Source organism: Scomber japonicus, chromosome 4 (assembly GCF_027409825.1).
Source record: "Scomber japonicus isolate fScoJap1 chromosome 4, fScoJap1.pri, whole genome shotgun sequence".
Taxonomy (NCBI): Eukaryota; Metazoa; Chordata; class Actinopteri; order Scombriformes; family Scombridae; genus Scomber; species Scomber japonicus.
The window spans coordinates 4,665,441-4,737,529 of NC_070581.1; the positions used below are offsets into that span (position 1 = coordinate 4,665,441).

The 72,089-nt window shown below is 38.1% G+C and overlaps 3 protein-coding genes across 4 annotated transcripts; 1 reads left to right on the forward strand and 2 right to left on the reverse strand.

Annotated features, from left to right (window-relative positions):
- The first annotated feature begins 1,792 nt into the window (after window positions 1-1,792).
- LOC128357038 (DENN domain-containing protein 2D-like) lies at window positions 1,793-24,473 on the forward strand. The gene is made up of 18 exons (XM_053317267.1): window positions 1,793-2,029; window positions 6,514-6,583; window positions 6,739-6,825; window positions 6,995-7,054; window positions 10,047-10,127; window positions 14,180-14,227; window positions 14,890-14,982; window positions 16,032-16,207; window positions 17,035-17,147; window positions 17,260-17,329; window positions 17,450-17,527; window positions 19,092-19,232; window positions 20,636-20,784; window positions 21,786-21,957; window positions 22,063-22,113; window positions 22,215-22,296; window positions 22,392-22,637; window positions 23,586-24,473. The coding sequence occupies exons 1-18, from the start codon at window positions 2,000-2,002 to the stop codon at window positions 23,651-23,653; spliced, it is 1,815 nt and encodes a 604-aa protein (XP_053173242.1). The 5' UTR covers window positions 1,793-1,999; the 3' UTR covers window positions 23,654-24,473.
- A 1,224-nt stretch (window positions 24,474-25,697) lies between these two features.
- Window positions 25,698-46,095, reverse strand: LOC128357918 (serine/threonine-protein kinase 38). Its single transcript, XM_053318340.1, has 14 exons — window positions 46,063-46,095; window positions 38,625-38,762; window positions 37,428-37,479; window positions 36,909-37,031; window positions 35,945-36,028; window positions 35,733-35,856; window positions 32,623-32,777; window positions 31,581-31,692; window positions 31,152-31,213; window positions 30,152-30,269; window positions 29,926-30,049; window positions 29,749-29,844; window positions 29,039-29,133; window positions 25,698-28,944 (listed from the first exon to the last, which is right to left on the reverse strand). Exons 2-14 carry the CDS (start codon window positions 38,753-38,755, stop codon window positions 28,808-28,810), a joined length of 1,413 nt encoding a protein of 470 aa, XP_053174315.1. The 5' UTR covers window positions 38,756-38,762; window positions 46,063-46,095; the 3' UTR covers window positions 25,698-28,807.
- A 4,417-nt stretch (window positions 46,096-50,512) lies between these two features.
- Window positions 50,513-66,105, reverse strand: LOC128357923 (mitochondrial carrier homolog 1-like). 2 transcript variants are annotated; one of them, XM_053318351.1, is made up of 12 exons: window positions 65,858-66,105; window positions 64,386-64,470; window positions 63,530-63,636; window positions 61,496-61,555; window positions 56,726-56,783; window positions 56,241-56,292; window positions 56,054-56,113; window positions 55,857-55,950; window positions 53,057-53,104; window positions 52,589-52,656; window positions 51,428-51,503; window positions 50,513-50,709 (listed from the first exon to the last, which is right to left on the reverse strand). In XM_053318351.1, exons 1-12 carry the CDS (start codon window positions 66,011-66,013, stop codon window positions 50,635-50,637), a joined length of 939 nt encoding a protein of 312 aa, XP_053174326.1. In that variant the 5' UTR covers window positions 66,014-66,105; the 3' UTR covers window positions 50,513-50,634. The 2 variants fall into 2 exon arrangements, with proteins under 2 accessions (XP_053174326.1, XP_053174325.1); XM_053318350.1 differs by having other exon boundaries at window positions 61,496-61,558.
- Window positions 66,106-72,089: the final 5,984 nt, after the last annotated feature.

Below are 72,089 nucleotides of genomic sequence, written 5' to 3' on the forward strand. Positions count from 1 at the left end.
ATTGTATCAAAATGAAAGATATGGGAAGGGGGGGGGGCTCTCGGTGTCGCACCATCCCCATCACTTTTACCACCAGGTGTCACTGTAGTGCAGCATCATGTGTGTTATGGTGGAGTGTTCATTAACCTACATAATTATTCTTAATTTTTAGAGGCCCCCCATGGTGGAGGCCCTGGGGCTGTAGCCCAGGTTAGCCTGTTCATTAATGCACCCCTGGGCACCACCCGGAAACCAGCACCAATAACCAAACAGCAAGTTTCATAAGATGATTTAGGAGTAATATCTAAGTAAATCAGAGCAGAATACACAGGTGAATGAAGAAGGTGAGAGTCCAACCTTTTCTCTCAAGAAGCCTCTTATCACAACAAGTAAACACAATAATCACAAGACTTCTCTTTAAACATACAACAGATTTTAGTAACTTCAGCGACAGTTAATACAATTAACAAATTCTTTAGTTATCAAATTCCTGTACTCTGTCTGACACACATGGAGGTGAATGCGTGTGTGTATGATTACTGGCTCATGGAGAAAACAGAGCTTCCTGCAGCACTGTTACAATGGAAAGGTAATGTATCTATTCAACCGGTACTTATAACTGAGGTGACAATGGAATAATGATGTGACATGTGGGTAGTGATTTTGGAGTCACATTTATCTGAAAAGCAAGCAAATTGCTTCCAGGAAATTCCCACATGAGTCTGACACTGACAAAAACTCTCACCTTATTATATCAGCCTTTTATGTTGGATTTATTACAACAATATTGAACTTATTTCAATATTTCACATTTAATTTCACCCTTACATACTGTTTGGGTCCAATTTGACCCGTTTTAAAATTTGACAGCTGTAAAACACGCCACATGTATTTTATCCTGAAATTTGATTATTTTGTTTTTATTTTTGTGGCCCAAAATGCATAATAATGAAAATATTTTAAAATGTTATACTTTTGTATAAATGTTACAAATTTTTGTCCATTGAGTCTGTTCTGGGTCAAATTATCTCTGTATCTATTGACATGTGTTTTAGTGAAATGAATAGTTCATAGTTTTAATAAGACTGATGGCTCTAATGGTTCTACAATAAACCCCACACTTCATTTTCACTTGACATAAAATACATTTCCATCATTATTGCTATGTTATATTTTCATGTCTTAGGTCAAATAGGACATGATATTGTGTGATAGTAGATGTTTAGTGGTGTAAAAGCTAAAAAATACACTCTCTCTGCTCTCTGAAACATGAATCAAGGTTTAATCATACATTTATTGATCAGTCAGATCGACTATAGTTGCTTTCTAAACAGAAACTTTTTATGAGGGGATAGACTGGGTCAAAATTTACCTGGAACATACTGCGAGGATGTAGAATATTAACAGTATGTAAGGGATAATCTCTGTAATTCACATTTTCTCATTTATATTCAGTATTGCACATCGAGCTGTTAATGGCTCAGGATCCTTTCCTGAGGATTGTTGCATTTTTCTTCTTTTTGGTGGAGTAAATATTACCTTGTCTGAAAGAACTTGAGTTGACTCTGGAACTGTTGCTGTAAAGCTCGCTGAGGCATCATGTGATATTTGCTTATGCAAATAAACTTGACTTGAGACATCTGCCTCAAAATGACGGACTCAAAAGGAAGTTAGCATCAGGCAGGGTTTCATGCATCAACCTCTATTTAGTTGAACTACCAATAAACACAGATCACACATGCACACACCCACATTGTGTCAACTGCGTCATTGTACTTTGGCTTTGCATTGAAAGAGGAAATCCCTGCCTCAGTCTGAAGTCCGTCAACCGCACATTTCAGCAAGTGCACTTCCTCATCCATGTGCACTTGCTGCCTTATTGTTACCAATAGTAATCAGACAAACCGCCTCGATACGAGAGAATATTTAAGCTGGTATTTATTGATTAAGAAAGCAATTCAGACTTATGCCAAAGTCATTGCATTAGTGCTGGATTCTTCTACCTGTTCAGCCAACAGAAATGGACAAGATGTCACAGCACACACAGGTGGTGAGTATGATTCTGCTTCAATACTATGCTACTGTATGCTCTTTATATTATGAGTTCAAGGCTGCACCACTTGTTTCAGTAGGGCAGTGTGATTAACCAGGCATTTTAATGCTCACTTTACATATGATTTGCTGATATTTGATATCTGAACTGCATAGATTTAAGTGTAGTATTGCAATAATGTAGATTGAGCAATCAGAACTAAACATTGCACTATGAAACTGAGAGACCTTACTGGGAAAATTTCTGAGGCACTGACATTTCCTGTGAGTGTCACATGACACGAGGAACAGAGAACTTTGATCTTGACAACTTCACTTTTACTTCCTGTAGTAAGAGTTACATCAGAAACGTAACACATTTGACTCTAAAGGGACCTAAAGCACCAAACGCATATTGGTACACTAACCTCAGCTATCAGCAATTGCAACTTTCTGCACACATGTTCCTGCCAGCATAGTCTTTCCATATTAGTTAGTTCAAAAGTACTGCTGCTGCCCAACATGAATGACACTTTATTGACCTCTTGTACAATGTAGGATGAATTATAAATGGCCTAGTAAATTTAAGTATTAAAAAAATCAAAAATCTTACTTAACTGTGATATACAGTTATATGAGACAACAGTTCTCTTATTTTCAATAGACCAGCACTGTATAAGTGAAACAAAAACACAATCTAACCCTGGATCCTTCCTGCATTAATGATTCCATACCAGTATCAAAGCAGGTGCATTCATTCAACAACTCTTATTTCTCCTCTTCAAGACAGCAACTCAAGATTGTCTAAAGTGTTTCCAAACCCTCAACGGTTGGCCAGACTAACCTTGAGGGGTTGAGAAATGATTAGCAGGGATGAATGCAGAAAAACACATTCTTGCAACACAAAATTGGGTTTGCTATTTCTTTTTCATCGACTGTGTGCTTACACTGCATAATTTTATATTAGATTTCAAAGTATTCAGACAAAATTAATTAAATTGTTGGTTGAAGTGGTCAGCACTCATAGACATTGAGTATGTAATCTGTGATGAGGGGGTCGCAAGTAGACAAAGATGAGTTTTAACGACTCACAAGCAATGGTGGAAGAAGTATTCAGATCCTACTGCAGTATTATGAGTGATGTATTATGCAGTATTACAGTAAAAGTACTGCAGTATTATGAGTGATGTAGTATGCAGTATTATAGTAAAAGTACTGCAGTATTATGAGTGATGTAGTATGCAGTATTACAGTAAAAGTACTGCAGTATTATGAGTGATGTAGTATGCAGTATTACAGTAAAAATACTGCAGTATTATGAGTGATGTAGTATGCAGTATTACAGTAAAAGTACTGCAGTATTATGAGTGATGTAGTATGCAGTATTACAGTAAAAATACTGCAGTATTATGAGTGATGTAGTATTCAGTATTACAGTAAAAGTACTGCAGTATTATGAGTGATGTAGTATGCAGTATTAGAGTAAAAGTACTGCAGTATTATGAGTGATGTAGTATGCAGTATTACAGTAAAAGTACTGCAGTATTATGAGTGATGTAGTATGCAGTATTACAGTAAAAGTAGTGATATATTATTATATATGACATCATTAGATTATTAATAGTGAAGCATCAGTGTTAGAGCAGCATGTTTCTGTTGTAGCTGCTGGGAATAACGGCGTTATAAATAAACGGCGTTACTTTTTTCAGTAACGAGTAATCAAATTAATTAGTTTCCCTTGTTACAACACCGTTACTGCCAAAAAAATGCGGCGTTACTTCTTCAGACCTCACTGAAGCGGTTTTCACCTGAACAGGCGCTTCTCTCTCTCTCTCTCTCTCTCTCTCTCTCTCTCTCTCTCTCTCTCTCTCTCTCTCTCTCTCTCTCTCTCTCTGTGTCAAAGAGTGGCTGCATTTAGGGGCATAACCAAAGACAGAGTAGGACGCAAATGAGACACAATCTCCCGTAACCTGGAGCGAGCGAGCAAGAGTGCGCTGTGTGAGTGACTGCGCGTGTCTGTGTGTGTGTGTATGTGACTATCAATGCAGCGCGTGCGAGAAAAAAGCGTCCTGATAGCATGTGAGAAGTAATACAATGATCTTGCTTTACTAAAGTTGAATAGATAAGCTATAGAATCACACCCAGTCTTCTCATAACTGTGTTTGTGATGGAGTGAGTACAAACTGATCATATGTGTTACAGGCGTGGTGCCTCTAGACGCTGGAGGCCATCTGTTCTTAGAAACGTGTGATACACAAGGGGAAGCACAAGTGTGTACATGTTTAAAAGCACCGCAACAGCCACACGCCAGAGGCTTCAAATAACATTTGCTTTTAGGTGGCCTTATATTCTTTTGTAGGGTTATTTGATCATTTAAAGCTACTATGTGACCATTTATGTGACTATAGCGTCTTTCAAATGACTCTGATTGCAGTCTGATTACTTTGGGTGTGGGACTGTTAACAGCTCTATGTCTGCTACAGTGTCATTTACCTGTGCGTCCAAAGTCTGGAACTTTCCAAATCTTCATATAATGGCTTCAAAGCAATAGTTTTATATTCTGTGAAATAGATGATAGTTAGATAGATATAGTGATGATAAAAATTAATAGAAATGTGTGTGGAACACAGAATTGGAATCAGAATGTGATTAGCCTAGCTTAGCATAAAGACTGGAAGTAGGTTTAAACTAGCAGCTCTTGAGTAAATGTACTTAATTATTTTCTACCACTATTGCTGTGTTTTAATCTGTCCTTATTAGCAATGACTGCAATACTGATTCGTCAGGTGGCATCTTGTCTCTTGGACTTTCTATAGGAAAGCATGACTTGGTGTAGGTGGTGCACTTTCCTTTGTTCACTAATTGTTTCCTTTGTTGCTCAGTTACAGTTAATTTACCCAAAACAAACAAGAAACATAAAACGCATCACTTCCTGTGCCGGAGGATTTTCCCAGGAGCTATCAATGAGTGACTACACTGTAAATGCTAAAGCTATCAAGAACACAAATAAGGAATTTCTAATCTTCTACATCAAACCAAGATTACAAGTATTCAACTTTTTTGTTTTCTGCATAAGTACACCATAAAGGCATATCACATACTTTCATTCACTTTCCACTACACAATGGGTTTATATTGCATGGGAGTTTTCCCATAGGGCATCCTCATGTCATTTTGGTCTTCTATAAATAGTATCTGTGTCTTCTCATGCAGAAGCTGTCATGCTCATATACAGTATATTCCTCCTGTTGAGTATTCAACCATGGGGTATTAGCAACAACAGGGGGTGAGTGCTAGAGAAGTAATCACAGCATTAAACTGGTATCAGATAGTGTATCAGAGTGGAGCAAACAAACTATTAAAGCTAGCTAAAGACTATACAGTATGAGTCTGTACACTAAGGTCAACATACTGTTAATCACACTCAGCAACAACTGTCTAAGTAAATACCATGAGAATACACACTGTTGCAGTGACAACAAAAGCATTTCTCCACTCCACATGTCCATGTGTCCTTAGGCAAGATACTGAACCCAAAATTGCTCCCATAAATGTGCTCAACGGTGTATGAATGCTTAGTTTCCTCCTGATGAGCAGGTTAACACCCTGTGTGGTCGCTTCTGTCATCAGTGTATGAACGTGTGTGAATGGGTGAATGTGATATGTAGTGTAAAAGAGCTTTGAGTGGTCAAAAAGACTAGAAAAGCACTAGGCTATATAAGTACAGTCCATGTATCATTCTATCAATCAAATAGATTGAATAGAACAGATAACACTGTTCAGGGTTGTATCTGAGGGCATATCAGAGTTACAGCTTATTTTAATGCTTATTTGGGTAAAACAAAAACAAAACAAAAAAAGACCCATACACAAATAATGTGTTCTGTGCTGCACTTTGAGATAAAATACCTACTTTACTGTTTATCCATTGTTATATCCTGCTCCTGCTGTATTAATGCTTGATTAAAAGTACTGTTGTTTTTACCTTAGGAAGAAAATGCCATCAAACCATTATTTCTGTTATACTGCTACCTATTTGTGTTTATGAAGAACACATATTTCATGGTTGAATAAGCTGAAGTTGTGGGTTTCAAACAGCATTTGAATTCTAAGTTTTAAATTTCTGGCAGGTTATTAAACTTAATTTCAGCCTCATGTACTGTTGAAACAGCATGGTGCTATTGGTATTAATGTCTATCATCATGTAGGCACAGTGTTACATTTAACAAGGTTTGTTTTACATACATACATAATACAACATAATGTACATACATACATACATACATACTTGATGTAAACTATGAAACAAAACTTCAGCTTTCATCAAGGGGCTAGATAGTGTTGCTGTAGGACTGGAGGGGTATGTGTCATCCCCTTCAGCATTTTCTGCATCTGCCTCAGGGTTTAGTTCCTGTTCCATGTGCCTAGAAAAATTCCACCATAAGGTGATGGTTTGATCATTTACATTTCATTTACTTGTATCTTTGTTCCCTTTCCTTTTAGAATGCTGAGCAGCAGCGATCTCAAAACCCTCAAAGAAGGAGTTTCAGCTTCTCATCTATGCGAATTAAAAGTAAGACTGAAGTGCTCCAGCTATGATCATACCCATCATACAATACTGTTCATATCACCTGAAATGTCTTCAATTAAAGATGACAATACTTGAATCTCAATTAGCCTGTTGCTTATTTTTAACACTTTTAAGATATCTATGTGACCTTTCCACAGAAAGGCACAACAGTAATGAAGAGGGTGGATTCACAGGGAGGAGAGGGCTCAGGTCTTTTTCATCAGTCCGGGAGTCATCGAGAAAAGGTAAACAATATATGTTAATATGCAGTCATTCCACCTATTTTACTATCTTAAATATACTAAGACCAACAGACATTCACATTCAATCAGTTGGTGCCCCAATGAAGAAGAATGCAAAATTTGTAGGCCTCAAATTTTTTACACCCTTTTCCATTTTGACTCCTGTTATCAGTCCCAGATGAAGATAGTGCCTCACTGCCACCGAGATCTCAAGACTGGATGAAAAAGACAGGTATGCTAGGATGTAATATGAGCATCACATAGCTTATATATTAGTGGAGGCAGAACATAGGTCCTGCTTACATCAGCTGCTTTGTTCATTCTCCATTATCACTGGCTCATTCATCCGCTGCTTTGCCATGAGCTGATAAGTAATGTTCAATCATATTTAGACAGGCAACATTACAACCTGGCACTTCTCACTTCTGCTCACCACTGCTGCTGCTGATTAGTTCACAAATCCAGCGACAGTGTAAGTCTGTAAGTCTAGCTTTGCAATTGTGAAAGTCATTTCACAGTTTAATGTGGTAAAAACTCAGTTCCCTAAAAATAACTGTATATACTTCTGATATGCTACTGTAAATACACTGCACAAATGACTACTACTACTACCGATACAGAAGGTAAAAGTAAAAAAGATATTCACTGTCAACATTTAGATGTGTTTTACCTGCAGTATACACCTGTGCTTAACAACACACAGTTACTGACTTGTTTAAGGTCAAGGAAAGGTACCATGTAGTTAAATATTGAAACAGTGTGTTTACTTTCTCAGTATTTGATCATAACTACAATCTTTCCCTGACCAAGTGTTTTAATCTACACATAATCCCTCACAGGACACACGACACAAACCCTGGTCGGCCCGCAGACAGGGTTTTAAAAGCAGTTGACTATGAATTATTGTCAAATCAATCAGAAAGGTATTTCTGTAGTTGATTACAGGTACAGACAGAGACTCCATGACACATTCTCAGCCTTTCTTCATTGGTGCTTACTCTGAAGGTACACTTCCTTTTAGTTTACTTCATAGACAAAGAGAATAAAAACAAAAAGACTCAACTGAACTGTCATATATAATAATATATAATAATATAATATCAGTCAGAGGGACCAAACCACTACTTTTACTGTAATACTGCATACTACATCACTCATTATACTGCAGTACTTTTACTGTAATACTGCATACTACATCACTCATTATACTGCAGTACTTTTACTGTAATACTGCATACTACATCACTCATTATACTGCAGTACTTTTACTGTAATACTGCATACTACATCACTCATTATACTGCAGTACTTTTACTGTAATACAGCATACTACATCACTCATTATATTGCAGTACTTTTACTGTAATACTGCATACTACATCACTCATAATACTGCAGACTTTTACTGTAATACTGCATACTACATCACTCATAATACTGCAGACTTTTACTGTAATACTGCATACTACATCACTCATAATACTGCAGTACTTTTACTGTAATACTGCATACTACATCACTCATAATACTGCAGACTTTTACTGTAATACTGCATACTACATCACTCATAATACTGCAGTACTTTTACTGTAATACTGCATACTACATCACTATAATACTGCAGTACTTTTACTGTAATACTGCATTCTACATTACTCATAATACTGCACTACTTTTATTTTTTCATGCAGGACATTTACTTGTAGTGAAGATATGTTTACATTATTGTGTTGGTACTTTTACTTACTAAGATTTTCTTTTTAGAACTGTGAGGAAGAAGGGGACATTACATTAACACGTTTGACATTTTTGGTTAAGTTAATGACAGAAATCACATTTATTTGGCCATTGTCATGATCTTTTTACCTTATTTTAAAGAGTGATAGCTATTACCTTATTTTAAAGAGTGATAGCTATTAGCATATCTAGCATAAGGCTCATAAGCAATGTAAATGTCCCCATGGTGGGACTAATAAAGGGATATCTTATCTTATCACCAACTGTTTCTTTGATGCACAAATGGCACATTTCACCTGTCAAAGTAGAATACTAAGGATAAACTATAGGGAAATATTCTTATTGCTAGCTATTAGCACCCTGGAAACTACATGATCTGGATTTTGAAGTGTATTTTACAGATGTGACCTTTATCTTGTAGTTGTGAGGCAATTAGCCATCTGAAAGTTCTGGCAAATGAACAGTATTTCAGTATTTATGAGCTGAATGAACTAATAAACAGCATTTTCCAAGAATCTCAACCTGTCTTAACATCCCTGTCACAGTGGAAGATAGGTCATTAAAGCATGCGGTTTGACTCAGCGCTGACATTTAACAGGTTCCTAGTAAGGTAAAGAGTATTTTGGCCTGCTTTCACTCAGGGAAATTGGGTCATTGCCTGCCAGTAATTTAAGGCGTTCAGCAGGAGAGACTCAAAGAAATGATATGTTGTTTCTGTTTATTGGTTTGACATCTGCAGACCTTGGTATTGGACAGAGTGGCATCCTTCATTTGAATATAATAGAATATAATTGAAGAGAAGAGAAGAGAAGAGAAGAGAACGATGGTGGAAAATTGTCTTTGGCTTGCCAATAATAGACATAGGCTACAGTATACAGAAATTACATCAATATCATAGAATCCATAAAATTGTTTCTATAATACATAAATTACATAAATACATGAAATATGTGAGGTATAGAAATACAAGTGCATAACAGTTCCTGTGTGCGTATGGATCATTTGGAGGTGTTTAAAATATGAATTGCATTTGGGATGAAAGACTTCTTCTAAATATTCCTGGTTGTTAAAGGAACTGTTAGGAGTTATTAGGCTGTGCGTGCTGACTTGGTGAATGCATGTTGAATGTGTTGAGGAAGGTGTTTAGGTTGCGGGGAACACCTACTCTACATAGCTTCCGGTTGCTTGTGTTGCTTGTGCCAGCATAAATTGCTATTAACTCGCTGTGTGGCTGACGTGCTTCAGTTTTATGGCTCAAAACCAGATTTTCTTTTACAGCCAATGAAGAGGCTGAATTAAACACTGTGGGAAACACATGACAGCCCGTCTTCACTTGAACGCAGCACATGACCGCTGGGGCGCGCACCCAGCAGAGCTGTGTGAGCAAGCCCGTCAGTATGCGATGTTACGCGCAGGAATGGAGACGATAAAGTACCGAAGTTGTGTTGTTGACTTGTTGGACATAAATAGCTGAGAGGAACAGATTTAAAGGAGTGAAGCAGCGATGAGTGAAGCAGTAACGAGAAGAAGAAAAGGACCTGGACTGACACTGTTCAAGAACAGATGGAGTGAGTATTGGAGCGCTGCCACTGACAGACTGAGCCTTCATGTGAGACCAATCTATCCACAACATGTGACTTTAATACAGACTAAACTGTTTCTAGACAAACTAAGTAGCTGCTGAAGCGCGTGCTTAGAGCAGGTATCAACTCTGTGTATCCGTATCAAGTGTTTTACCAAGAACCAGCCGTCTATCAGCGCGTGTGCGTCCACTGGGTTTGGTAGTTGGATTGATTACTGATACAACCGATGTTTACCGAATGGACCAGTCAGACCAATGCGATGTGTGTGACTGCAACAGTTGCACAATGTTTGCAGTTTGTTATTAAAGACAGAAGGTAACATGTTAGGGTTAGGCAGACATTGACTCTGAAAGCTTCTTTTCTGATAAATACTGTAGTCTACTAAGCATGTGAATAAATACATCTGTTGTTAGATCTTTATAGTTAGGGATTATTAAATGGAAGATTTGGATCACATTGAAGCATTAGGAAACACTATAGTGTTGTTATCAGTGACACCAGGCCTTCTTTCATTTTTGAAGTCAAACACCTTTTCTCTTGGCAGACCTAGGTGAGGTTCCTTCATGGCTGACTACACATTAAGCTGGAATGTGGTTGTTGACTCAGGAAGGATCAGTGGTGAAAGAGAAAGTTGAAACCTGCTATATTTTGGATATAACCGGACATATTGAGCAGCTATACATACACAGACATGAAAGTGAAAATATGAGCATGTTGTTGGGATTCAGACTGTTTTAGTTGGGAGAAGTTTTCACCGTACTGTCTCAATGTACCTCCATTCCTTTTCTTAGAGAATTGACAGCACAATGTTGTAACATGTTCAGACTCTAAGGCTGTTAAACAGGATTGTTGTGTACACCCACTTCATAACTCAACACCAGTAATACAACCAGGCAGTAGGCTTCAAAACTGCTTCCTGTATGTGAGCGTATACAACTAGAGCAAAACACAGTGTTATTTACTACAACATAAGATAGAATTACAGCTATAGTTCTAGTAGTTATCTAGTAGTTCTATGCTCGGTGGTTGGTGGCTTGTTATGTGCTAAGTGTTGGCTGGCATTGCTATTGACAGTGCAAACATCTTATCCTTTCAACAGAGGTGGACTTTAAGCTTTGGTACAGCTTGTAGTTGGTCCTGTTGGTTTAGTTGAATTCATTCTTAATGTGCTGCATGTGCTCACTCAGCTTTTTCACATATGATTAAGTGGGTGATAAATGGTAGATAATGTTTGACAGTAAATCAAACACTGTGAAAACAACCACAGACCAACAAGAATGCAGTTTGTGGTAAAGTGTTACCAGTTTTGTCTTAAAGTAATTCACTTGAGATTATAATTCTAGTTTTTGTTTAGCACTGTAGTAGACTGAAGCAGGATTCTACAATGTAAACATCTCACATTACTCAGCTGATCTGTGTAGAAGCTCTTTACTCAACTGGTTTTACAGCAGTATTATGTGTCAAGACAATAAATAGGCTTTTGTTGTCTTTTTGTTGTCTTTTGGACATGGTGTGTTAAAGGTTCAGTTCACCCAAAATACAAAACAAAAAACATATAATATTTTGGTTGTATCCACCTGTGAACGTTCTGCTTCCATCACAGTATAATAGAAGTGCTGGGACTTTGTTTGTGCGCCTCAGAGAATTGAAAAATTGTATTTGAAAAATAATTTTCTATTCTTTTCTCAAACATGTGGCCTAGTGCAAGAACCATTTGTACACATATTAGTTCTTAAATGGAATTTAATTGTAATTAATAGTAATTGCAGGAGAATTTATTGCATTCATCATTTTTTTTCTCATTTCTAAGTAGAGTAGAGGGAGCATATCTAGGTATTTGCGGCACTAAATAAAGTGAATGATCAAATATCTTGAAGGTTAATTTAGACAGATTCCCATCATGAAGTTAAAGCAAGTGATTTAACATGTACAGATATTACAGCATCAAGTTGTTGTTACTGAAACACTTGCAGTCTTAACCACATAGCATGCATGGCTTCCTCCTCTCTCACTGCTCATAGTTTCTCTCTGCTTCTTGACTCAATCACTAACTTTCACTTTTACTTGGACCAATACCCTTAGAGATCTTTCTTTATATCTATTCTTTTTTGTCAGGCTAATACATTTCAAGAGTTTTACAGTATTTCCTTATTGTTTGTAATTAACACATTCTATACATCTAACTCAGGATATTTCCCTGTTTTCAGAGATTTGGATAGTCAGAGAGCTAATTTTTCCCATATGACCTGAATGCAGCACTAGTATGAAAATTCTTTCCTCAGGGTCTGAAGTAAACAAATGATTCAGCAGACTGTTCTAACTGCAGCATACACTAAAGATTGATAGAAGAGCAGTGTTACAAAACCTTTGTTGTTAGGCAACAGGAAAACATTAATAGCGGTTGATTCCAGTAAATTGTCAATCCAACTTTACTTGAATGCAAGTATGATGAAGTCCAAACACCCAGCACAGTTCAAAACCTAATGGTCACCATCTCTGAGTAATATGAAGGACACTGCTGTCACTGTACTGCTGGCATCAGAACAGGTCAAGTACAGTAAAAGTACTGCAGTCAAGATCTGTTCCAGCTTTGAACTATGACCATGGTTGAGTCTGACTTTGTGCTGCTGAAACTCACCTTGATAGATGTTTGTTTCTGTGGGTGCTCATCTCCTGTCACTGTCCAGCTGTCCACCATACTTGTCTTACTGGCGTTTGTGGTCATGTGGTCTCGGTCCTTCAATTGAAGCGTGTCTGCATTAGACATTTCCATACCTGAGGAATGTTTCAGAAAGCATGATTATTGAAGTAACTTTGGCTTTAGTTAATTATGTCTGTATTCAAAATACTGTGATTCTTATTGTGTAAGTCAAACCAACAAGGAACAGGGGCCTGTTTCAGGAAGCAGGTTTAACTAACTCTGAGTTAAAACCTTAACTCTAGGTTGACCAACTCTGAGCTGTCAAACTCAGTTTTGGGTTTAAGAACAGCTGATAACAGTTAGTTCAATCAACTCTGAGTCATAGCTCTGAGTGAAGCTTGTGCATGAGAAGATACCAAGAAAATACCATTTTATGAAATCTTCTAAGAAGAATAAAGTAAAATTTTCAGCCATCCCAACACTGCCAGTATTTAATATTGTCTATTTGAAAGCAACACCTACATGCCTTTATACATACAACACTAAAAAAGTATAAATGTTTCTGTGCAAATTTAGTTTTATGTTTGGGCACTTTCACCTTAAATTAACAGTAGCTGGTACACAGAGAGAGAGAGAGAGAGTTCCTCACTGGTATCGAACCAGCAACACTGTCACTATGAAGCATGCGCAGTAACCACTTGCTTATCAATCACCTTCAAGTACTGCATTTGTGACAGCCCGACAGACGGTTGCCTTGGAAACATGAACTTGAACAGAGAACTTGTTCTGAACTGAGAGCATGTCCATGTGGTGTCGTACAGACGATACGAGGGCTGAGAATATTGTTCAGATAAATTATTGATTGTACATTAAAATGGAAACACTCAAACAGAACATCATCAGAGAATAATTAAACATCCCAGCAGGGTCTGATCACCCTCTGACGGAGATTTATGCTTCGTATTTGTGCTTCAATATTAACTTACTCTATAAGAAAAGGACACACCATGTCTGACACCTCCTTCAGTCTGCGGGCTTCAACTAAAAAGGAGGAGAAACTCAGGGTTAGTAGAAGAAAACCTGCCAGTGAGCGAGTTAAACTGAACTGGCTTTGTGAAACCCAAAAACCAGAGTTTCCTTGAACTCTGAGTCAACTTACTTACTGTGTGTGTATCTAAAGCCTGATCTTATTCTGTGCTGTATCTCTGTAACAGTGCACAGTGGAGTGTGCTTTACATAGAACTACTCTCTGGACACTGAAAACATGATGGCTGTTGTCACTGTAGTGTTTGGAGCTGTGTCTAAACAAACTAACATGATCATACTCTTCATGGTGTAAGAATGTGTTGATCAGTGCAGCAGTGTTACTCAGTGCATGTTTATCTGTGTTTTGTAGGTGAGCAGCCCAGAGGTAACCTCATCTCTGATGTTGCAGGGAAACACAGTAAGTATACACTTTGAAGTCAGTTTTGAGTCATGTCAGAAACAATCTTGAGTAGTCAAATAAAGTGCTGCTAAATGTGATTAGTCATGTTTATATTATCCAATCATTCTTTTGTGAGTATTACTACCAACTTGACCATGTGTAGGCTTGTAAGGTGTCTTATAATACATCTGAACGGCACACCTCAGTCACAGCATAACAACACCTCAAAGCATATGTACACACTTCTTTTGTTGATGACATCACTCTGAACATACTAGTGTCACTGACTTCAAACTGAGTCTAATCATATATATAAGTTGTCAGGCTCAGACAGACAAACTGTGACCCACAGAGACAGACAGGTGTGGTGGGTTTATTATCAAGGGGAAAAACACGAGGAAAAACATACACTAGAAAACTGCTACAAAGCTACTCACAAATGATGCAGACAATCTGACATAGACACACTGGAGGGAAACAGGCATTTATAGGGGAGGAGATAATGATATACAGGTGAAGACAATGGTAATCACACACAGGGACTCAAGACATCTAGAATGAACACAAACAGGAAGTGAGGGAATCCCAACAAAATAAAACTAGTAGGGAATGGTGAGGAAGCTAATGTAGTGGTGCTAATATTTGGTATGAAGTAGCTGCTGGTGCTGTTTCCTGAACAGGTACCCCACCTAGTGAAGATGAAGGTGGACGACAAGGAGCCTTCAAGAGGATCAATGCCATGTGGTCATCCTTCCGTAGAGGCAGAAGACATGGTGAGTAATACATTACATTTCTTTATATATTTGTAAAGTCATGTGCACCCTTGTGAAAAAGTTGGTGCTGGATGTTTGATGATGTTGTGTTTAGGGGTTACACAAATGCTCATTATGGACATTTTAGGGTTTTTGCTTTGTAAATGCATAGAATGCAATCGCAGCCTTACACATTTCACAAAGGCAGTGGTGTGAGGAGAGGATATTATACACACACATATTATATGCAGGTGCACATACACACATTTCACACAAACACTGAACATGAAAGTATACAGGGACAAAGGTTATACACTCTTAAAAATAATTTAAAAGAGAGCTTGAGTACATGACAGCTCTCTACTGTTTCATCAGACACTTTCCCTGAGAGTGTTATAGCACAATGGATTGCACAGCATTTTACTCACAATGTGCTCTGTTGTAACGTTCTATCCACAGAAACATGAGCTCTAATCATATGTCTGGTTTGTGTCTGGAAGCAGAGCAGTTTCCAGTGTTTCAGGTTTTTCTCCACATTTCAGCACACAGATTGGTCCATCATGAAAACTACAAAGAGAACAAACATTGCTCATCTTTATTTAGCAGAGATGCACACACACACACACACACACACACACACACACACACACACACACACACACACACAGTACATATATAAAAGTATGCAAATCTGAAATGTGTTAAATGAATGTCTTAATCTTAAAATAATGTTCACCTCAGAGGCTCAGCCTGAGCCCTCTGCAGAACCATCAGTACTGATGTTCTGGTTGTTCACAGCCAGCTGCAGCATCACACAGCAGCTGGAACGTCATTAACATTGGCTTAATTCAGTCACAGCTCTTCTAAATATCTCCTGGCTCTGCAGTGTTGGACATATCTCTACCTACTATTGAAATCCAAACACATTTAACATTCTTCCAGCTGATATGTTCTGCTCATAGACAGTCATCAACAACCTTGCCAATCCTTACATGTCATCACTGTGAATTACATCATCACATGGGACCATGTACTGACAATGTACAATATATTTCTACATTGTCTTTCAGGAATGAGAGAGCCAGAGCCGACAGAGCCACATGCCCCTGAGTTGGCAGACAACACATCCACACAGCACCGCTATGTCAGTGGTCAGTACTTCTTTGAATATCTGGTGGTGGTCAGCCTCAAGAAGACCAAGGATGGCAGCAGCTATGAACCTCAGATCACCTACCAGTTCCCCAAGGTTAGTTTGAACAACAGTACAAGCCTAGTGACGTAAACAGGAAGACAAATACACAATATAGAAACCGTATAGTGTTATATGTTTAGAATCAATTCAGCAGACTGGCAAAGGTTTTATCAGTGTCTGTGCTGCCCCACCACATCGCTGTGAAGCTAGATAACATGATGATGATCAGCTGAGTTCATATGGCTTCTACAGGTGTCAACATTTCATCTGCCAAAATATCTTAGAAAGGTGTTTCTGACCAACCCACAGCCTTTATAAAGATCAAATAGTGTTTGGTGATTGATGAATAGATTTCATTTGAATTAAAAAAACATAACTTTACAATTTTACATTTACAACTAACCCTTTTCAAAGAGAAATGAAAGGTGCTCTTCAGTGTGCTGCTGGCCTGTCATTTATTAAAGACTTTCATAGTGTTCTTACTGGACATGGCTCCTTTTGTTGTGTATTTATCCATAAAATGTAGCAGTTCACCAAATACTGATTACCAGACACAACATTTACCAGGCACATTCACTAACTATCAGCATCAGTTTGAATCATTTGCTGTAGACTTTCAAATGATTGTAAAATCATGTACAAACACTTTTGATTAGGATTATTTAAAGTGGAGTTCGGGAGATGATTTACCACTGCAGAGCACTCTAATCTAATCTAGAGGTTCATTTAACCTACTGCAGGAAAACAAACTGTGTGTGTGTGTGTGTGTGTGTGTGTGTGTGTGTGTGTGTGTGTGTGTGTGTGTGTGTGTGTGTGTGTGTGTGTGTGTGTGTGTGTGTGTGTGTGTGTGTGTGTGTGTGTGTGTGTGTGTGTGTGTGTAGAGAGATCAGATGCACAGATCTCAAAAGGAGGATGAAGAGAAGACACTGAAGGCAATTACACTCTTCTGTTTCCCTGAGGGCATCAACTGGGCTCCTCTGACAGAATACCACAGGTACAGCTGGATCTACTCTATGCTGACTCTTTTATCACTTTCCTTCATTCATGGTTTGACTCATAGTCAGCATCCATTGTTTATTGTACTGAGTTTCCCTGTATGTTTGCAGTGAGACCTTCTCCTTTGTGCTCACTGAAATCGATGGTAGCAGAAGAAACGGATACTGCAGAAGGTTGCTGGTGAGTGTGTGATGTGTGGACTAAAGGTGTGCTCCTCACTGTGTGTGTGTGTGTGTGTGTGTGTGTTATCATTTTCCTTTTGTCTAATGTTTCAACATCAAACATTGTCTCCTTTCACAGCCTGGTGGGAAAGGAGCTCGTCCACCTGAGGCTTACTGCATCATCAGCAGCGTGGCTTGTTTTGGCCTCTTCTCCAAGGTGATCTAACCTGAACATTACACACTTCATTCAGCTTGGTGTGATACTAATGCTAACCCTAACCTGAACATTACACACTTCATTCAGCTTGGTGTGATACTAATGCTAACCCTAACCTGAACATTACACACTTCATTCAGCTTGGTGTGATACTAACCCTAACCTGAACATTACACACTTCATTCAGCTTACTAATAATACTAATGTTTAAGTGCTCTTTATTCAAATACTGAAGCCCACTTCCCTGACATGAAGGTGTTTTACTATACAAGCAACTGTCAAGTGTATCTTAAATGTATTGTGTATGCAGAACAGATAACAAGAAATAATATTTTATACATTATGAAAATGTCTTAAAACCTTTTTGGTTAGTCATTATTGATTATTGAGTGTAGACTGATGGTAATTTTATCCGTTTAAAATGAAATCTATAACACAATAGTGTTTAAAAGTGAAGGGATCTGAATGCTTTCTGTTTGGAGGACTCGTGTTCGACCAATATTGACAGAACAATGAGTGTGTCATCAACGTCTTTAAGAACCGTGTGTGTGTGTGTGTGTGTGTGTGTGTGTGTGTGTGTCTTCATGCAGACTGAAGATCAATGGGGACAAAATGTTACTGTGAATAAATGATTCCCCAAACCAGAGTGCAGACACCACTGAGGTCACTTCCTGTGTATTTTTTCTGGGAATTTGGTTTGTTACCAAATACCAAGCTGCTTCTAGAGGATCCAAATGATTTTTAAAGTTAGTTTTAAAAAATAGTGAGGATTTATTCATGTTCTCAGTATTTCCAAAATACTAGTTATAGTCCTGATCTAAACAAGCAATACTGTTCCAGCTTGGCTCTGTGGTGGTAGAAGTTACAACTGATGATAAACAAGCATTGGCTTAAATATTGTGTCTATACCTTGAAAACATTAGAGAAAAATGAACATTTGAAAGAGATATTTATTAGTTTATATATTATAATTCCATTTTACACTGGATCACCCAAAAAGTCTACAATAATGTAGATAGTCCAGAATCCTGTGGCAGGGATTTAGATTTCACATTATTGTGAAATTATTATTATTATTGTTATTATTATTATTATTATTATTATTACAGGTCGCATTCTCATACACATTGTACACTGACAGGGGCTGCCAACCTTCTCCTCAGAGGGAATCTAACATTCATTCACTCATTCATACACTGTTGGTGCAGCCATCAGGAGAAATTAGGAGTTCAGTATCTTGGCCAAGGACACATGGTCAACTGGACTGCAGGAGCCAGAAATGGAACCAACAATATTCTGATTAGAAGACTAATCTGTGGCTCTGTGGCTCTAAACCCTAACCCTGAGCCACAGTTGAGCAACGGACCCACAGTGGCTCAACCTTCTGAACCACAGCCACATCAGAAAACACAACATTTCAAAAATCCATTGAGAAAACAGCTCAAACATGAACACATCACAAAACTCATGAACCAGTCAGAAAACGATGATTAAACACCAGAAAACACATCAAAATTTCAAAAAATAACAGCGTGTGTGTGTGTGTGTGTGTGTGTGTGTGTAGATTTTTGATGAGGTGGAGAAGCGGCGGCAGATCTCCATGGCCATGATCTACCCATTCATGCAGAAGCTGCGGGAGGCTTCATTCCCAGCTCCGGGAAACACTGTGGAGATTAAGAGCTTCATTCCTGAGTCAGGCACTGAGGTCAGAGCAACAGCAAAACACTCCACTTCTAATGTATTCTTCATATACTGCACATCTCAAAGGTTCACAATATCTCAAGTTTAATGTAGCTTCAAACATTCAGGTGGAACAGAATAAGTGGATAGTTGTTGAATAATTGTTGAGATTTCAGATCCAACACTACAAAAACACAAAAAAACTAAATGTGCTACAACTGCACAAGAAACAAAAGCAATAAGCCCAACTGTCACTTTGTACACATCAATCAGTTTACAAACCCACTTCCTGCTTCAACTTTAACCTCTTACTGTATTCACTGTAGTTTTCTTGTGAACTTATGGTTTTGCCTCCACTAAAAGGCTGATCCTCTGGTTGGTTTGATTAGAGCCTGCAGCATGAGCATGTGTAAGCCAGCCAGCTCATGTATTCATGTTGTGTCTCAACCTGTCTTGCATTGCTCAACGTTTACCTCAGAGCGGGAAACCTTACACTTCTAACCATCAGGCTCCATACCATGTTTCAACAGCTCACACTCACCTCAACTATTTACTGATGCTGCTCAATGTGCTGCACTTACTGCAAACAGCCAACACAAGCACAGTTCTCTGGTTCATCATGATGGCTGCTCTTCTAAATGTCAACGACTAACCTGCATCTTTAGCGTTTACACCAGGGATGTCAAACATGTGGCCCGTGGGCCAGAACCGGACCACTTTCCTTCCTTCCTTCTTTTCATCCCCCCTTCCTTCCTTCTGTCCTTCCATCTGTCCTTCCTTCCATATGTTCTTTCTTTCTTTCTTTCTTTCTTTCTTCCTTCCTTCTTTCTTTTCATCCCTCCTTCCTTCCTTCCTTCTGTCCTTCCATCTGTCCTTCCTTCCATCCTTCCTTCCTTCCTTCTTTTCATCCCTCCTTCCTTCCTTTCCTTTCTTCTGTCCTTCCTTCCTTCCTTCCTTCCTTTCCTTTCTTCTGTACTTCCTCCCTTTCTCCCTTCTTTCATTCTGTCCGTCAATCATATCTTTCTTCCCTCCTTCCTTCCATCTTTCTTTCCGGTCTCCTTTTCCTTCCTTCCTTCCATCCCTCCTTCCGTCCTTCTGTCTTTCCATCTGTCCTTCCTTCCATATATGTCCTTCCTCCCTTTTCTTTCCTTCCTGTCTTCTTTTCGTTCCTTTTATCCTTCCTTCCATCCTTCCTTCCATCTTTCCTTACTTCCTTTCCTTTCTCTATCCTTCCTCCCTTTCTCCCTTCCTTCATTCTGTCCGTCCATCATATCTTTATTCCCTCCCTCCCTCCTTCCTTCCATCTTTTTAATTGTCCGGCCAACTTGACCCCCCTGGTTTACGTAGTGGTGAAAGTCAGTGAGACGCCAGTTGAGTGATGACATGACCACTGTTGACATATGTGTGACAGTGGTGACTCTCCTCTAGATAATCAGTCTGACGCGGCCGTTGGACTCCTGGCTGGAACACGTCAACTTTGCCATGCTGTTTGGCTGCCTGACGGATGAGGAAGTGTTACTGGTGTTTGCTGCTGCTGTCCTAGAGAGACGGATCATTTTCATTGCTGATGAGCTGGGGTACAACACACTCACTTCTTCATGCATGATGTACTAGAAGACCTAGAACAGTGTGACTCTGTGTTTCATTCTGGTAGCACGATGGCTCCGTCACAAATGGTTCATTGGCAGCATTATTAATTAATCAGGAAAAAATAATATACATGTTGATTGATAATTAAAATTAAATCAAAAATGATTCCAGTTCTAGTTCTTTGGCAGCGATTTCAATATTGTTTTGAGCTGATTTGACAATATGAACTTTGTGGTTGCACCCGACTCATTTCACTTACTGTATGCAGCACATTGTTTCATCTTTTATCTGTATTTCCTCATTAGTAAAAATATTAGTAGAAGCAGTAGCACTCCATCTACTGCTTCAGAGACTTTGGAGTGACAGAAGCAAGCCAGAAGAATCAAACAGGGATCTCGTTTTCATTCACTAATTTATTTTAGTTCCTCCTTTAAATCACTTCATGTTTTTTTAATGGGCATTATTTCCTGCAGAGATATTTCACATGAAGTCATGATTCCTTCTTGTCCTGGTAGACTTTCTTTGTGAAAAAAGCTTCATTGGTATTTTAACAAACAAAAAATCTACTTTGATCAAAATGTGAAGTTTGTAGTTTGAAGTCAGTGCACATGAACTGTTTTTTAAATGAATGCTACTTTTTGTCTATCCTTGCACCTACATGATGTGCATATAATTATATTTCTTCAATATACTGAGTTTACAATGTAAGACATTAGACTGTAGGTCATTTAACCTCCTTAATGTTTTTGATGAGGACTGGGCCAGTATTTGATTTATTTAGTTTATTTGTTAGGGACAATGCAAATGAACATAATACAACATGACACAGATTGAATGACTGAATAAATCTGTGATCGTAATACTTCTGCAGCCAAAACCACTGTGCAAAACAATATGAGGGAAGATTGAAATTAGTTTTCTGATGAGCTAATCGTTGGACAATCTGATTCTAACTGGATGTGACATCATCTCTCTTGTTTCTCTAAAGCACATTATCCCAGGTCATTCATGCAGTAGCAGCCCTCCTTTACCCCTTTACCTGGCAACACACCTTTATCTCCATTGTTCCGGAGATCCTAATCGATGTAGTGATGGCACCCACCCCCTACCTGCTGGGGGTCCAGAGACACCTGCTAGACCAGGTCGACGACCAAACTGATGTGAGTTATTAAGGAGAATGCAGAAAAACATATTTAAAGCAAAGTGTGGTTGACTGATGCTGGAATGACTTCTGTACTCTTTCGTTTCTTCTTTCTGGAACACAGCTGCTGTTGGTGGACTTATCTGAGGATAAAAAGAACACATTCATTGTTTCAGTAAGAGACTAGAAGTTTTGTGGAAGAATCATTTTGTTAAAACAAGTTAAAACATTTGTGTGAAATATTGAAACGTGTATTGTGAAATGACCATTTTCCAGAATGATGATGAGAAAGATATTCTGCCCCCGAAGCTCCAAAGTGAAATACTAGAGGCACTGAGTCACAGACAAAAAGCATCAAGTAAGTCAGTGGCATCAAAGATCAAACACAGTTGTATTAGTTGGGAATGGATTGTAAATGCAGATTAATGGTAAGGTTTGTATTGTTTGTTTCAGCGACAGAGGAGCTGAACCGGGTGGTGTCAGAGGCCTTCTTGTTGTTCTTTGTGAAAACAGTGGGTCATTACATGTCACATGTGAAGCACAATCGCAGCGGAAAGCAGGACGAGTTTGACAAGAGAGGATTCTACAAGGCCATCGAGTCCAAGACCACGCGCCACTTTGTCAAGAAATTCATTCAGACACAAATGTTTGATCTGTTCATCCAGGAAGTGGAGCAGCAGCAGGCTGGACCACAGCAAGGTGAGGACTGAGAGGGTCACACACGAGCACACACACACACACACACACATATATATTCTGTCATATATTTTGCTGCTCATCTCATTTTCAGGTTGTGAGCATTAATGAAGCTGCCTCTGTAGTGTTCAAGCTAATGAAAGGTTATCACACATCTTTGAGTTTATTTGCAAATTCCATTTATTTCTATTCACTTCAACTCAGCTAAGCTGGTGGAATTGTTGATCAGGTGTTTCTCAGTTCTCTTTTGAACATGCCGTCTGTTTTCAGATATTTTTTTATGGTCTTGATGATTAAATGTGTGACACATTGTGAACTAAACACACCATCCATGTGACCACAAAGTGGTGTAATAGAAAACTGATATGAGAGTACACACATAAGCTTGCAGTATGTTTTGCACTTGCAGTATAAAGACAGCCAAAAGATTCATTGTAGGTGTTTATACATTTAATGTGAATCAGCTGTACAGTGTTTACCTGAGGAAGTTTAACTGTTTAGAAGAGACAGAGGATATTTAAAGCTTTAAAGCTCAACTATTTTATCCACCTGAAACTGGGTCTGGAGTCCAGATATCAGAATCTATTCAACATACAGCATCTGCAGGAAAGGCAACCGCTCTGCTGAAATGATTAGTGTAAAGGTTTAGCACCACCTACAGGCATGTGAGTAGTGGTGCAGTAAGAGAGAGCCTCATCAGACTCCTTAAAATAAATGGTGACATCACAGATGCTAAAGGCTACTGCACTTTGTTAGCATTCATTAGATACTGTGGCTTTGATAGTACACCAATGGCTAAGACTTGGGAAGTGGGAAGTGTAGTTGTTGAAAGTCTTTGAAGCTCTCTTCATAATTTTAATGAAATCATCTCAACTGCTTAGTTAACACATTAGGAAACAACTTCATGCTTTATTATGTTTTAACAACAGCTTCTGTCTTTTTCTCCTGCAGGAATATTTTACAAAAAGGTCCTTGAATACCAAGAGAAGAAGAAAAGGGACAAGAAAAGCAAACACTAGCTCTCTGCATGGATGAACCTGGGTGTATATAAAGGAGTACAGAGGAATAGATGTGAATTTTGTACTGTGTTTTATTTCCTGTCAGTTTTATTTGTTAATAAAATATAAAAAGGTGTGACTTACTGTACAGCTGTGTTGCTGCCAGTCTGTGAAACATTATAAAAATGAGCGTTCAGTTCCTCATGTTGGTTCAGCCTCATTTCAAAGAAATCCTTGTTGTTTAAGTCTTTCATCTTTGCTTGTTGGGATGGTTGATAGTCCTGTGTGGTGTTTGTTATCCATCTATCTACATTTCTATCTCTTTTTTTGTTTCATTCTTTGTTTTTCTCTTTTGTGACTGACTTGACTGATATTTAGCAGAGAGTTCTGTGTGAATTCTAACTAAGTACAATATTAATGTAAGGGACAAAATTAAAATCAAATGTCTCAATATTTGATAAATGTACTCGTTTTATTGTACTGTTGGTCAGATTAGAACTATATGCACATAATATCAGCTGTTCAATGAGTACAGTCCTTCTAAAGACATTGGACATTTTGCTCTGTGGACTCAAAGCTAAATAGATTGTTGCTGTTTGACATCATTGAGTTGATCCCAGCATTCCTTTCTGTTTCCACTGCACACTGTCAACAGAAATGTCAAATATGTTGGCAGTACAATACATAAACATTTAAGTTCAAGAAGGCTGTAAGAATCTCTCAGTACCTCCACCAGCACAAGGTCTCTGTCTGTGTAAATGCTTTCAATCACTTTTGCTCTTATTTATTTAGGTCACTGTACAATAACAACAATAAAACTCAATTTAATTTCCCAACACAACATGTCTGAATAGTTTTGAAACCTTTCTCCACACCATCAGAGAAATGCTGAACTGCAGTAGATCATTTCTGTTAGACTGTAACAAAATCTATTTAAAAACAGGACTCACAATAAATCATGTATTATAGAATGTGAACTCCAGGTTAATAAACCACCAGGTTCTCAGAAAAGAACCAAGCATTGACACACTGTAAAGTACAGTAGACAGAAACATACAGAGCTGCACCTCTCTCCCTCTGGATGGACATTTTATTCAAATGTTACTTTGTTCATTTCCTCATTGGGTCTGTGTATGTTTTCATAGTTTGTTTTTGTCATTTGAAACTATCTCGTCTCTTTGTTTTAATGCTAAAAACAGGAAACGACTGTATTTCAGTTTCTGTTGTCTGATTCAAAAAAGTAGTGAAGAGTAAACCAAATTCAAATGAACCTGGATACGAGTGTCCCTCACACATCCAAAGAAGTCGTCATAAATAACTTCCAGCCACAGAAATTGGAAAAATGAAATATCAAAAACAAATTCGGCCCTGGAGCCTTTTGTTCATTTTCTTTTTTGGACCTGAGCCTTAAATCAAAAGTCTGAGAAAAAAAGCTCAAGTTCATAAACAAATAATGAAATAACAAGCCATTTTTAAAATATGGATAAATCCTGGATAAATATCAAATGAACAAATGATACAGACTTCTGAATTTGATACTTTTTGGTATGGCCCTATACTAAACCTGTGAATGTTATTTCTTTATACTACTACACAGGAAACATGTGATATCTGTTGTTACAATACATTTAAAGTGAACTATTTAAAAAAAAAAAAAACTAAATTCAGTGGGCTGCATTTGCAACCAACCAACATTGCTACTAAATCCTACGGACTGCTCCTTTAAGGACAACGTTTTTTTCTTAGAGATAAAAAGTATATAATTAAGTATGAATTAGTTCATGTTGACATTTCACATTTTTAACAAACATTTAAATATTCAGAGGTAGAGCAGACTGCATTCAAATGCTCTAAATGCTTTAACTGCAGTGGATTTTTTATTGTAATAACAATCAAAGATTAAATAAAAAACATTACTGCATAGATTAATAGAAAATAATTGGGTCCATTGTTTGTATAAAATGCTGTATATATTTATCATTAGACCAAGCACACTGTAGTACAGACATACAGTACCTCCTACATCTAGCAGGCTTTTAAATGATGTAAAGAAGGACACAACACATGAAGTGCAGAGTAGTTCATTGTCAAATAGCAAGAAAACAATACAACAGCCACAGGCTACAAAGAGAACAGTGGTTTAAATAATGCACACCCACCTTCCCAAATCCCCAAATCCCCTCACTTCTGACTCCCAGATCACATGTGGGACACGATGACAGAAGCACATACATACATATCTGAGCATAGTTGGTAGAAAACATACAGATCATCAAGCAGGCCATCAAAAAGTCCAACATTGCATCGTTTTAACTGAGCATGATCTCTCTCTCTCTCTCTGTCTCTCTCTCTCTCTCACACACACACACACACACACACAGTCACTCCATGTTCTCTATTGCTTTAAGTGGACTAATCTGTTTGGTAAAAGCATGCAGAGCAGGATCCTTCCATTAACAGACAGTTCACTTCAAAAACTGAGCCCTGCTATAGAAAAAAAAGCTCCACTGTGTGCTTTTCTAAACTGTTACAATATGCTGAGCTTCATCTACACACTACCTGAATACACAAGTTTTATAGTACAGATGAGAAGAAAAAGCTTCAGACACAACTCAGCTACTGAAGTCCATTAATGCTGGGAAAAAATAGATGACGTTGTGATTTACAAAAATAAAAATCCTCATGGAGTTAAAACTTTGAGAAATTAAAGTATACGAAATCATTCAAAATAAAAAAATGGCAAAATAATAATTTGACTTAAGACAACATTTTAACTACTAAATGATGTGGTTACTTAATACTTTAACTTGTGACTTTTTATATCAGAATTATGAGTGTTGTATATGACTTGCCTAAATTCTCAGTTTTGACTGATAATTTTGACCTACTAAGGCAAAATTAGGACAACACATGGCTAGATTTCATTTAAACTTTTAAACTTGGACTTCATAAATAAAAGAAAACATTGTTTTAGCCTCATAAATCCAAATTATGATGCAAATCAAAATAAGTATTAAACAAGAACAATGATGCCCAAAATTAGACTACAAGTCAACATTTTGAGATAGTAGTAGAAATGTAATAGAATATCCATAAGTATGTTTTAATAAGTGTAGAATCCCCTCTAAATAAAAATGTCTGTGTTTTTCTTACCTTAGACTGAACCCTTTATATCTTAGAGAGAGGGTCCTCTTACATGGAGGCCATGCCACATTACCATGTTTCTACAGTAGCCCAGAATGGACAAACCAAACACTGGCTCTAGGAGAGGCCTTTTTTATTTTTTGCAGCCACCTTAGGTTCTCTGACATTCTGGGAATGGAAGGGAGGGAAAAGGGTGGGTGGATTCAGTCCGTTGTAAATTGTAATCTCACTGCTAGATGTCACTAAATCTTACGCACTGGTCCTTTAAGACCATATACATTTTTATTGTTCATTCCTAAATGTCTTGTTTGAGAGGGGCTTCCATTCTTATAACTCCTGTTAAGAATAAAAAAAACTTAAAAACATGTGTCCAGGCTACATTCAAGCAAACAGCATTTGGAATTGTTGTGGCAAAAAAAGTTCTTGTGTGTTACTCCATACACATTCATTTACATTCATTTCAGATGACAGCATTTTGGATATTGTGTTCACTGGAAAAGTTTAGCCCTGTGCTTCTAGACTTGAAGAGTAACTCCAAACTGGATGTTGCTTGGAGGACAAGCATTGCTGCACTGTGAGTTACTCTTTAAGGTGTTGAGTGTCTCTTTTTTTTTTTTTTTTTTTAAATAGCACATTTAGAGTGACAAATGTGGCAGAGGATTCCCTCCAGCTGATACCAACTTCAACATGTCAAAATATATTACAACATAAAAGATTACTTCTCATAAGTTCATCACCCAAACCAAATGTCTAAAGAAGGCAGTACTGAGAGCAGGGTGATGATTTAAACAAGAAACTGCAACCAAAATGTGTCCCTGTGACTCACACTCAACATTTTCATAAGGAATGATTTCTTTTTTCTTTTTCTTTTTTTAAATAGAGGCTTCTGTTTCAGGTTCCCTTGTTTCTGCTGCATTCCAACAACACAATATGATCACAGCATGACTTCAGAGAAATCAGTGTGTACTGTGTCCAATAATGTTTTCACCTGAGGTGTTTCAGATGGAAATGTCTCTACTATGAACAGGTGTAGTGGGTCACCCAGTCTTTAACTGTATAGTTTATAGAAGAGTTTTCCTGAAATGCTTCAGAGTCTTCTCCCACCCTGACAAAGTCTGAATGTAGAACATGTTCATTAAAACAGTCAAATCTCACAAAAATGGTGACTTCAGTTTGGAGAGAGAGCACCTTGAAACCCCTGTGAGGACACGCGTGTACTTTTCCTGTCCAATAAATAAACCCAATTTAAACACACAAACAAATGAGCTGTAGGCCTGACTATACTGCTGTGGGATCCAACATCATATAAGGTGCTAAAGGAAGCTGAACACAAGTGGATCATTGTGAAAACGTAACAAGAATCTCGTCTTTGTTCCACAAAATGCATCATTCTCATATAATCACTCTTATCAACAAGCAAATCTTGCAAATATATCTATAAAACTACAATTCTAAGTTACAAGTGACATGACAGAGATCAAGCAGAAACATGACTTGATTCTTTAAGCTCACAGTCTTTGGTTAGGCGCAATCTTAGGAAGCCCTTGTAGGAAACAAGGAAAGAACATTTGGACAGAACCCCTGAAGAGCACCTGATTCACTTCAAGTGAAGCTAAATGCAATGTTTGAGCTAAGAACTCGACATAAAAAAGGTAAATCAAGTGGACATCCTGGTTTGGAAGGAGAGGAGCCCTTGGTAGGTCCAACAGACTGGTGCTGGTGCACAGAGGAAATGTAAGTGATGCTGGTGTCTGGAGTGAAGAAGTCCCACTGTATCCACTGGTGGAAAAGGCAAGTGGAAAGAATTTTAATCACTTTAATCCCAGTTCAGTCATGTGTGAGCAGAAGAAGTAGAGAGGTACCCTCGGAAGCATCAGAAATGAAGGCAGCAGTTTCTGTGGAGGACAGCAATGAAATGGAACCTTTGTGATGAAAATCCACATCACAGGTGTGAGAAGACGGGAGCAGTTGTCCATCCTCAGACAACAGACAAGGACTCATTCAGGTTTTCATGGTGGTGTCTGAAGGTGTTCATCTCTTTCCTGATTTCATGTAGGAGGGTATGGCTCCTCGAGCAGTGAGGCCTTCAAAGCGTTTATAGGTGTAGTTGATGAAGACCCAGTCCTTGTTCTTCAGGTCAGCCTCTGTGTGGTTGGACACGGGAGCAGCTGGAACAAAAGAGGATTTGGGTTTCAGTCATTTCACACATCACAACAGAGGGCACTGAATATGAAATGTGCTGGACAGAAACAGGAAACGTACTCGTTGGTGTGAGGATATCTGAATCAGGGAATTCATCAAAATTTGAGGTGTCATCGATGCTTTTGATCTCTATAGGAATGGCAGCAGGCCTCTCTCTGCAGAGCACAATGACAAACAATTCAGACACGTTGCATTTGAGGAAGTGAAGTAGCTGGATGTGACCTGGCTAACATGTCAGTGTGGATTATGTAGACCAAGCACACAGAGTGGATCCCTGGATGAACTAGTACCTAATGGAGCTCAAAAATATCTGTGGGTCCTGTTCTTTATTCATGGATAAATAAGACTGCTGATGAGCTAAACTTTTCAATTCCTTCAGGATGTCTTCAAATGTATCTAATCTGCAGAGAAGTTGCAACATGAGGCTTGTTCATTTAACTGGATTATGAGCGTTATGAATTTCAGGTAGAAATGCCTCCTTTCCTTACAGACACCAGTACAATAACTGGGAACCATCTGTTGGTGTAATTAGAATAATTTAACTGTGACAGAAAAACCCATGGTGTTATCATATATTATACACAAACATAATATCATAAGAACACATGGTAATGAACCTGCAGAGAATTAGGAGCAGCTCTTGAGCTCCCCTCTGCTTTACAGAGGTGTATGTGTGAAGAACAGGACTGCAGTGTCTTTAAAAAGTAATCATCTTAGACAAAAGATAAATATGTAAGATCTCAATGTACTGTGTGATGAACAGGCCCCACCTGATATGGTCGTAGTCCACCCCTTCAAAGAAAGGATCGGACTTGATCACCTCTACACCTGTAGCACCAATCCTGTGATCCTCCTCACAGCAGAACCTGCACACAAAACCTGTTCACTTACTACTGTACATGCAGCATTCATGTCTGTGGTAGCAGTGATGACAGATATGTTCCTACCTGAGGATGAGGTCTTTGGCCTTCTCTGATATAGGCACTTCTGGTGGAAAGGTGAGCGTCTCCCTCCAGTTCATCACCTTCCTGTACGTCTCCTGAGGCGTCTCTGAGCAGAACGGAGGATAACCTGGAAACACCAATCAACAATCAGCTGGACCACATTTAGTGCTGGCGTGGTCTTAAACCCATTAAAGTAAATCCAGTGATTATGATTTATAATGTATCTTACCTATCAGCATTTCATACATGATGACACCTAGGCTCCACCAATCACAGAGCTTATTGTATCCATTCTGCATGAAGACCTCTGGAGCGATGTAGTCTGGAGTTCCCACAGTGGAGAAGGCCTGAAAAGGATGAGGAGAAGAAAGTTAATTGGACTTTTATTTTAAAATGACAGACACCGGAAGTGGAGACAAGTGCCACAGATCCCTGAAGCAGTGAGAAAGAGAAAGAGAAAAGGGTAGATTTAGCTAGCCAACATTAGGTCTGATGGATTTAACAGTTAAAAGAATCATTCACTGCGTGTTATTACTGCAGGAAAATGCATGATGAAAGAATAGTATATCTGGAGGGAGATCATTTTATGGGGGATTCAGCTTAATTTCACTAAACTAAATTCATGTCCTCTCTTATTGAACAATACACGATGCAACAAAAATTGGATGTTTCTGCAGACATGTGGATCCTAACCCTAACAGGAGAGAATGTGGGGGAGTCATGCTATTGGGTGGAGGACAGATGAGCTAACTGAATAAAAACAGACAGAACAGTGCAGCAGTTAGACAATACACACTCAGTTTGTTATTTTCATGCTGGAGGCAGACTGTGAGATGTTTAGAAATTCATTCATTTATTCATTAATACAGTTTTTTAATAGCTAAGACCGTTTATCTTATGTGCCAGTTCAGTTTCATATTGTATTTCAGTGGAATAAGGACACTAGTGATGGTTTGGCACACAGTTAACTGGATCAAGAGACTGAAAATAGATCCGCCTTTTCTATTTCTATTCATTCAGAAACAGTCTTTAAAATTGAGAATCGATTCTGAATCAAATCGGTGCTCAAGTATCATGATGGGATGGAATTGGGAGAGAAGTACTGTGTATCATCACAAGCTTTGCACCACACAGGTTATCCAGCTTTTGCCACCTCTGTCTCAAAATCATCCAGGAACAAGTCTCAAAGTAGTGTCAGAGTGTACATGCAGAGCTGTGTTCACACCCACCAGCTGCCTCCTGTTTCTCTTCCACGTCTCAGCTTTCCTCTTGGAGTTCATGTTCTGAAAGGCTGTGAAGAGAGGACATCTCAGTTTTACTAAGCTGTTCTCTTACTGATGCACTACAGTAAATACTAACATGTGCTGTACCTTAACCAGCATGGAGACACTGCTGCAGTATGTCATAACTTACACAGAGCTTTGTCATCACTCACAATGAATCCAAACATCTTTTCCTTTTTAATTTGTCAAACTAACTTTACTAGCTTGATAATAAGTTATATGGTGTTGGAACTACACAGCCAATAGAAACCAGAGTCTGAACCTGAGTGAGTAAATATTAACGTAGAGCAACATAAAGCTGATTGTGAATATAAACAACAGATGATGAAGTTGCATGCAGAGTACAGTTGAAATAAATGGAAAAGGTTGCCTGACTTTGCTTACTGAGGTCACTGGGCAGGCTGTGGTTCAGGTTCTTGTAGAACTCGGTACGGTGAGCTCTCTTCAGCCCAGTGCACAGACCAAAGTCAGACAGCTTCACATGACCCTGGAAAGAAAACACACACAGTCACGTTTAAACAACATGAGCCCAAGTTTGGAAGTAAAAGCGCTGCCACCAATTATGGATATCAGGAACAGTAAAGTCAAATATAATGAGTTTATACAACACATTCACACTGCTGTTACTGCAGAGTAGCATGGGAGCTGCTGTTGTGTTGTTTTACACTTCTGTTCTTCTTACTTCACCTAACAGACACGAGTGTCACCGTTTATTTCAGGAAGCCTTACCCTGCTCTCTCATATAAAGTCAGACTGGGGTAACACACCACACTGCTGTTCATACTCTCATTCCAGCATCATCTTTTCAAGTGGTGCTCCAGTTTGACGTTATGCTACCATCAACCAAACTCAACATTTCCTGCTGTTTTTCATACGAAAAGAATTATGGAGCCACACAAAACTGTGAGAATGGTTTCTTTCTTCTCAATCAACAAAAAGTACTCTTTTTTTTTTTTTTTTACCTTTATTTATTGAAGAAACTTTGCTGACTGCCAGGAACTGCCTTGACCACACTGACACAATTCAATCTACAAGTTATTGAGAATTTTTTTTTTTTTAAAGACTTTTTTTAAGGGCTGTTTTGTTTATATTTATACAGCAACTAGCAGAGAGGCTGACAGGAAACAAGGGGAGAGAGGGGGGAATGACCTGCAGCATTTGGTCCCTGGCCGGATTAGAAGCAGGGATGCTGGGATTACATGGCATGCGCTCTAACCACTCAACCACCAAGGTGCTCCAATAATGTGCATCGAGACATGTTTCTGGTGGAGTGGCTGAGTTGCTGTCTGAAGCCTGTCCCTAATAAGGGTCTGCTCCTTTTTGCCACTGATGTAGATAAAAAGGCCCAGATCATAACTAAAAAGGAAAATGTTCATCATTATGCAAACTGTGGTAAACAGTGAGAGTTTATCCTCACCCTGGAGTCCAACAACAGGTTGTCTGGCTTGATGTCTCTGTGGATGAAGCCCAGCTGGTGGATGGAGTCAATGGCCAGCACCGTCTCTGCTATGTAGAACTGAGTGGCCTCTTCTGTCAGAGTGTCCTTCTTCATCAGGAGAGTCATCATATCTCCTGCAGGGACAACAGCAGAGACCAAGCTCAAACCAGCTGTATCATGTTGTAGAGATGGACAAATGCTGCCCAGAGACACACTTTGGGTACAATGTGTTAACAGGGTTGCATCTCCCACTCAGTTCCTTCTACACTGATGTCATCTTCTCAAATTAAAGCTGAGACATGGCACCTTAATGTAGTGTCCACTAACTTCTAACTGTAGTTAGAAATAAGGCTTTGTAGAAGTAAGTTGGTGGTGCCTCAAAGTGTAACATTAGCTGGCTTGTGACACAGGTCACAGCACTGTGTTGTGGGATTGGTACTGATGACTATTTTCAGTCCTGTTACAGATACTTGTCACATCCCTGTCCAGTTGGGTGGATGTTCATATTAATGAGCTATTACAGTTTAGTCATGTCTTGTCTTTGGTCTCATGTGCATGACCTTGTTGTTTAGGTGGATTTAGGCATAGCATGTGAGTGTCTGAAGGTTCTTTAAAAGAGGCCAAATAATTGTCATGGCATTGATAAATGAGGTGAAAAACAAGAGACTGATGTGGTGGAAGATAACATGTCCAGAGAGACTTGATGAGTGTTCCAGGTGAGGTGGAGGTTTTACATGACAAATGTTCTGTGACTTCTTGTTCCTCAGGCAGAGGCTTTTCACACAGAGTGCATCATGGGAGGAAACTAAATCTATCAACAGAGATTCCCTGTGGAGCATGTGGGCATCACTGCTGACCTCCACACTGTACTTAACATCTCTCTGTCTGGGTGCTAATAGCATGCTAGAGAGTTACACACTGGATGATTTGGAGTGAGTGTGTGATCATGATGAGTCACAGAGGGGTGCAGCAAAACCAATTATTAAAAAAGTGAATGAATGAATGAAAGAAAATGTTTTATCCTTAAAAAAATGAAATGAAAATGAAAATAATAATAGTAATTATAGATAATGATCCAATGTTTACTACTGTGTCTGTCAAAATGAGGGACAATGAGAAAGAACGGCCCATTTATGCTCAACGTACGTATGAAAATGTATCCGTCCTTTTCAAACGATGTTGCCGTCACTGCTCACGGGGTTGCAAAATTCCGGGAATTTTCAAACTTGGAAACTTTCCATGGGAATTAACGGGAATAAACTGGGAATTGACTAAACTGAAGGTATGTTCTTATTAGGGAACTTAAATATAGTTGTGTAGAATAATATTTTAGCATAATCCTGACTAAAACAACCAGATATCATGCAGTACAGTTGAATATCTGTGCTATCACATGCTCACATAGCATACTGTTTACTGCAGGGCTACTGAGACCACGCCCCCTACATGCACTGTGCATACTGAGACCACGCCCCCTACATATACTGTGCATTCCTCCATCACATGCACAGATGATTTCTACAATCCTAGACCACACTTTTGAGCCCAGAGCACACAACTTGAAGCCAGACTTTTGAGCCTGGGAATATATTTAGGGATATTTTTATGTGTAAGTGCTATATTTAGCCTTATGGTGGAAAAAATAAAACTAGTCAAAACCAAATAAACCACAATTTATACAGCAAATATCACTTTAACAGACAGGAGTGGAACTTTGATGTTACTAGTTATATCATTTGCACCAGTAAATAACAATAACTAATAGTTTTAAAAACATCTTGTATATTTTGGATTTTATGAGTTGTATCTCCACCAGGATACATTGGACACATCCCCCTCAGGGATGTGTAGCTTCACAGACACATTGTTGTATTTTTTCAGAGTTGTGTGTGAAACCATTAAGAATAATAACATTTAGTTGCTTTTTTAATATTAAATTATAAATAATCCAATTTATCCAATTAATCAATACCTTTCCACTAAATTACCCTCAGTTGCCATAAATTCCCATAAATTCACATTTAATTCCCATAATTCCCATGGAAAGTTTCCAATTTGGAATATTTCCAAAATTCCCCAGCTTAACTTCCCATGGAAATTTACCGGAAACTTTCCACCCCTTTGCAACCCTACTGCTCACATACTTTCATGCGTCCTTTACGTTGGCATGGATGTTAACCAATAGATCCACCAGGGGGCAGCACAGAGTCAAAAGTTTATGACAACAACAAACTCAGCGACTGTGGAGGAGATATTGATAATGTTCCTCTCGCATAAAAGACAAAAACAGGGGCAGCGCTGTAGGATGCGGTGGTCTGTGAGGCCGTTAAATACATTGTTATTTCTTCTTTGTGTCTCACTAGAGCTACGTAGCGAGTAGTGACAGCAACACTGCCCCCCCCATGGTTTCCGGTGGTACTGCTCTGTTTGGCCCGTATCTGTAGGCTTTATGGAAACGTGCAGAAATACGGACGAAATGAACGCAGAGCACTGATAGAAGGCTCCGTCCTTATCCGGATTCATATTTAACGTTGAGCATAAATGGGTCTTAACACAACCACTGCTCAGTACAGCTGCTACTTACAAAAGATACCATATAAAACAACTTCATATAGTGTTATAAGTTACTTTGTACTTTTGTACTTTACTTTGTACTGTCTGTTAAGCTTTGTGCTTCACAATGATGAAACAACAGCAACTATCGAGGTCTAGTGGGAGAAAAGCAACACCCACCAGTGTATCTTCTATTCATTAAGCTGATGCACACATTTCTTTATTCAACTTTTTCTTGTTCTGCAACATAAAGAAACTCTGAGCCACATTCAGACTGAAAAATACATTGTGTAAAACAATGCAAGCAACTGGTGGGGGCTGTGTTGTTTTAAGTATCAGTGAGATAATGAAATATGATCCAGCAAGTCTGGTTGAAGTAACATATTATTGCATGTAAAAGCTTATCACAGTGCAACCTTATTGTCTAGTGCACACATCTGTGTCCACTGACTGAAGAATGGCTGTGAACTGCTGTGAACCACTGCTATCTACATATGTGGAAACCATGAATTGGTCTTTAGGGCTGAGACTCATACCTCCTGGCAGGAATTCCATGATAAGGTAGAGGTTCATCTTATCCTGGAAACTGTAGAACATCTTGACCACCCACAGGCTGTCAGCCTCCACCAGGATGTCCCGCTCAGCACGAATATGACCAACCTAACAAAAGGTCAGACACACACACATATACAGGGTTAAAAATGGCCAACAGTTACAACAACAGCAGTGTATGTATTTTCCTCCTCACCTGTTCTTTCTCCAGCATGTCAGCCTTGCGAAGAATCTTCATGGCATAGACATGACCGGTGTCCTTCTTCTGCACCAAACGCACCTAGAAGAAAACACAGCAGTGCTTTAATGTCTGATCAATGGGAACTGTTTATTAAAATATAGCTTCCTTGGCCTATTCTGTACATAAAACATCTGTCTGTCTCTTTGTCCTCTTCTGTTGCTCCTGACAGTTTGTTCCCAGTGCTATAGGGGATCTCATACACTGTACAGACAAATTTGTAATATGTGATATCTGGTTATATAAATAATATTGACTTGGCTTAATCAATTTTGTTATTAGATGAGTTTATCCTACATGGCCTTTATTGTTTGAATTACTGTCTCAGGTGGTTTTAAGGTTAATATTATACAGTATTTGTGCCTCTGTCAGAATATTCTGCTGAGTAATACCTATTCTGACTTATGATACATAAGCATGTTCATTTCTAAGGAGAACTCCTCTTATTCTGCACATGTGATTAAAGTCTTATAAAAGAACTGTGCCACACTACTACACTATTATGGGTATTATGGGTTCTCTGTCATGTGCAATTGTGATCCAAGAGTTTAAGAGATTTTTGAAGTTGGGCTGATCATCAAGATAAATGTTTACACTACTGTAGAGTTACATTAGTTAGCATAGACACAGTTACATCACTCACAGTTGTACAGCTGGGACCATTGAAATAAACCATGTAGAATCATTACTGCTGTTATAGCAGTGACAACCAGGGCTCATGGGTTTGTAGTATTTTCTAACGGTCTGCTTAAAATGATGGACAAAACATGATTTCTCAGAAATTAACTTGTGATCAAGACATAAAACTACAGGATTGTTACACTTTCTGGAAGAGTTCTGTGTTTCAATGTTAAATAATACTGAAGATAAATAGTGCAGATGGAATTCATAATCCAGGTATTCATGTTTTATGTGTTTTTACCTCTCCAAAAGCTCCTCGGCCAATCACCTTCAGAGACTCAAAGTCCTCCAGACCCAGGCGGGTACGTTTCAGGCGCAGAAACTCAGTTTCTTTCCTTGCATGCTGAGAACGTCGAATACGTTTCTGTAGAGCAGAGACATCACTGTTACCATTAAATACAACATACACCTGACTGTCATCCCATTTCACCCACTATTAGCTCCAGTGGTTTACATTTTTGTGATCTCAAACCCAGTATATGTGTAGGGCTTTTATTTTCCCTAAAACTGTATGGAAGCCCTCAGTAAGCTTCAAAAAGTTTGACATCAATATTTACTCAAACTCACAATCTAGTAAAGTTAAAGAATGGCCCACAAAGGAAGGAAGTATTAAGCAATTACAGGAGTGTTGGTCCAGCCAGCCAACAGGGACTGAGGACAACCACAGTTCTTTAAAGTGAACTTTCCCATGCTGCTACAGAGCATGCTGAGGAAAACATTGCAGATGTGTGTCTGTGAAGAACAAATGATGGACACTCACCTCTTCATCAGCCAGGCCTTCCTGATCCATTACTTTCTCCAGCTTCTGCTGCCTGAAAACAGCAGTTTACCATTATTGTTGCTTTATAGCCACCAACTATTGTGTACATATGCTGTTGTATTGATGTTGAAAAGATGGCAAAAAAAAAAAGAAGAAAATGTCTCCTGCACATCTAACTGATACTTCTCAAAAATATTTTGTGTACAGCAGCCCATAAAAGTCACAGAGGGAGCACATCAGTGGAGAAGCCCTGAGTCGATGTACATGTTCACAAGTGGAATTGCTGCCTTTTTTAAGACTAATGCAGAATGACAGTGTGACAGGATGTAACCTTTTACAGATTCTTGTCTCTAGATGACATAAATACAGATGCTGGTACGGGTCTGTGTTGACTCTTCAGCTTACAAGGCTGTCACTGCATTTTAAAAGTCCAGGAATACCAGGAGACAGACTTTATATTTCTCTAACTGTGCAGAAACATCACGATGATGAACAACAGGCAATATTACACCTGTCTTAGAGGTAAAATATGAGACTCATGTTGGCTGTTCTATCAGTTTAGAGTGGGGAGGAAGCTCTGCAGGTGTGCTTGGTTAAACTACAGTAACTGAAGAAAGACACAATAAGTAATAATGTTCAGTATGTAGGTCTATAAGAATGAAATACAAGTAATGAGATAATGACAGAGGAGTATAGATGAGAATATGAGCATATATGTTACATTATCATACTATTAAGAGGATCTTGTTTCTTCGGATTTTCTTATCTCAGCTTGATGCATTTAAAAACAGCCTGTGTTACAAGCTGCAGGTTTGAGCTTTATAAGAAATGAAAAATTCTGCCTAATGAGCTGCTGTGGAATGACAATAATGTTATCTTCTGTACTTTCCCTGTTGTACTATTAATGTATTTAATCATGATCCCAAAAATGAGTTGCATACTGAACACAGCAGGCTGACACAAAGTAAGACAAGTGTGATATAACCATAACCTGTCATAACAGGAAGTGACTGTCTCCTCTTAATTCTAACAAAAGCCACACCCACTGATGACACACATGAAACAAAGGAATAACAAAAGTGTTTTTCAGCTTCATTATTTAGAACATTGTGACATCTTAGACTGGAATTACACATGATAAATACTAGCTTTTTAGATACATAATGCAGCCAGGCTGTGAAAGTAAACTGGATTTACCTCATCTCTCTCTCCTCGTGCTGGGCGATGAGATTACTGTAGAAGTTTTCCAGGGTTACTTTGGCCATGGTGACCCGCTCCTTGGTGTGATTGCTCATGGAGGAGCATGAGCTGTGGCCTGTCATCGCCATGCTTTACCTGCAAGGATAGACACACTGACTGAGCTTAGAGTCCACAGTAGAACATCCTCTGCATCCACACGTCCATTCAGACTAGTGCCATGCAGCTTAGTGAGACACTGTTCCACAGAGATAGAGGAAAGGCAGAGGGCAGCAGCATAGAACACTATTAAAATGTACCTTGCTGTTACTCAAAAGTCAGAGTAGTTCAGTTATCACACCATGAAGCTGAGCTCTAAAAAGCTTCAACTATGAAAAGAAATGACAGTTGGCTCAGAAAAGAGGAAGGAAAGCTGCTGGCTCTGCTGCTGAAACAGAACAACAGTGATGACATTGTGACAGCACAGTTATGAAGAAACAATGACGAAATCTGATTTGTGCAAGTACTGATGGTAGAGTTGTGTTGTGACTTAGATAGGGCCCTATGATTCCGCGATCACGGAATATTTTTAATGTGGTGGAAGATAACTTTTAACGCGAAATATCGTGGAATTTCACATAATTTGACTAAAATGCTGTTTTCGGGTGGAAGAGGAACGTATGTCCTAAGCAACGTATGTTCTTCCCTGGAGTTGTCTGTGCTTTCTGGTCTCACAGGTAATCTGGGCCTGTAGACGTCCGGATGACGGATTCCAGTCCTGGACCTTCAATGTGCTTCTCTCTCCTCTCTACTCCAACAAGTCGAGGCAGATGTTCTCCCACTGCCTGAGGTTTCTTGATGTTTTTTCTTGCCACTGTTGCTCATATGGGAATGTTGGGTCTCTTTAAAATTAAATCTGAAGAGTTCGGTTTAGAACCTGCTCTATGTGTAAAGTGCCTTGAGATGACTTTGTTGTGATTTGGCGCTATATAAATAAAGATTGACTGGGTGGCCCAGCAAGCCCCCCTCAACACACTGAGCCCATCCCACTTCAAAACAATGTAAACATGGCGGAGCAGCTGGCCACCACGGCTCTGTCTTCGTCGGCAAAAAAACTTTGAAAACTCGACACTAACCCCTCAGTACAGAGCCAAGCAGTTCCCGAAGGACTTCTATGTGTCAGGTGAACTGTTGTTTTGCAAAAACACACTGTTCTTGTTAGTAACATAAGAGTAAAAGGTAAAAAAACAGGATTCCCAAAAATTAAAAACGGAAAAACGGAATTTACAAAAATTAAAACAGAAAAAATAAAAACGGAATTTATAGGGCCCTACTTGGGAAGTTTTAGGGCATCAGGGCCTAAATTTCAGTATAGGATTGTGGGTATTGCGCATAATTTAATTGATTTCCGCAAATCCAACACTTACAACACGGGACCGACACATTTACAGTGATGTATATTAATGTTCAGCCAACGTCTGCAGCATGCTGAATGCAGGACGCCTGGCCAGAACCGCTGCGTCCAACACACCTGTATCTCTCTCTGCTCTCTATGAGGCTGCAACCCCCCTCTGCTGCTGCTGCTGCACCTAACGCTAGCATAATACAGACATGTCTCCCCACACAGGTAACTGTAACATTACTATAATGACAAGTTTCATGCTAACTGGCTCAGTATATATCCACGGTTCCAACTAAACAATGGTGAAATTAGCGGCTCGATGTGTAAATGTTGCGGTGCTGCTCGTCTTATCAGCTGATGTTCCAAAACATCAACTTTAAGTCACCACTCACATGTTTCTCATACAGCAGCGAAACATGATGCTAATGCTACTGAAGCTGCAGTCACTCTCCTCCAATGTATATATCACTGAACTACAATACAGTTCAAATATAACTACTTAACTAGATAATACCATATAACTTCTAATTACTATATAATATAGTTCAGTGAATAACTTAACTATATAATATACACAGAGGCGGACAGAGTACACAGCTTCCTTACTTGAGTAAAAGTACAGATACCCCTTGCTAAATTTTACTCAAGTACAAGTAAAAGTACTACGGTCAGATGTCTACTTAAGTAAAAGTACTAGTTTTTAAAAGTACTTGAGTATCAAGACTACATTTTCTAAATATAGCATTACTACTGCCACAGTGCTTACATTTATGTATAGAAATGTCCTAGATGGAGTTATGACAAATGTTAATGTTAATACCTTGGAGAATGTAAAAAGAATTGAAAGTAAAATCAAGTCATTTTCATCCCGGGCCGAGATGGACCTGCTGCGTCTTCTTCCATTGTTTCCTCCATGGTTTCGTCTCTCATCTAACCTGACCATGGAGTTGACTTTGGCTGAAGGTGATTGCTGATAGGCTGTCCCAATCAGTGGTGCCTGCACAATCCAATCACGTTTGAGAGGTAAACGACAAATTGAGGTTTTTTTTTTGTAGAAGTAACGGGTACTCACGGTTATGGATAGAAATGTAGTGGAGTAAAGAGTACAATATTTGCCTCTCAAATGTACTTGAGTAAAGTCATGAGTACTCCCCAAAGATGATACTCGAGTAAAGTACAGATCCCTCAAAATTGTACTTAAGTACTGTACTCAAGTAAATGTACTCCGTTACTGTCCGGCTCTGAATATACACTCACTGGACTCTTCATTAGGTACACCTGTGAAACCTAATGCAATCCAACAGCTTTGCTATAAATTCTACATTTATTAGGTTTATACATTTTAACTTTGTAGGACCTCAGTAATAAACAAAGTAGAACTAAAGTTAAGTAGATTAATCATCTTCCTGACTATGTTAACAAAAACTGAAAATGTCTAAACGTCTAGAATTTATAGCAGAGCTGTTATATTGGATTTAATTAGATTACCCAGGTGTATCTAATGAAGAGCAGGTGACTGTACTTCAGAGAATACAACTACTTAAGTATACACTAAATAACTAATTACTATATAATATAGTTCAGAGAAGAGAACTACTTAAGTATATACTAAATAACTAATTATTATATAATATAGTTCAAAGAATAGAACTACGTAAGTATACACTAAATAACTTATTACTATATAATATAATTCAGAGAATAGAACCACTTAAGTATATACTAAACTATATATAATCATCCCCATGTGAAGCATTTTGAAAAATGAATTTCAGGCCCTGTGCATGCAGTCCAATTTGAAATGGATGTATTCATAATCATGATCCCAAACCCCCAAATATGTATCTTTCATCAGCATCATTTTTATTGTTTTATCTTCATTTTAAAAAGTGAAGCTATATGGGCCTCACATGCTGCCCTCCTCCTTTTTAAGTTTCACTAGCATGATTTATCAGAATGCTGAAAGCTTCTGCAATCAAGCTGCTGACAGGTGGACAGATGATTTGTCTCAAATACACTGCCTGGCCAAAAAAGAAAAGGTGGTTGAACCACCTTTAGTTTTGATTACAGCACACATTTGCTGTGGCATTGTTTCAATAAGCTCCTGCAATGTCACAAGATTTTTTTCCATCAGTAAGATGACAATACCAGGATTCATGGGGCTCAATTAGTGACAGAATGGTTCAGGGAGCATGAGACTTCATTTTCACACATGGCTTGTCCACCACAGAGTCCAGACCTTAACCCCATTGAGAATCTTTGGGATGTGCTGGAGAAGACTTTGTGCAGTAGCCTGACTCTCCCATCATCAATACAAGATCTTTGTGAAAAATGAATGCAACACTGGACGGAAATAAATCTTGTGACATTGCAGAAGCTTATTGAAACAATGCCACGGTGAATGCAAATCAAATCATGTTAGGGTCACGATTCGATTCGATTCTCAATCTTTTTTGGGGTCCTTTTAGCACAGATGCCTATGCCATTTTTAGACTAGTCATGAGTGATATCATCTCCATCAGTTGTTTGCAATGTACCACACTAAGGCCCTACTGTCAAAATTAAATAATTTATAAGCAATATAATGTAACAATAAGTTGTTTCAGCTGTCAATTGGAAACTTACTGTAAAAAAAAGAATCATCTTGTGACTGCAGTGTGCATTCTTCATAATAGATGATATTCAAGTTCACAATAAAACTAAAACTAAATTAAAACAGCCATGTCCATAGCCATCCCTGAACAATTAAGTGTGTGTAACAGTAGCATCTCTGGTGCTAAAAAATACTCCTAGTTCTGGGAGTGTCCTGTATATTGATAGCAGCTCCTTGACGCATGCAAATTATAGCAGTTGTGTTTGTGTGACTATCAATGCAGGGTTGATAGTCCCTGCACGCTCCAGCTGTGTCTGCAGCTAATTATTGATCAGCTGTTACTGCGCTAGTATGTTATGTGTGTGTATATGTATATATACATATAATATAATACAATAATTATTACTGCTGTAGTATGTTATACAGAGAAATAAAAAAAGCAGAAGAGTTCAGAGGTGGGTGCTGATTATTTGAGACACTAGTTATTTTTTATTTAGTTATTTACAGACTGAACTGACCCGCAGCACATGTTGAAGCATGGTATGTAAAAGTGCAGCACTGCAGCAGTGACACACAGTATGAGCACAGATCCCCTTACAAAGATCCACTAACTTTGTTGTCTTTTTACATTATAATAGAGAACAAAGTTCCAGCATCTTTGTAATAATAAGGACCTATCTAAAGAAATCACCTATGGGTGTCATCCTGCTCCAGTTTACAGTGCGCCAATCCATGGTGAGAGAGGAGCAAACCTGCATTATTATAATAATTAATTAAATAAATAAATACCGCTCATCAAATCGCTCTGGAAGTGATTCCAACAATATCGTTCTCCTCTATCGTTATAGTTGTGGTGTGAACTTGAATTAGAACGACATTTAAAACTATACATTTATAGTTCTGGTTCTCAGTGTGGACGGCCCTTAACCTCATTAATCTGACTCTAACCTAACCTCTAACATTTTTCCTCCCTTACCCAACTTTCCCCTAATTTATGTATGTACATTTCAGACTGTGGGAGGATGTCAAGCTAGACACAAGAGCAGAGCAACATACTGCTGTGACTGTTCAGCATGAAGCTACAGCAGGTCACACACACGTAGCTCTGGCTCCAGCCTAATGGGGCTTTTCCTCTATACAGTTCTAACACTACTCGGCTCGACTCAGGGTTTTTTGCGTTTCCATCAGGGATAGTACCTAGTACCTGCTACTTTTTTAGTACCTGCTCTGCTGAGGTTCCAAGCGAGCCGAGCCGATACTAAATGTGACTTCAACAGACTGCCAGCCACTGATTGGTCAGACAGTGTCGTCACTGGAGAGTCATGAGCCGTCACACATAAGAATCAAGTACACCATTACCTCCATGTTTTTGTGTTTGTGTCGCATATAAAACGAAGTCACAGCTGTTTCATACAGCCGTACTATGACAACCATGTTGAGTAGGTACTATGAAGTCATGGAAAAGGTTGTTCCTGGTACCAAACCAAGTGGAGCCATGTAGTGCTAAAACTGTATAGTGAAAAAGCGCCATAACTAAACTCGACTAACTGACTAGACTAAACTCGACTTGATGAATGAATCAATCAATCAATTTGTAGGCATTTTACATTTTACAAACTGAGGGGGAGGCACAGTGTTCCTCTGTGTTATTAGCATCATGTCTCCAGCAGTGAGAGCAGCCTCTCTGCTGCTGTTAGCTCCAGTGAAAAACATTGTTCAACACACTGAACAGGTGCTGGCTGTGTGAGGTTAACATTTTCTTCACATCACAGATGGTTTAAGTTGTTTAATGCTGCAGTGCGTGTTGGTCTGCAGGTCTTGTTCATTGCTCCACACCACTTACATTAGTCTCTGACTGACACCAGTTCACAGTATACTTCATGTTCATGCAAATGTAATTATTTAAACATTAAAATCAAAAAATGTTTGCAAACACTGCCATTTTTAAAGAACTACAAAATAAGTGGAGCCTGTAACCCCAACCCTCACAGTGGGAGTTCCACCTTTTTTGTTCCATCACCATCACATGCCATCATTCCCAACAAAGGCACCTTTGAGTTAAACAAGCAGGGAAAACCCTGCAATGTTTAATATAGACTGATCAGATATGAGAAAAACCACAGCAACTTAAAATAGGCTCATTCAGTGTTCTGTTGAAGGGACCTTCAAGAGATCCTTATTCAAGCTTATGAGAGAGATGATAATTAAATTACAGATTTTATACAATAATATATTATTATAATCTACCTCTGTATTGTAAGGTTTGTTCCAGGTTAATGCAGTGCTCACATGCCTACAACAAAAACGTTGTAGTCTTAAAGTTAATCTGCCAGGATTCAATTCAGACTTGTGTAGTGTTGGACTAGTTACATAAATGTTACAGGCCTGATCTAGTTGCTGTCATGACTTTGGCATAATAGAGACTTGGTACGTATGGAGAAATTACACCAACATGGTTATATTAAGCGCAAGACGAAACAAAAGTAAGGCAGGCACTTTTACTGTACATCTGTGTTGGTACAGTATATTCAATTTGGAAAAAAGTCATCTGTTGTCAAATAGGTTTTGGGTAAGATACACAAGGGTTCAAAAATGCTCTACACAAGTCTTTGGGGATAATAAAAAGGAAGCACATGAAAGCTAACCAAGTAACTTGGGATTCGCGACAAAGGCGAAAAGTAGAACGGCAACTAATATTAACAATAATACAATATATATTTCCATTACATCTACAAATCATTCATCATGTCATATCCTCATGGCTATTCGTAAATTCGGAGTAATCAAGTGCAGCTTTGTTCAGCTGTTACCAGACAGACTGACCCAGCCAGTGTCAACAACACGTAGATACCAAAGCTGTTAGTTGTGGTAGCAACGTAGCCCTCTGTACCATAAACTACCTAACAGTAAGTTATTATACATAGAAACTAATTTAACTCAATGCTGGGCGTATCCTACTTTCAGTTTTAGTTTATAATTTTGAAGTAACATAGTTTTCGTTCACTTGGAGTGTCATAAATGCTTTAACTTGCTACCACTGGGTAGCTAGCTAGTTAGCTATTAAAGTTCCTGACTGTTAAGTTTAGAAGACAAAGTATGCATAACACCGGATATTCACTAGAAAATAAAGCCGTACATTTTACGCCAACGACAATTTAACAGTCCATTCGTTGTTGTATTTTACTTTGAAAGTTTGACCGGAAAACATTGCTTTTCATTTTAACTGCTTTGACTGTGAAGGCAGCCGTATCGAATAGCTAAGAGAAAGTTAGCTAACGCTAGCCACTTATCTGCTAAAACAGCTTGAGTCGCTTGTTTATAAAAAGGTCACCATAAAACGTAATAACTTCACGTTTCGTTTGGTTAGATAAGTTGTTAAAGCAAATATTCAACATATAATGTTGTGGGCATTCATCTCCGCGCCTTTCATTCTATATTTCTATAGTTGGTCTTTGTTCACTTACCTTAGTCGAAGGTGCGGTGTCTGTCTATCTTCCTCTGCTATACTGAGCATGTTGCGTCACCGTCAGTTTGAACACAGCGTGACACCTAGTGGTGTAAACCTGCTTCTTCTTTAACTTTTATTTTGGATTGCAACCATTTCTTATAAGGTGCATACCACCACCTACTGTACCGGAGTAAGTCACGTAGAACAGACGTTATCCCTGGACTACTTTACATCATTAAGTAAATAACTAAATCTTAAATGATTGTTTTAATAAAAAAACAGAAACAAACTCAAATCCAAACTCAAGCAGGTACTTTACTTTTGTGTTGACTCTCTCGCTTTTTACCTGCAATTCTTAAAAGACTGATACATGGCCTAGATTTGACATGCCCCAGTACAATCATTTTTAATTAATACATTTTTAAAAAACTGTGAATTTACCCTTTTTGGTTTTTTTCACATATCTGAAATTGTGTTTCATTATAGTCTCAGATTTGATTAGACAATCTAAGTATTGTGGTTTATTGATCTAGACCTGGTATGGATGGAGAAAGTATAATGACATTGTCATCTTTTGCATCATACCTTATGAATAAACCTTTGTGCAATAAAAAAGTGTTGTCCTTATTCAAAACATACATAGAACACCATTGTGCTGAAAATATTTTATTTGAATGAGTGCAAAGAAGGCCTGGTAGTTGGGATGAAAGTCATCATCCTGATCAGATACAACAAATGCTTTTAACCAGGCTAGTTAAACACAACTGTTAAAACATGAAATGACAAACATTTTTAGTTGATAAATATTAAAAAGCAAAATTAAAAGCAAAAGAACAATCCTAAAACACAAGGTATAAAATTGTTACATTGTTACATTGTGTAACATATTTAAAGAATATGTTACATTTGTTCAGGATTCATATCAGTTATATTTACATCATAGCAACAGGTTATAGATAGCTTTTCCATTCATTTTTTATTTATATGAATAAAAATTCCCATTAAAAGGGAGTTTTTCCTTGTCACTGCTGCTCATGTGGGAGTGTTGGGTGTCTTTAAATTAAATTAAAGAGTTTGGTTTAGACCTGCTCTATGTGTAAAGTGCCTTGAGATTACTTTTGTTGTGATTTGGTGCTATATAAATAAAGATTGATTGATTGATTGATTGATTGAGTGATTGATTGATTGATATACACACACATATATACGTATATGGATCAATGACGTGACGCTACTTTTTTGTGTCCATGTGGTTTAGTCAAATTTAAAAGGGTTAAAATTTGAAAATAAATGCATGAATACCATGCACACATTCTTTTCTTATGGACCAAGTATAACATTTCTGCTTTTAATCCATTTTGACAGAATATATCATGGCAAAATTGTCCCAGTGGTGTAACCATCAAAACCTGAACCAAAAAAATTACACTTGCTTAAAACCACTCAAATTCTTAATAAGACATCATATCAACTAGTTTGGCTTGATCTTAAATTATCATTCTCTCATATTAAGTAAAGGTTAATGGAATACAGTTGTTCTAAATAGAAAATATCATGTCAAGTCACGTGAACCACACAAAGTGTCTCAAAGTGTAACCACCATTTAAGAGGCTATGTTGTTAAAACTGTGAAGGCCATATAAAAGGAAGTGGTTTTACAGAGAAGGACCCCTGATGATCACTACTGCTGCCTAACAAGGTTAGAAGCTCTTAACAATTACTCATACGTTTTTTGGACTTTTACATGTCCAATGGTGTATCCCTAGAAACATTGTTAATTCACAATTCATTGAAACAAATATTAAGAATTACAATTTAATGTGCTTTCACAGGTGTCAAATTTGATTTTAAAATGAAAAAAAATGAACTAAAAATAGTTCATGATGCTAATTAAAGATGGATCATAAAAAACCTAGTTTTGAACATGTACAGTAGCTTCAAAATACCTAAAAATCCAATAATGAATTTAAACGAGAAATGTTACTCAAACATAACATCTATTAAATATAATGATATGTTACTATTACTACTGCTACTTCATTACTAATATAAACAAAACTAAAACAATAACACTAAATAAATTAGATGGCGTGAAACAGCTGGATGAGAAGAATGTTTTCACCTGGCCTCAACCACCTGACCTCTTTATAATATAATAACATCATCTGAATCACCTGACCTCTTTATAATATAATAACATCATCTGAATCACCTGACCTCTTTATAATATAATAACATCATCTTAACCACCTGACCTCTTTATACTATAAATAACATCATCTGAATCACCTGACCTCTTTATAATATAATATCATATCTGAACCACCTGACCTCTTTATAATATAATATCATATCTGAACCACCTGACCTCTTTATAATATAATAACATCATCTGAATTTAAAATATAATATCCTAATCATTTATTGTTGTCAGGTGTTCCTTTTTCTAAACTGAAATAACATGAAAAACCAAGTTCACTGAACCTTGTTGACTGTCATATTTCAACAAACAATGATGTTTGACTGTAGAAGGAACATGGCCAGACACTGTATCAGATTTTTATGAAAAATACTGCATACAAGCATTGATGCAACCCAGTGTCCAGTTGGTGTAAGCACTTAGAATCTGATTATGTACAGGAAAATAAACATGAACATGTTGGAATAAATGTAATCCATTTTGGCAATGCAACAAAATGTTTTTTTATTACATTTTACATAATTGGGCCATCTTATTTAGAAAAAAATGTTGTTTTTAGGATATGTCCTGCTCAATATTGACAAGACGCATTAAAATTTAAATGAAGGAATACCTTCAGGAGCATTCAGTCTTGTTTCAAATCTGTCCAAGGACCTTTGCTGCAGGTCATTTTCCTCTCTCTCTCCGTTTCCTGTCAGCCTCTATGCCAAGTATCTAAATAAAGACAATCAAAGCCCAACTTTTGTTGTTCATATCAATATAAGACACTAACATTAAGCCTTCAGATGAAATGTGTCCTACATAATCCTCGCCTTATGCTGCTTCAAAACTAAACTGGCTTTGTGTGGGTTATTGGTAAATGGAGGACAGTAACAGGTTTGGATAACACAGTTGGCTGCCTGAGGTCTGTGTGAACAACTGGGATGAGATGTGAGAGAAGGATTCCACAATGCAAATACATGAGAGAAGATTTATTTTGTTTTGTTAATGAGAGCAAAGCTGCTAGTTCAAGGGACATATTCCAGCTCTGTATTTCAATTGAGGGACGCCACTACAGTGACTTTGTATGATTCAAAGTTTAAAAAAACTCCATATTTATCTAATACTGGCCTTTTAGGCAGCCTCTCCGTTCAGAAAGCACAACAGGTGAACTACTTAATTTACTTTGCACCTGCTGTGTAATGGAAAAACTCAACTCCAGTCATGACTCAGCCTGACACAATGGAAAAATGCCATCATGTTAGTGGATTGGAGCAGTGAACTTGTATGCTGTGTGTGTGAAATGTGTCACAAGCTGACATCAGCTCGGACTGAAGGTAGAAAAAACCCATTGAAAAGTGTGTGTTCAGAGCAGTCTGTAGCTAGTGCTTTTTGCTCACAGAGATTACTACTACATATAGTATGTTTACTGCATGATTTGACACTTAGGGCATATTTAACATGAATGTCTGACATTTTAACATATAAGGAAAAGCATATTAGGTTCCCTTTAAGGGCAAAGATTCTTTGAAGTGAGACTATTCATATTTGGGAAGAAGAAATAGCACAACATCCCTGTTACAAATGTAAGGTTCAATTCATAAGCAACAAAACACACAGTCAGTGGTTGTCCTGCCACAGTAAGGTATAACCATGTTCACAAACTCTACCACATTTAACAGAAGCTGCTGTGTAACAGACTCACTTGATAACTATGCTACTGTTACAGTATGACCTTGCAACATACATTTTAAAACTACAATTAAAAGCAGGATCATCAGCATAAACACCTGATTCAACTTATTCCACATCACAATGCAGGTCATTTTGTAACATGAATGCTGTTCATGTGTGCTAATGTGCTAATCAAATTAGCCACCCTCAAGCCTCATTCATCATCTCAGTAAAACCTGAAGCAACACACTCCCACCAACAGTTTTGGTGCAGGCATGTTTTCTGTAGAATGCCTGCTAGAACAACTGACTCAGGACAATTTGGGAATTCATAAGCCATTATGTCAGTCAGCAATGGTTACATCGCTTTAAAGGACAATACCAGTGTTTTTGAAAATATTAGTATCTGGATTGCAAATCATGAATTCTTTTGCAAACCATTTTAAAATGCATGCTCTACAATTTTTAATCAGTGGTACCTCATTTGTGGGCAATGCAGTTAAATCGTAGACTGATTTAAAAACTCTAATGTAGCTGATTAATGCAGACTAATTTAAAAAAGTCCACTGATACAGTTTTTATAGTGTATAGAAATGAATGCAACACAATGGCCGTTTGAAGAAAAAACAATCATGACATACAACAACAACATAGAAATATGTGTCATGGCTGTTGGAAGTGTCTTTTGAAAATATTTGTAAATAGGAGGAGGAAGAGTCAAGCAGGTGATGATGATGTCAGTCCTCAATGAAGGGCAAGGAGGTCACTGGCACCCGACGGGAAAAGAAGCTGGAGCCTCTGAAGAGTTGGCCCTGACAAGAGGGAACATATATCACCATTAAATAGATTCAAGAAGTTTATTGTCATATGCATAGTAAAAACATAGAGGCTCAGACAATGCAATGACATTCTCTCCTTACACCCAACAGTAATACATATACTACACAAACAAGTCTCACAAGTTTGTATTCATAAGCTGCTACCTGTATCTGTATGTATGCTGTTGGACATCATCTATATTGCTTTATTTTGTGTGATAAGCCCACTGACATTATGTAGCAGGACCTAAAACACGCACTTCATGTTCAGAAATCCTTCAGAAAGCATTTCTATATATTCCACCATAACCAATATTTTCTATTTTATGGTTACTCTGGTAACTTTTGTTTTAATTTAAATGTAGTTTTACAATCTGAAACTATTTAGATTGATATATTACAAAAGCAGAAGAAATCAAGAGGGGTCATTTCATTTCATTACATAATTTACATGTTTGTAAAGCACTATCCCATAGTTGTTGAAATATTTCAGTCTGGATCAAAGTGTTCGACCAAGAATACTCACAAATGAGAAACTAGAAAGAATTTTTGCTTTATGGCTGACCTACACAATGAATTGACTGTCAAGAAGAAGATTTAAATGATCTCTTCCTAATATGTCATGTGGCGTGACTTCATGTGCTTATGTCAACTCAGTCCAAACACGTGGTGATGCTGACACATACTGAGAGATGTTGATGAGTGATTATACCTGCGAGCTCAGATGATTCCAACAGTGCAACCAGGATTTAAAGATGGGTGAGTGAGGAGGAAGACCAGCAGTCAACCTGACAACACAAAGTTCAACCAACCAGACTTAAGCATCAGCACTGTAGCCAAGATTTAAGAAACACAGAGTTCCACATATACCCAGATCTCACTGAGACAGCTGTGAATGGACCTGGTATAGTAATAAGACTGGGTACCTAGTACCTAGTATATGACTCAACTATGTATGGGTGTGAAAAATTGTGGCCAATTTGTTAGAGCGATACTTAGTGCTCATCTGAAGACTGCGGTGGAAATGATAAATGAAAGTACTGACAGCATAAGGTATATGTTCAGGAGGCTTATATCTGCCCAGTTACTGCAGTTACAGCGAGAACACGACACTAAACTGATACATCAGCCAACATGAGTCTCATGTTTTACTTGCAACATTCATATTTTAATGCTGTTGTTCATTGTTTGTGATAAAGATCAAAGGAAAGAAAACGTTTGTATTCTGATATTTAGTTCAGTTATAAAATCCATTATTTCTAAATCACATGAGGCCCCTAGGTCATATTACTGTCCACAAAAAGCTACAAGTGGGAGTGCTGTAAATGCCCCATGATGACTTCACATTGAAAGAGCAACAGTCAATGGGGAACACTCATCTGGACAACAAATGGACTAAGACAGTCAGTCAGTCAGTCAGTCAGTCAGTCAGTCAGTCAGTCAGTCAGTCAGTCAGTCTGTCTAGCTTCACATCAACTTTTAAATCCATGTCTACACAGAAGGAGGACTGTGGATTTAGTCGTCCATCACTTCCATTGTAAGTGCATTATGAAGAGATCTTCTAATGGTCAGTATGAACAGGAGGAAACAGCTTTCAATGTTCATATGGATACCTGACTGTTTTATTTAGGACAGACTTTAAAAAAATGTGAACATGCCCTTTAAGTATGTATGATGTTTCATCATGTTCAGTATCTTAGCTTTGAATCAGAGTAGAATGTTCTAGCAGACACTGAATGAACTGACTGTATGTTAAATCATTAGTGTGGTTTCACAGAAAACATCAACAGTAAAACAGTGAACAGTATCCACAGGAAAGTATCATGATTGTTGATTATTAGTAAATCTAATCATGTTTAGATAAATGACTCACCCACAGTTGTTGACCGCCATCAGATCAGCCACTAGCATGAACGGATATGTTAGAACACTCACTGCAATCTACAGACAAAGAAATACTGCATCAACATTTAATGATGTTTCATATATAACATTAATATATAACATTAAGGGACCAGTGTGTAAGATTTCATGTAATGTAACAGACTTGGCAGGAATGGAAGATAATATTCTTATGTATGTTTGAATTAGTGTAAAATCACCTGAAAATACACATTGTGTTTTCTTGAGCTTAAAATGAACCCTGTGCACCTCTTCACAGAGCCCACCATGTTGCACTGCCATGTTTCTACAGTAGCCCAAAATGGACAAACCAAACACTAGCTCTAAAGACGGCCTACTTTATTTATCGCAAACTTTGGTGGCCACCGTATGTTCTCCTATATGCTTGGGTGTGGGGGGTAGGAGGGTATTCAGATGGTCCTTTAAATGTTGAACTTACCCCCATCACAAACTTAGTGTAGCTTCTCACGGCTGACGCATGGCTGAACTGTAGAGGAAATACAGACAAGTTTCAAGAGTCAAATATTCTTCCATCTCTTTCTATATAATCTGAAATTATGTACTTTCAATACTTTTAATACACTATTATGTCATATTAACATGGAAAGTAGTAGCTTAAACCTTACTTATTGATCATTTGTGGAAGATTTAAGTTCAATTTTCACAAATTTTAGGAAAGCTATTGCAGGAACTTCTGACACACACACACACACACACACACACACACACACAACTGTTTAAACTTTAACTTTTAGGTGTTTCAGTATTCCATTTATTATGCAAAGCTAAAAGTCAATGGCAGTTAGGGTGACCAGGCGTCCGGCTTCAGGCCGGACAGTCCGGATTTTCAATGCCCTGTCCAGCGCCCGGCGCAGCATCAAGCCAGACACGTATTTGTCCTCCTTTTTGAGGCACTAGGCTTGAAGAGCAGAGTTTTTTCATCTTTGCTGGGATGCAGCACAACATCCAATCATAGACTGTAAAAAATGCATCCTACGCAGTAACATATCTGGTCTAACAAATGATTGGCTAAGAGCGGTGTCAGATAAATATCTGCTTATATCATTGGTTAAAAACATAAACAAGGGTCCATGTGCTGCTACGTCATATGACATTGATAGAAAGTTAGCATCATGCCAAAACGCAAGACCTCGAAAGAACAGAAGTATTGCAGATAGTCAATCAACTATTTTGGTGAGTACACTATTCTTATGATGTCACTGATGGGCTACATGAAGTATTTATATTTATTGGGTTGAAAACAATACAGATTTTGGAAGGCTGATAACTATATTGTTGCTATGTTGTTATTTGTACCAGTCTCTGCAGGATATAAACAGGCCCAGGGGCAGTGGGGGCTTGGAAGCCATGATGACAGAGGGGCTGTTGTCTCCTGAGCTGCTACAGAGGGTGAATGTGGAGTTTGCTTAAATACAGGTCTGCTGCACAAACACAGACACTGTGTGTGTTCCCAAAAGACTGAAGCACTTTAGAAATGGTATACTTTTTGAGCAGTTGAATGTATTTTTTTTTTTTTTTTTTACAATCTCCTTTGTTGTTTACATAAAAGGTTATTTAGGCTTTTTTTAAAAACATTTTTTGATTATGTATGTTACCTGTTAATTGTTTTTTACATTTAAGTCCACACACGCTTTGTGGCACTCTGCACTTTAAAAGATTCATCTCAGTGGCCACTTTTTGAACACCACAATGTATTGAATTAACATTAATATTTTTTCCTATTCAGCTACACAAACATCATATTTAAACCACTCAAAATTGTACTATAAATGAGAGTATACCAGAGTCCTATGTACACCGTAGTAATTTATTGATATGCCGCATAATGTCCTCCTTTTTGGTGTTATGGTAATGGTCACCCTAATGGCAGTGCAAGCAGCTACATTTACAGGGATATGAACACCTTCATTCATCAATTTAAAACTATTGTCTTTTGTTGTAAATTCTTGAAGTTTGAAAATGCTTTGACATTAAAGTATTTTAAAATGTAAAATATATTTATAATATATTATTTTAATGTTGATTCATATTGGCTCTAAAAAAGATGAGCCGTCAATGAAACACAGCAATAATAATCTTAAGACATATGGGTCAAACTGAAATGATCAGACTTTTGAAGAGCAGAAGGTGGGCAACCACAACTTTATGCATCCAGGAAACTACTTAAGAATGTAAAAGTTTAAATTCAGCTAAAAGTTCAACTTTATGTCTGTGTTAGGTAGAGAGCTATAGCCAAGCTATAGCTTAGCATAAAAAGAAGAAGAAAAGGGCAACGGACCAAAAACACATCTACAACACTCCTACAGCTCAACTGATAGATATCCTGTTTCTCATTTGTTTAAAACCTACACACAAATAGAAATGTTAAGGTTAAGCATTGTGATGGAACCATTTCTTAATGAGCAGAGGTTTACAATACTCTGAAGCAGACTTTCACATCCATCAGAAGGTAATGTATGTCATTAATGCTACAAAAGTAATCCACCAGGAATTAGTGCTAGCATGCATGTGACTGGCTAACACAGTGCCTTGCTAGATCCACTGATCCAGTTTAGTGTGGAAATGGACTGTACTAATACTGTTCTAGTCTTTTTGACACTACATGTCACATTCACTCATTCACACACATTCATACACTGATGACAGGAGCTACCACACAGGGTGCTAACCTGCTCATCAGGAGGAGCCATTGGTACCCCAGCTGTGTTGGTACACTGGCTGTGTTAACCAACTGGCTGCATTCAAATGAATGGGAAGGCTGCACTTTTTCCATGCAGGCAGATATCTGTCTGAACACAGCTGTAAGCATATTTTTGAACTTCGGATAGAGTGAGGCTCTTTGTTTCCCCCCTTTTCAGTCTTTATGCTAAGCTAGGCTAACCATGTCCTGACTCCAGCTGTGTACTAAACACACAGTCATGAGCCTGATGTTCATCTAAACTCATCACTGTTGCCAAGTGCTGCTCATGGGGGAATGTTGGGTTTCTTTAAATTAAGTTAGAGTACGGTCTAGACCTAACCTATGTGAAAAACGCCTTCAGATGATTTTTGCTGTGATTTGGCGCTATATAAATAAAGATTGATTGATTGATAAACATCTTATTCTCAGGAACATGCAATTCCAGCTCAATGTAGACAGACCTCTAAAACACAAATATGTATTTCCCCTGTTATACTAACAAAGAAAGTGTTACTATCTGTGAAGAAGATGGGCATACACTTTCATCTACAGCATAGGTATTAATAAAGTGAGCCAGGAGGTTGCAACACCACAGGAAGAGGACTTCTCCCAGCACATGAGGTATGAGACCACTGCAACACAGTAAGCCACAAAAAAACACTGGTCAGACTCACGGAGGTCAAAGATGAATATGTAGTTAGAATTTTACCAATGAGCAGTGAAATTATGACTCACACATAGAATCCAGTGACTCCTTCTTCCTTAAAAATCCTGACAACACACCTGAATATTCCACTGCATACATGACAGAAACAGTGATGACATTCAATTATTATAACACAGTCATTAAGGAGTGCTGTTATTGTAATGTTTTTAGTTCATTTAATGTTATTAGTTAAGCATGCAGCATATGAAGCCTTACCTGTACTTGACCTCTCTGCCTACAAACTGGGCCATACATCGCACTGACATAACTGCCAAAGGAAACAGCTGATCAGCTACATTTTTCATTCAGATATTCAGTTATATATCACTTGTAATACAAGCTTGAACACATGGCACATCCTGTATGCAGCACAAAACTGATGGAAGAATTTATTGTTTTGCTGCTTTTCTCTCCTTTATATCAGTTTATATCACTGAATATTGTTGGGATTTAGATTATTGGTCAGAAAATACCAAGCACCAGAACTTACTACTAACTACTTTATAAAACTTTACACTAATCAGTGATGAAGCGTATTAGTTGCAGCTCTGGCTTTGGTTGTGTAGGAGGAAGCTTCCAGAAGTAAGCCAAGTACTGTAAGCAAAGACATATGAACTTCTTTTTAAGGTGAAATAAACTTTGACAGAACTGGCTGAGGAAGGACTGATATTCCTGATATGCTGCTATTAATGATGACGTACCATGAAAAGGATGAGTGGCTACTCTGGACAGGCACTGGATGATCATTTCATGTGAGGTCTGCAGAGAGGAAACCATTTAAAGAACAACTGAGTTATGTGTTACACCATTCATGCAGTGTCAGTGTGGAGCTGAACACAAAATAGACATGTTCCAGGTAGAAAGATGAAGGTAGTCAGTGTGCATGTGGAAGTTATTTAGTCTAAAACATTAGTTGTGACATGAAAACATAATGTGAAGGTAGCTTCTGTGCATCCTCTAAAGTCTCATTAAACCCAGCAGGAATTACGATTATTAACATTTCTGTCATGAAGCACCATGATTACTGAAATACAACATTTCATAAAAATAAGAAAGATATTACTGTAAAAATGGAATTTTGTCTAGGAAACATGATCTTAGATGTGCTGGGTGGCAGCTCACCATCAGCCCCATGTAGACAGATCACTGATCATTGGTCTTTACTGATCCCTGGTCAGAATGCAATCACAATATGAAGATAATGGACATTTATGAAAGTAAAATGTATTGTGCTCATACTTTGTATGTTCTACAGGATGTCATGGACAGTTTTACTGGCAAAAGCAATTACACACATTATACATGGAGTTACAAGTGAGGTGGCACCACAGTACTGTTTGTCTACTTCTGCCTACAACACGGATACATCAAGACTCATTTCAGCAAAGTTATTGAAACACAGGTTTGAGTGTAGGTGCCACTGCAGTCTTGTTTACTCTCTAAAACAGTGGTGCTGAAATGACTTTTAACAGCATTGTCTACGAATAGTTTTGAATATTATATTATTGTTTTGGACATGTTTTGATCGTGTTTGATATAGATGGCACCATAACTTCCACTGTCCTAATAGGCAGTCGACATGCTTATGTTTGCGCAAGTTTCTTAGATAGTTCTGAGCTTTGTGTTCTTTAATCATTCAGCCCTGTCTTTAGCTATACTTTTTTACCTTCACAATGTTTGCAGGAGCTCCTTTCAAGTTGGAGCGAGGTGAAGATGGCTGTTTGGTCCAAAGCCTTGAATTTATCCTTTTGGTTTACGACTCCTTGTGGAGTTAGCACTGGTATCCTATTGTTTGGGGATGGGGTAGTGGAAGGTGCTATAGGGGGAGGTTGTGGGATTTGGGGCGAGTTAGTTAAGTTAGGTTTTTGTTGTTTTGTTTTTTGTCCCTTTTGTCCCCCGTGTTCTCTCACTTAAAGCGTTTGAAACCTGACATTGTGTTTTTGCAGGAAACCCACATGAGGAACAAAGATCAAGTCAGACTAAAATGTCCCTGGGTTGCTGAGTTATTCCACTCTAGTTTCAACTCAAAGGCCAGGGGGGTTGCCATCTCGGTCAGTAAATCTGTCCCATTTACCCTGACTAATACCATATCTGACAAAGACGGCAGATATCTGATAGTTTCAGGTTCTCTATTTCGTGTGCCTGTCCTATTAGTTAATGTATATGCTCCAAACTTCGATAATCCTAGTTTTATGAATAAGTTGTTTGAAAATCTGCCTTCTCTGAGTGACTGTTTTCTGATTTTTGGAGGGGACATGAACTGTGTTATTGATCCTCAATTAGACCGCTCTAAACCTGGCTCAACTCGATCGGTAATGGCTAAGACCCTTTGCAATTTTATGTCTAGCAATGGCTATGTTGACCCCTGGAGATTTCGCAATCCGAGTAGTGGGCAATATTCTTTTTATTCACACGTGCACCATACCTTTTCTCGTATAGACTATTTCTTTGTAAATGCTAAACTTATGCCAAAAGTGACAAACGTCTCGTATCATCCAATCTTGTCTCAGATCATTCGCCTGTGTCCATAGATGTTCAGATTTCCCCCGGACCTCGCTATCCCGCCCACTGGCGATTCAGTTTTTATCGGATGACAATTTTCATAAATTTATTACAAATGCAATAGAGGATTTTATTGCTCTTAATCACTCTGATTCAGAACCTATCTCTAAGGCGCTGTTGTGGGAGTCCTTAAAAGCATATTTGCGAGGTCAGATAATTTCATACTCTACAAGGATGTCAACTACTCAAAAGCTATTATCTGATTTAGAATCAGTGGATCAACAGCTTGTGACCGCCCCATCTGCCGAGCTCTCGAGACGTCGCGTGGCCTTACAAACTGAAATGGATCTTATCACAACTAATGAGGCGGAGCGCATGTTGCTTCACTCCCGTTCTAGATATTACGAACTTGGCAACAAGTCTGGTAGGTTGTTAGCTCACCAGTTGCGTCGTCAAGCAGCCTCACGTTTAATATCACGCGTTAAGGATGGATCGGGAGCGCTGCAGGAAGACCTGGATGTTATTAACTCTGTCTTTTCATCTTTTTATGAATCCCTGTACGCGTCTGAATTCTCATCAGAGCCAGCTGATATGCACACGTTCTTAGATGAACTTCAGTTTCCTTCTGTAAATCCGGAGTTGGTTACTCAATTAGACTCAGCTCTGACCATTCAAGAACTAAGTTTGGCTTCACAAAGCATGCAAAATAATAAAGCCCCGGGACACGATGGGTTTCCAGTGGAATTTTTTTAAGCCTTTCAGGCCAAACTTATTCCATTACTTCACTCTGTTTATGTAGAATCTCTATCACTTGGCAAACTTTCGTTATATACCGATGACTTATTGCTGTATGTCGCAAATCCAGTAAGTGCCTGCCCCGCCATTATTTCACTCTTTCATAGATTCGGCCGGTTCTCAGGGTATAAAGTTAACGTTGCCAAGAGTGAATGTTTTCCTGTCAATAAACTAGCAATGCAACTCTCCCAGTCTGATATTCCTTTCAAATTGAGCCCTTTAGGATTTAGGTATCTTGGGGTTAGCATAGCCAGGTCTTTTAAATCCCTTTATTCTGAAAATTTCTTTCCCCTCTTAGCTGCAGTTAAGGCAGATTTTCAAAAGTGGAGTTCCCTCCCTCTCTCTTTGATTGGGAGAATAAATACAATCAAGATGAATGTTCTGCCTAAGTTTCTATTTCTGTTTCAATGTCTGCCTATATTTTTACCAAAGTTTTTTTAAAACAGTCGACTCGACTATCTGTTATTTTCTGTGGAATGGCAAAACACCAGTCAGACAAAAAGTACTCCAGAATTGTAAGTTCTATGGCGGCCTCTCTCTGACAAATTTTCAATTTTACTACTGGGCGGCGAACATAACTAAAATTACATTCTGGTCCATGCCAACTAGCATACCTTGGTGTCAACTGGAAGCACAGTCGTGCTCCCCAGCCTCTCTTTCTGCTTTACTGACCGGCCCAGTTACTGCAAACCTCTCTGGCCTTACCTGCAACCCTGTGGTTACTGCTACGCTTAAGATATGGTTTCAATTTAGGAAACACTTTAAATTTACGGTGCCTACAGTTCTAACCCCACTGTTAAAAAATCCTGTGTTCAAACCCACATTTACCGATCCCACTTTGTCCTTATGGCAGGATAAGGGACTAAAATGTTTTGAGGATTTCTATAAGGAAGAGGTCTTTTGCTCTTTCACAGACCTGGTGAATAAATTCAATCTCCCACCCTCCCACCTTTTTAGATATTTCCAGGTGAGGCATTGCGCAAAATCTTTATTCTCCAATTTCCCTCATCTCCCACCTAAGCAAACATGGGGTGAACTTTTACAATTTAATCCTCTACAGAGGTCTTTAATCTCAAAAATGTATACTTCTATTCAGTTATATGATGGCCATTTGACCACCAACACAAGAGAGGCTTGGGAGCGTGAACTAGGATTGGTTTTTGATGAGTATTGGTGGGAATCTGCTCTGAAGGTCATTCACAAAACATCTATTTATGCCCGTTTGACACTGATACAGTTTAAAGTTGTATTTAGATGTCACTATTCTAAGACAAGGTTGGCACAGATTTTTCCAAATACGGTAGATGTCTGTGACAGATGTGGAGGCTCACCCTGCAACCTTACGCACATGCTTTTCTCCTGCCCAGCCCTGAAAAATTTCTGGCAAATGTATTTCAACACCACGTCGAAGGTATTCTCAAAAACTATTGACACTTCACCACACATTTGCATTTTTGGTCTTTCAGAAGAGCATACCCAATACTCTGCTAAAGAACTGGAAGTGATAGCTTTTACCTCCATGATTGCTAAACGCCACCTCCTTCTAAACTGGAAATCCACAACAGCTCCTTCCAGCACGCAGTGGATTAAGGAGGTTATGTCCTTTTTGAAAGTAGAGAAAACTAGATATTCAAGAAGGGGAAACTTAAACAAATTCTGCAATAAATGGCAACCGTTCATGGATTTTTTTGAGACAATGTAACCCCCCACACTCCACCCCCCCCTTTTTTTTTCTCCTCTCTTTTTCCTTTAGTTTACTATTGTTTGTTTATCTGTTTTTTTTATTCTTATGTTTGTGCGACCAGGAACATCTTTTTATACAGACTATGTCTAAATACTTTTCTTTTTTTCTTTTTATTGTTTATCTGTACCTATTTTTGTAATTGTTGTTTGTTTCTTAAAATATGTATATCTAAATCCATTGGTGTATACGGGCACGTCTAATGCTGACACCTATGTGTCCTGATATGTGTGAGTGCCTTTGTTATTTTTCATGTACACATCAATAAAAAATATGAAACAAAAAAAAAAAAAAAAAGACTCATTTCATAATGGGACATTTACATACCAAAATATCCAACAGAGAGTAGGCAACAAATATAGAGAAACATTCCCTCATTAGGGTAAAGTCATTTCTCTCTTTTCATGTTATCCAGGAGCTGCTGACCTCTCACCTCTTTGATCACTTTCCTGAGTGAAAACTGCAGCTCATCTGTTTTGGACAGAAGCTCCACCTGCTGAATAAAGAACAAAAAATCATTTGAAATCCTTCACACTTATACCTTTAATGGTTTAATACCTTTAATTGGCTTCCCGTAAAATTCAGAATAGAATTCAAAATCCTGCTCCTCACTTTCAAAGCTCTCAATGATCAGGCTCCATCATATCTTAAAGAGCTTATAGTACCTTATGTACCTACTAGAACACTGCACTCCCAGCATGCAGGCCTACTTGTGGTTCCTAGTATCTCTAAAAGTAGAACAGGAGGCAGAGCCTTCAGCTATCAGGCTCCTCTCCTGTGGAACCATCTTCCAGATTTGGTCCGGGGGGCAGACACCCTCCCTACATTTAAGAATAGGCTTAAAACTTTCCTTTTTGATAAAGCTTATAGTTAGGGCTCTTAGAGCTCTTAGTATATGCTGCTATAGGCTTAGACTGCCGGGGGACTCCCATGATGCACTGAGCTCCTCTCTCCTCCTCCCTCTCTCTCTCTATCCATCCATCTATATCCATTAACATTAATGTTCTATTAATGCATTCAATAACCTAAACTTCTTCCCCGGAGTTGTCTGTGCTTTCTCGTCTCACAGGTAATCTGGGCCTGTAGACGTCCGGATGACAGATTCCAGTCCCGGACCTTCTAGCTACATTGTTGATTTTCATTGTGCTTCTCTCTACTATCCTTCCTTTCTCTCCTCTCAACCCCAACCGGTCGAGGCAGATGGATGCCCACTCTGAGTCTGGTTCTGAGGTTTCTTCACGTTAAAAGGGAGTTTTTTCTTGCCACTTTTGCCAAGTGCTTACTCATATGGGAATGTTGGGTCTCTTTAAAGTTAAAACCTGAAGAGTTTGGTTTAGAACCTGCTCTATGTGTAAAGTGCCTTGAGATGACTTTGTTGTGATTTGGCGCTATACAAATAAAGATTGATTGATTGATTTAAGAACATTCTATCTATATCTACAGTATATCTATGTCCATCAATCTGTCTATGTATCTACACACACACACACACACACACACACACACACACACACACACACACACACACACACACACAGGTGCAAAGATAAACTAATATATATTGTCTGCACCTAATAATGAAAACCTGTGCAATCTAATGCAATCCAATACAAGAGCTCTACCATAAATTCTACTTTTATGTTTCACCCTTTGTTCACCTTATCAGAAAGGTGGTAATTCTACTTTGTGTATATTATGAGGACACAGCAAATGGTGTACTGGTGTGCATTATATTGAAAAGTGTTCCATTTTTTTTGTCCACCCCATTAACATATATGAGGGGTCAAACAGTAGGAACACTTAAAGTTTATAAGAATTGAACTAATTTTAGGATTCATGGCTAATTATGTTCTATGACTATAATACTATTGCTATTAGCATAATGAGCTCTGTGTGGCTGTAAAACACACTAACTGTGAACAAGAGGACACAGTGAGTAGACTGCAGGGAGAGCAGCCAAAGATGTCACATTTCTACAAGTTTATTCTCTGCTTGTGTAACACTTGATAAATTGCAAGTACCTTCTCCTTCACTGGCACCAATAATGAGCACTCTAGTAAAATATAGCCGAAAGTAAGTTTAATTTCCCCTGTTGTTGCCTCAGTGCCTTTGTCCAAGCTTGCACTGACAGAAAACAGAGGAAACAGGAGAGGAGAGCCTACTCACCTGAGACAGTTTTGACATGATTTGGATTATACTGTGCATGTACTGGATGAGGTTGAGTAGCTTTTACATAAGTTCTGATTGTGTTTTGCTGCTACTGTTGCACAAAATGTTTCTCTTGATTTCACAGAACCAGAAATGGAAACCTCTTGAAGAAATGCTTTCTCCTCTAAAGTGCGGGCTTTCAGAGATGGGAGTATCTTTCTGATTCCATTTCTTTATGGAGACACCATGACACAACACTCATGTCTTCATGACAAAGATGCTTCATATAGTAAATTAAGTAAAAAATAGTTGAGTTTACCTGTTTAACTTTGCTCCTGACCACAGTGGAGATGGCACTGGACACGATACGTGGTGAGAGGCCACGGAAGAGTCCCCTCTTTCCATCCACTGTCACAATATGCTGTGCTAAAAACAAATCCATTCACTGCCAGCTGACCTTAAAGGACCATTCCAGTGGTTTTGCACAATCAGTCCAGTAAATCCTACGTGCATACAAATTACATTAGCGACAGCTGTTTCCCAACGCTAATAACACAATAGCATGAGTCAAGTCAAGTCAAATCTTATTTGTACAGTACAATTAAATAGACCACAGTTGACCAAAGCTGAACAAGCTCAAAATATCCTCATGAATACATATAAAACACATAATAAACGGGAATAGAATAAAACAAACATTATAATAAAAGAATTCTGGCAAAATACAAGAGTAAGTCAAGCTCAACTCCCAAGAAGAAGTGTCTTCAGCAGCAACTTCAAAGTTTTTAGGGTCTGAGCAGTCCTTAGAGGCAGCCCATGCACAGATGCAGGAGTTCTGCTAGATCAGTTGGTGTCAGATCATTTAAAGCCTTAAAAGACAGCAATAAAGTTTGAAAATCAATCTTGGACAGGAAGTCAGTAAAGAGAGGACAGTACTGGTGTTATGTGATGTGACGAGTTAGACAACCTGTATCGCCTGAACATAAAATTCATTTGGAAAGTTTAGAGAATAAACTTTATATTAAATATTACAAAGCTGAAACGTAGCTGTGTGTGGGAAATGAACTACTAGAAGCAGACATTTGTTATTTGTGTCAAACAACAAACCACTGGAATGGTCCTTTAACTCAAGTACAGTCAACTAATGAACCATTGATTAATCAGAGCTGACTCACCATAGGAGAAGAAGCCAGGCAGGTACAAAACTTTCCTTCCAAACATAGTAGTGCCCACAGCTGGGGGGAGAGGTTCATGACCCACCTGGAAAAAAGTGAAAAAAAAGGGATTATAAAAGATTATAAATTGCTCCTCTGCATCATGGGCACAACAAGTGGTTAAGGACCAAAAACACCATGGCCCTCAGTGAGCATCCACATTAAGCCGGTTACATTTAAAAATATTTAAACATATTTTTCTCTCAGGTTTTTTTTTTTTTTTTTGGAGCTTTTACAACACAGTATTAAAAGCTTCATGATGGAAACAACAGGGCAAATGACACTTCTGGAATGTTTGAACTGACGTAAGCCAGCTCAGTAACAATCACCAAGAAAAACACTGAAAATGGTGTGTTAAAGTAATCAATCATGTGGCTTTAAAAAAATATATTGTACAGATGACTCGATAAGGAAAACGGACAATTACTGTGTGCAACATTTATTTTTGTTCCCCACACCCCCACCTGTGTTCCTTTTAGTATCTGATGCCAATGTTATTGCCACTTAGGAACTGATAAAGTGCTAATGGTCAATTAGAAATAACAGTATCTCTTTATAGTCATTCTGCAGAACAGGATGCTGCATCACCAACACTAGCAGTCAAACATGGCTAAATGCATTCAGCCAAATGCAATTTCAACTCCTGTTGGAAAAGAAGTTTTCTCTAATCCTTTTTGGCTCCTGATTTATTCATGTTTGACTGCTAGTGTGACAGAGATTATAACCATAAAAGCTCAAAAGTACTGTACCAGTACCTCAGCGCTCATAACTACTCATAAGAAAGCCAGGGGCAAAGATGATCTAGATGTTATGCTATGATGCATTCTCAAATTTTGCTGCTTGTACATGTAACAGCAGTAGAAATAAAATTGTCCAGCCATAATTGAGAAGTATTACTGGAACAAAACTGCCATAAATAGACAAAAAACATTGTTGTCAGTCAACTCTCATCTGCACAACCCAGCTGCTCTCTGCCACACACACACTTCACCTCCTGTCTACCATGAAGTCAGTTTACAATGTGGGGTTAAGGGACAAGTTAAAGGAAAGATCTCTGTTTATTCACCACTTACACTTATCTGAAACTGTGTCTGTTGTCTGTCTGGTAATCGAGTGGAGTTATGACAGCTCTAACTGTACTGGTCACTGATGGTCTGGATGGGGAGAAAACAGTGAAATCGCCCTTTTTTCCTTTTTCATAAACAAAAAAAGGTTTGACAAAAGTGACTGTGTTTAAACAGCGTTAAGGGTTTTGCTTTAATGTCTATCACTCTTTGATAAGTGTAGGTGTGCAGCTAAGTATCATTATGTTTCCTTTAACCCTGAAACGAGAACTAACTTGAGCGTCTTCTCCTAAGAGCAGAGAAAACATCAGAGCTCACTATGTCTGTTAAACATTATTAAGGTTGCTGTTAGCTAGTTCCATTAGCTACCTGTATTAGCAGCTTGACATATAACAGCGGGTGTGTGATGGCTGTCACTCCCGCTCCCAGTAGCAGAACTGCGGTGTCCACATCCACGGATGTCGCTGCAGCGTCCCGCTCCACAGCGCCCGCCTGAGCGGACAGGTTGTCTGATGAGTCCATCATGAATTACCGTGAAGCAGGCTGATGCTTCCTCCCGTTCATCCCCGCTCAGAGGGGAGGGCTCTACTATGGATCCACTATGGCTCCTCTATGGTTCCAGCTGCGGCCTGTTGGTGTCAGAGTTGAGGTGACCGCGATAACTTCCGCTGTTCACCTTCAAAATAATAGGCCTACTACTGTACCAGAACTGATTCAGTTAAAGAAATATTAGAATGGCCATGCTGTTTCATTATCGAAAAGTAGCTGCTCAACATCACGTGATCCAGATCATCCGTCATCAGGACCAGTGATGATGATGATGAAGATGGGACAGAAGAGAACATTCTGTAAAAATATTCCTTTTCTCACGGTGTTAACATTAAGACATGGCTGCAATTATGTTCATGTTCAGAAGTAGTTTTTTTATTTGTTTTTATTTTACTTATAATTGTTATATCCCAAATCCCACTAAGACCCATATTATAGTCTATATTCTTCTCATTTACTTTTAATGCTCTTGTTTTAAAAGTTTGTTACACTATGTTTCATTGGGTATCATCATCGCTATACAACTGTAATGGAAACCAACTTGTATCACCCATACAATGTATATTTAATGGCAGTTCATGTCCTCATAAAGCTTAAAGATGTTATTTACATACATTAGAATAGTATTTACCATCATACAGGAATCAGGAATGACAAGAAAAACAGACTCATTTTACAATCAGTCCATGTACAATTCACTTTGCATCTAAAGTCAACAACAGGGTTTGAAAAAGGGAACACTTAATTTCCAGCAGGTGACGCTGTTAGCCTTACAATGGTCCTAGGTGTCCTCTCTTCAAGTCAGGACCCAAAATGCAACACTACACTTGAAGCATCATAATACATGGTTCAGTGTGAGCTGTGTTCCAATTCAAGAAAGATTTCATTTTTATATGTATGTCATTTTAGATTTAAATACTAAATTCTTTCAACTTAGTTGGGTCATAGTTAAAGAAGTATAAAAGGTGGAAACATTTTGAATTTATGTGATAATATGAAAATAAACTAGTGCCTGCTGGCAGTGACTAACAATACCTGTTATGGTCAGTGGAGGGAAAGCTTAGTCCTTGACTAATCAACTGCTTTAAGACTAAGATCAGTTGATTAAATGAATCAAGCCTGCTGGTGTTTCTCTTGCTTGTTTGGAATAAAAACCTGCAGCCATATGGACCTTTATGGAATAGTTTAGACATGCCTGTATTAAATGGTCATAAGCAAAAAAAAAAAAAGACTGGAAACCACTGTCCTATGCCAGCCTCATGGTTTATCACCTCTTTCCTTTAAACAGACTGTTGCCTTATATTTGTGTACCTTATTTTATGCTCTTCTTTTTTCTTTGATTATTTTGCATATTATTTTTGTTGCTGTGTATTTTATTCTTTAGATATATCTGATTTTACCATACACCAACACAATACCACATGCAGCCCACCTATATATACATTTCAACATTTCTGTCCTGTCTTCTGTCTGTCTTTGTACTTACTTTTCATATTGTGCTTTGCCATATTTCTATGGTTATTATTGTTGTTATTGTGCCTCTCTCTTCCCTCTTTCTCTCTCAACACAATTGGTCAAAGCAGGTGAATGGCCAATTCAATTCAATTTGATTGAACAATACAATAATAAAAATGATGAATCCAGTATATGACCAAATTGTCCGATTAAAATGGATTAGAGTAGTTGTCTGATTCATAATGTTGGTCCTACCTAACAGACACATCATTGTAGAAATAGAGTCTAAATGTAACACTGCATTCACTCAAATAGAGGAAATGTCAACAAGACACTTTAATTAACATATCATCTGGTGTCATTGTTTGTGCACAATGTCATCACCATGTCATTCATTTCAGTTCATATCAATCAATCAGTCAGACTTTATTTGTATAAGACTTTGCATACTGATGCAATGTAACACAAATTGCTCTACATAATAAAAAAACAATACAAAATGTATCTTCTTTTGTTCCCTCTCATTCGCTCTCAAACACACACACACACACACACACACACACACACACACACACACACACACACACACACACACACACACACACACACACATACACACACACACACACACACACACACACACACACACACACACACACAGACACACACAAAAAAATGTGTCTATCAAAGTATCTATCTATCTATCTGTCTATCTATCTATCGTCTTTTATTCGTCTATTCTCAGCAAGTTCATGCAACTAATCACTGGATTACTCGTTCTAGTTAGACATACACTAAAACATGTAGACAGTTCAGAATTAATCACATTGATTAATGTGTTTAGAAATCAACCTTTCTATGGGTTCTTCTGAGAAAATGGATTACAACTAACTTTTTATGGCTTTATTCGTCTATTCTCAGCAAGTTCATGCAACTAATCACTAAATCACTTATTCTCTTTGGCGATACACTAAAACACTCAGATATTTCAGAATTCATCACATTGAACTAATTGTGTTTAGAAATTTAGAAATCAACCTTTCTATGGGTTCTGCTGATAAAATGGATTACAACAAACTTTTTATGGCGTTATTCGTCTGATCTCAGCAAGTTCATGCAACTAATCACTAAATCACTTATTCTCTTTGGAGATACACTAAAACATTCAGATATTTCAGAATTCATCACATTGAACTAATTGTGTTTAGAAATCAACCTTTCTATGGGTTCTGGTGAGAAAATGGATTACAACTAACTTTTTATGGCGTTATTCGTCTGATCTCAGCAAGTTCATGCAACTAATCACTGAATTACTCATATTCTCTTTGGACATACACTAAAACACTCAGATATTTCAGAATTCATCACATTGAACTAATTGTGTTTAGAAATCAACCTTTCTATGGGTTCTGCTACAAGAATGCATTACAACTAACTTTTTATGGCTTTATTCGTCAGTTCTCAGCAAGTTCATGCAACTAATCACTAAATCACTTATTCTCTTTGGACATACACTAAAACACTCAGATATATCAGAATTCATCACATTGAACAAATTGTGTTTAGAAATCAACCTTTCTATGGGTTCTGCTACGAGAATGGATTACAACTAACTTTTTATGGCTTTATTCGTCTATTCTCAGCAAGTTCATGCAACTAATCACTAAATCACTTATTCTCTTTGGACATACACTAAAACATTCAGATATTTCAGAATTCATCACATTGAACTAATTGTGTTTAGAAATCAACCTTTCTATGGGTTCTACTACGAGAATGGATTACAATTAACTTTTTATGGCTTTATTCGTCTGTTCTCAGCAAGTTCATGCAACTAATCACTGAATCACTTATTCTCTTTGGAGATACACTAAAACACTCAGATATATCAGAATTCATCACATTGAACTAATTGTGTTTAGAAATCAACCATTCTTTGGATGCTGCTAAGAAAATGGATTACAACTCACTTTTTATGGTTCAATTGGTCTATTCTCAGCAAGTTCATGCATAATCACTGATTTGAGAATTAATAATCATTTAGTGTAATGAAATTAGATAGATAGATAGATAGATAGATAGATAGATAGATAGATAGATAGATAGATAGATAGATAGATAGATAGATAGATAGATAGATAGATAGATAGATAGATAGATAGATAGATAGATAGATAGATAGATAGATACATATATAGATAGATAATTTAATAGACACATTTTTGTGTGTGTTCTGTGTGTGTGTGAAGGTCTGCCAGGTGCCTTTCTAAGTAAAGATTTGAGAATTAATAATTTTTTAGTCTAATGAAATTAATATAGATATATAGATAAGATAGATAGATAGATAGATAGATAGATAGATAGATAGATAGATAGATAGATAGATAGATAGATAGATAGATAGATAGATAGATAGATAGATAGATAGATAGATAGATAGATAGATAGATACACATTTTTGTTTGTGTGTGTCTGTGTGTTTGTGAAGGTCTGGCAGGTGGCTTTCAAAGTAAAGATTTGAGAATTAATAATCATTTAGTCTAATGAAATTAATACAGATATATAGATAAGATAGATAGATGGATGGATAGATAGATAGATAGATAGATAGATAGATAGATAGATAGATAGATAGATAGATAGATAGATAGATAGATAGATAGATAGATAGATAGATAGATAGATAGATAGATAGATAGATAGATACATAGATACATAGATAGATAGATAATTTAATAGACACATTTTTGTGTGTGTGTCTGTGTGTGTGTGAAGGTCTGCCAGGTGCCTTTCAAAGTAAAGATTTGAGAATTAATAATCATTTAGTCTAATGAAAATAATATAGATATATAGATATGATAGATAGATAGATCGATCGATAGATAGATAGATAGATAGATAGATAGATAGATAGATAGATAGATAGATAGATAGATAGATAGATAGATAGATAGATAGATAGATAGATAGATAGATAGATAGATAGATAGATAGATAGATAGATAGATAGATAGATACATAGATAGATACATAGATAGATAGACACATTTTTTGTGTGTGTCTGTGTGTGTGTGAAGCTCTGACAGGTGCCTTTCAAAGTAAAGATTTGAGAATTAATAATTTTTTAGTCTAATGAAATTAATATACATATATAGATGAGATAGATAGATAGATAGATAGATAGATAGATAGATAGATAGATAGATAGATATATAGATAGATAGCATCAGCTCTGGCATTCCCCCGTGAAACAAAATCATCATTATTTGTGTGTGCTTGGCATTTGCAAATAGCAACCTGTTTTTGGAAGGAGGATAGCATCGAGAAGTGCAGCAACCATGGCATTATCGGCTATAGGTTTGCCTGTGGACGTTAAAAAATCCCTATTGGCCCAGAGACGGCCAAAATCATGTACCACTCCCCATGCATATCTACTGTCATATATATATGTTGGCTGTTCTGTTAGCTGCAATCTTGCAAGCTTCTGTCAGTGCAATTAATTCTGCTGCTTGTGCAGAATAATTTGAGGGGAGTAGCTGTGCAACAATTGTGTCATGTAGTGCTGTAATAGCAAAGCCCGTTTGGTTTTTACCGGTTATTGAGTTTCTCGAGGCTGAGCCATCCACAAACAGTACCATGTCAGTGTTCTGCAAAGGTGTGTCCTGCAGATCAGGTCTGGGGGAACAAGCTTATTGAATTATTGAAACAGCGTGTGGTACCAGTAGGGTGAGATCAGCATGGCCTACAATGTCACATGAGGCTTTCACAGGTTTTTCCGCAGCTGCCACAGCTCTTAGACACGTAAGAAGTCCTGCAGTTACCAAGTCAAGTCTTGATGAGAAATAGGCTACAGGTCTCTGTCATCCCCCATGGTCTTGTGTCAGTATGGAGGTCATGTACCAACCCCGTTTGTCAACAGTCTGTGTGAATGGTTTGGTGCAATCTGGAAGGCCCAATGTTTGAGGAGGTTGTAATGCCAATTTCAACTCCACAAAGGCTTTTACAGCCTCAGGTGTCCAAATGACTTTGTCTTTGGAATCCACTGTCTGCAAAAAAAAAAAAAAAAAAAAAAATCATGACATGATTCTTTGTTTCAGGCTGTGCAATGTTTTGGATTGCTTCAATTTGTTTGGGTGAGAGGGTTTTGCTGATTTCATGAATGTAATGCAGTTATTGTAACTTCATCTGTACATCTTGGCACATAAAGTGCAAATTTCTCCTACTGTAAATACTAATATGTGTTTACATAAGCTCTTATGACTAGTATAGTCAAGGTTTTCAGTCTGGGTTTAGGATATCATGCCTTCCCTTTTACATGTGCTCTGTATTAGACACATTAATGTATTATTAATTTTATGTTAAACACTCTCAACAATCATAACCCATCCATCAAACTTAAAGCCACCACACACCCCTCATCTGTCGACTTTTTAGACACCACCACATTTAAGGGATCTCTTTTCCTTACACACCTGCATTTGGATGTTAGAGTCTTCTTCAAAGACACAGACACTCATGCCCTGCTCCATAAGAGCAGCTTCCATCCAAAACACACCTTTGCAGGTCTCATCAAGTCACAGTTGCTCAGGTTCAAAAG

Excerpts from the sequence above, each read along its gene's own strand:
- LOC128357038 (XM_053317267.1), top strand. The coding sequence starts at position 2,000 with ATGGACAAGATGTCACAGCACACACAGGTG. Across the intron at positions 14,983-16,031 it reads CCGTAGAGGCAGAAGACATG|GAATGAGAGAGCCAGAGCCG; the intron begins GTGAGTAATACA and ends ATTGTCTTTCAG. Across the intron at positions 22,114-22,214 it reads AGAACACATTCATTGTTTCA|AATGATGATGAGAAAGATAT; the intron begins GTAAGAGACTAG and ends ACCATTTTCCAG.
- LOC128357923 (XM_053318350.1), bottom strand. The coding sequence starts at position 66,013 with ATGATGGACTCATCAGACAACCTGTCCGCTCAGGCGGGCGCTGTGGAG. Across the intron at positions 64,471-65,857 it reads ATGTCAAGCTGCTAATACAG|GTGGGTCATGAACCTCTCCC; the intron begins GTAGCTAATGGA and ends ACTTTTTTCCAG. Across the intron at positions 53,105-55,856 it reads CCTATGCTGTAGATGAAAGT|TTCAGCCATGCGTCAGCCGT; the intron begins GTATGCCCATCT and ends TTTCCTCTACAG.
- LOC128357918 (XM_053318340.1), bottom strand. The coding sequence starts at position 38,755 with ATGGCGATGACAGGCCACAGCTCATGCTCCTCCATGAGCAATCACACC. Across the intron at positions 35,857-35,944 it reads ACATGCTGGAGAAAGAACAG|GTTGGTCATATTCGTGCTGA; the intron begins GTGAGGAGGAAA and ends ACCTTTTGTTAG. Across the intron at positions 30,270-31,151 it reads AGAGAAACAGGAGGCAGCTG|GCCTTCTCCACTGTGGGAAC; the intron begins GTGGGTGTGAAC and ends CATCCTTTTCAG.